Source organism: Aphis gossypii, chromosome 2, assembly GCF_020184175.1.
Source record: "Aphis gossypii isolate Hap1 chromosome 2, ASM2018417v2, whole genome shotgun sequence".
Lineage (NCBI taxonomy): Eukaryota > Metazoa > Arthropoda > Insecta > Hemiptera > Aphididae > Aphis > Aphis gossypii.
This window is the reverse complement of record NC_065531.1, coordinates 84,787,037-84,859,125: the sequence shown is the minus strand read 5'-3', so window position 1 is coordinate 84,859,125 and position 72,089 is coordinate 84,787,037. Positions and strand designations below refer to the sequence as shown.

The following is a 72,089-nucleotide window of genomic DNA, read 5'->3' as shown; positions in this document are numbered from 1 at the left end:
TTCAATATAATATTATACGGTTTAAACTCTCTAAATATTAAGAGTTTAAGTTTACGATTCGCGGTCACCGACGGAAACTTAGATAAGCGTAAATATATGTACAGCATCATAATCGGTACAGAAGCCACCAAAGTGTACGTCGGCCGAAGTGATTAACTTTACCTATATTATATTATGTATATATAGGTACTTCGAGACCCACCGCCGGATTCCAAATGGATACCGTTGTTCGTCCGTACCACGAAGTTTGTTATTAAACTATTCACGAATAATAAAAGGGACGCGAGTCCGCTTGCTGCAGCATTGTATATATACTCGGGCCAGCCCATATATACACGGAGTAACGTGTTAATTGACGAAGACGCGAGTGTATATACCTAATACCTAAACATGTATATACATGTACATGTAAATATATACTGAGAGATCCTCGGGGACGCCGTGGAAAATCGGAAGTAGCCATTTCTCCCTCCACACCGGATACACGTGGCCTTACGTGGCGACGGCGAGGCGATTAATCAACACAAAAGATGTTTGCTATATTATTATATAAGATGCGTATATATATTATGGGTACCATATAGGTGTAGATGCTGCAGCCCGGCCGCGGCGACCCCGCACGGTCTCCTAATGGACTTTGCGAAGACCGGGAATTATAATCGGGTCTTAATATACTCACTATATATACACTATAGCGAAAGCCTTTGACTCTTTGCCAGTTCCCGGCTAATTGGCGATCCGTCATCCAGCTCGGAAAATTAACGTATCACCACAACCGAATTCTACAATACCCGACGTATATATTCTCGTGTGCATCGATCTCAGGTTCCTTTATTATAATATTACAGCGATGACGATAATAATAATAATAATTATTATTATTATTAGATGACATACCTTCTTATACTTGTGCAAGTGTACACCAGACAATATCTTTTATATAATAGGTATTTCAGTATTGAACAAAATAAATATACACCCACGTCCAGTGGGACTTCGAACACCGTGTTTAAAGGGGGAGTGTTTATACATAATAATATCATAAAATACAGTTAAATGTTAAATCAATTCAATTTATATTGTATAATATGATTATCTGCTTTTCACTAAGCTATAAAGTTTAGACAAAAATGTCACTGTTTTATGCTGTAATAGTATACATAATATTGTAATAATATCATGTAAATTATTTGCAAAATTATACAAAATATAATGTTGTGGTGTTGCGAGCAGGGAAAGGAATTATATTTCATTTAATTTGTAAGTCAAAGCGTACATCCTAATTTAATTAAGTGAAGATCTCTCCTAAACCTTTTGTCTTAATATGAATATAAAACGTCACGATTGCAAAAATTAACATTAAATAATATATTAAACATTAATTAATCTATGTACGTGAAAGATATACAGCCGCATATTACTGGATATTTAAACTTTCTTTACGAATTTACGATATTTATTTAAAATAGAAAATCGTTTGATTCAAACGTGATTTTTGTTGGATATTTTACGTTAAAATGAAATATTGTATTCCCCACAAATATTTACTACTGTGGTCTGCGGGTGATATAGTGCGGTTTAAAAAGGGTCTGCGGGGACACCCATCTACCACCAAACAAATTACCATACAAGACACAACAGAGAAAAGTGCTGATATTTATAAAAAAATAAAAAATCCTCCCTCGCCGCCGGGGTGTAAAAAAAGAATAACCTCTGTATCCGTTTATTTAAACGAACATCGTTGATACGAGGGATCGCATATTCCCAGTTCATTTGCAAATCCTGCGGGATACCATTTCACGCGAGCGTGTGTTACATTCAAATGATCTCCCCTCTCGCCGTCCACCACTCAAACCTCTATCGTCCCATCAGGCGAATTCGTGTATCCAGTGTAAACAAAAGGTTTTTCATAAAAACACATATGATTATTAATAACACAATGGATTAAACAATGGATTTCGGAATATATACATAGTATTTGTGGGTCCAATGAGAAAAAAATATGGCTTTTCACCCTTTACATGCTTTGTGTAATTAATTAAAACTCGCGATGACGTCACGGTTTCCCCCATTGCCAAAAAATTAACGTTTTCCACTTCGATCTGTCAAAAAAAAAAAAAATACAAACACACAGTGTTCATAAAAATACATGTACAGGCATACATAATATTATACATTTATACCTATATGTTCGACTCTAAATAGGCGTCACCGATCATAATCCATTATATTGATTGTTTGTGAAGACATTAAAAGTTATATTTTATTGACATCCCAAAAACAGAATTATTGAAAATTTAACCTGTAAAAATAAACATTTTCAATCAAATTAAAGCTCTTAGTGTAATGAAAAATAAACATACCTATTCATTTTAATTTTCAACGTGCACAATATTTCACTTAATGATATATTATAATATCATAAGATCTAAATAATTCTAAAAATAAAATTATATTACTAAAAGTATAACGACCATTTTGTATATTTGTGACTATTAAATATAGCATCGTAAAATGTTTATAATAATAATAATAATCGTATAAAAATTTATTAGATAATATACATGTGAATATACATGATATCGAATATATTTTTAAATTATTAAACACACGCGAATTATATTTTTTATAATAAAATCCAATTATCGTAATAAAATACTGTATAAGAATAATAATAATAATAATAAAAAAAACCTAAACATGTATTCCGCGTATATTATATATATATATATATATATATATATATATATATATATATAGATATACTTTGTACATAATACATTTTGTGTATATATCTATATATAGTTACCTATTGCAGCTTACAGCTGATGATTTTGCTTTGATCAGTCAGTTTATATATCGTGATAATATATATAGCTATAGTTAATTTTATCTTCTCGCCCCTCTGTGCAGTTCAAAACGCACAAACGTATACTGTATTCGACTCTCTGCGGACACGTCTCCGATGAATATCCATGAGCCGATTTGTCAGCAAACACAGCCGGACACCAGTGCTGCACGGACGATCAAAAGCCACGGACCTGTTAATTAACTTGTTCATCGACGCGCCGAAATTATTCATCGGTTTTGATTGGAGCTGTGTGACAGACGCACTTCCACCCGGTCGGCTGGATTGTCGTTACTACCTATATATTATATAAGTGTCGAAGGGGCGAGTGTTGAAATGGTGGTGAAAAATATTTTTTAATATCCTGAATAGTTTGGATAAAAAAAAAAAAAATTAAATAATTAAAAAACAACTACAGACCGTTGAAGTAATTTCCGAAATGTATTTTAAGTTTGTGCCGAAATGATCTAACGAAAAAAAATGCAAGAATGTTTATATTATATTTTGTATGAATTTTTATTGTTACTGTCTCATATTACAATATATTACTATAATATTAAAATGAATATTCTTTGTGCGGGGGCTTACATACTTGAAAACTATTATAGTAATTAATACAATATTTTGAAAAATCTAAGGTTCTATATTATATGATTGGTAATTGATCACACATGGATTTAATTTAGGCTCACAAAAATCGAACAATTTTTTTTTTTAATTCGTATACTTAGCTAACTCTCTTATTGTCTAAATCGTAATGGATTTTTTTTTAATAATAGAAAATAATATTAAACTAATTGTTATTTGTTATTCCCACTGAAAAAATCTTCATTAAGTTTCCTTCATAATCAAAATAAGTAATATACCTAATATACCTAACCACCCTCTCTTTAATTATTTGTACACGCATCATTTAAATATATTGTCACAAACATGATTTTTATAAAAATTTTGTCTATTAAAATATTTATGTAATAAATTTACTAGTTTCCATAAACGTATGTATGATGTGTAATACCTAATGAAGGTAATTAGTGATTATTTTCTATATAACACAATAGGCACTAGTGGTTATCAGTGGCATCCAAAAAATAGTGCCCAATCTAATAATCTACCTAGTAAAAATATAATAGTAATAGGTAAAATATTGGAATATTTATTTTAATAATCGTAGGAAATTGACATGATTTTAGTCTAAAAAAAAACTGCGTGGAGGCTAACGGTATTTCATTTTTGGAGGTATAAAGGTTACCGCCCTATAATTTATTTGTATACATTTTTAAACCAACTTAACCAAAACACTAAAATAAAGTCCTAAGTTCACTTTGACACTTTATATCATTTCTTTAATGCTATAGATAAATTTAATATTATTAATGATAATTTGATGTTCTTACACTTCAAGACACATCAAAAGTAGTACCCAGCAATCCTGCAGCATTCCTGTCTATACAATAAACTTACAATAAACTTTTATAGTATTATACCTATGGTATGTTTGAAATATCCTTTAACTAATAAAATATTAAAATCAAATTCAATATTTGATGTATAAAATAAATATTTACAATAATTATTTATCAATACCTATCTTGTAATTAATCAAAACAAAAATCGAGTTGAATAGTCTTATTATTCAAATCATAATACAATTAATCATTAATCGTAATTTATACAAGTATAAAACATCAAAAGAGCTTTGGAAACTTCCATTGTCTAATAGTATTTTTACTTTTCTCTTTTAAACATTTTAAGTAAACTTAATGAATAATAAAACAATATAATCACTATTATAATATGTCTGTGTGTAACACACGTATGATTATCAATTAGTTTTTAAACAGTTTTTATGTTACTACAGTAGCATTATATTTTAAGAAAATATGGAACTAAAGATAAATTATACAAATATAAGTAAGTGAACCTACTTAGTTAAATAATTTAATTACATGTTCAGTAGATACCTTAAAAATATTATATTTTATCTTATTAATGTATTTATTTATGTATGTTTAAACGGGCTAATGTCCGAAACAGTTTTAAGTACAGGTATAATAACAGGTATTTATTACAACACATAGTTTTATGATATTTACGAATAAAAACTTAAAATATAATTATAAAAATGCCTCAGTAGAATTAAAATTAAGTAAATCCATTTGGGCATTATTAGCTAATCTCGTGATTTTATTTACAGCTGGTAACGCAATAACATAATGAGTTTTTTGTATTGGAATATTTTAATCTAAAATTTAAAAGTAAAAATTAAAGTTATTAAATCATTTAAATCTATGATTACAATTTATTTATCAATAATAACTAACGTTAAACTTTATTCATTTACACGTATCAAAATTTAAAGATAATTAAGAAATACATTACAGTAATTTATTTCGGTGGTTTGTTGGTAAACTATAAATTTTTAGGTTATTTTATAATAAAATCAGTATCTTTTTGACATTAAAAAAAAAGAAAAAAAGAAAAAGTATTTAAGAGTTTTAATTTTTTAATTATTTATATTATTAATTTATAACTCATACTTGTTTTTTTAATTTTGTAGGAAAACATCTGTCGTGTAAAAATATGAGTCATTGTGAATACATTTTAGGATATTTAGTATATCTAACCTTTATGTAATTCTACAGCAAAACTGCTATATTGACTCTCAAGTATAATAATAACATAATTAATTACACTATATAATATTATCAGCTATTAATCGAAATATTGAACTCAATTAACGAGTGATTCATGGATGACTTCGTAGTCGACATACGACACCTACGTTTAATATTACGTAGTTAAAGTAAAATATGTATCTAATTTAAATATTAATAAACTGGTATTAAACAATAATATGCAACTAAATATGCGATTGGTATAACCGGTGAACGAAACATGATATGATTTAGATTTTGGTGAGCCGAACGACTTTTCGAACCGACTACCGAAACGGTAGGTATTCACCTAAAAGATGTTTTAATTTTTTAAACCCAGTTATTTAAACGCTGCGGTATAAAAACTAAAATGTTCATTGTTATAGTGAACGCAATTAATCGGACCATCAGCCGCCGAACGGGAAGTGTAGAGAGAATTATTACGGGCTTGAATCCTGTGTGTTTTATGGGGGTTTTAGTTTAGATCGCTTGTTTTTCATCATTCTTGGCGTATCAGTAGTAATATTTCTAGTGCGGAGGGAAGTAAAACCATTTTTCCTCTCTGTAGGAGTGTATAATAGATACTCCTGTTTGGAACCGTTTGTGCCAGTCCCAAGGGTGTCGTGAAGACGGCTTCGTCTTTTCTTTGGGTCCGTTTTTTATACATTTTTTTTACGTGTACACATAATCATTGCGTAATATCAACTCGGCCATTGTTTCTCGGCACCATTTAAATCGTCAGCGATTTATGGCTACGAGTATATATACATTATAGTAAAAAAAATATATATTGCAATATTACTCACTAGCTTCGGATTAAATCGACAAAATATTCGATTGTAATTTTTTGCTTCTGCTCTTTTACTGATAAATATTTGATATATATATATTTTTTATTTATTATTTTTTTTTTATTGTTTCAAAACATATAACATTTATCGGTTACGACCACGTTCAGGTACACTCTATACACCACCTACCGTATGCTACGCGTTTATAGGTAAACTACAGAATTAGTGGATGGAAAAAAAATATTAATTTATCGTTTTACCCCCGAAATTACTGGTGTCGAGCGGTGGCGGAAAAGGGTAAATGCCATCCAATTGATCGAAAAAATAATAGTAATAATAATAATAACAGCAACAATAATAAATAATATATGGGAGCAGCGTAAAAAAGTAAATGGGGGCAGTTCCGGGCACATAATTCATATGCGGCGGCGTAAGGCGAGCAATTTTCTGTAAACGAAACCCAATCGTTTTGAGAACATAATCAAAGCCCCGTAGGGTTCCCGCGTGTAACGCATTAACCGCTACTTCATTTTTCACATTTTCCAAACGTCTACGTGCACATTATGTGCTGTTAGGGAGGGGTACATATACACACACAACTCGTGTATATGTTGCTTTTTCTTTTCACATACATATATACCTATAACACATATTCATTACTGCACACATAATATATAATGTTATATTATACGCGAGTGTGTGTACAATATTTTGTTTTCTTCGGTTCAGAGAGAAAACGCCCGTTGAAAGATTGCAATTTTACACGAATGAGCGCGGCAGAGGAAAAAAACACCATACGCGTAACACGTAATATCAGAATAGTGTTATCCCAATAACTCTTATTTTTTATTTTTTTTTTTTTTGTTATTATTTTATTTTTAACGCGTGTGTATAGTTCCTGTCAACGACTCCTCCCGATCGCATGTCCGACGAGTAATGTTGCCTGCTACCCTCTAAAATCGACCGGATAATAATAATATGTGTAATGTGTTGTAGTAAGTTGTAAATGACACGGGAAAATACCTTCAACCCCGACTTGTAGTATACCTGCAGCGTATAATAAAAATGCCATTTGTTGAATTATTTAACGTCACACAGACACAGTTATACAGTTATACCGCAAAGAGGATACGTTCTAATAATAAAACAAATACCGTAAGGATAACCGTTTACCTCACGCATGCCTAACCCACGTAAAAATGAATAGGCGAGAGTACATTCCATTTTAAACATAAAATAAATCGATATTAATGCGCATGTTTTAATTATTTATGGTTACTGAAGGTATTATATTATATATAACTTAAAAATATTAAGTACAATAGTGTTTTATTTTTTATAATACAAGACTTTTACTTCATACCCTAACACTACTCTACGTTCAAAGAGTGCGAACACAAATCCTCAATCCTCGACCCCAGTGACCAGTTGTGTTCACGAAGTAACCATCTTCTTTCGACGAACAGAGTTTAAAATATGATAGTATAGTATTATACGATACTTCTAATTTTGTTGTTCAAGATTTTCAAAATAATTTTTATCGATCAAATTGTTGTATGTTTTTTTTTTTTTTAAATAATTAAATTTACTAAATATTATGACATCAAAAATAACTATCAAATTAGGTAACATACGTAGATAGTATGTTTAGTATGATCAGCACAAATTAATTATTGAACTACGTATTATTTTACTATCAATACTTTTTTTATAGGTACTTAAATTATATTAAGTATAATTACAGGTGATTATAATTTCTAACTTGCACAATATTAGACGTCCAAAAAAAAAACTTAAAAGAAAATATTATGTTCTGTTTAAATATCATATTTTTATCATACATAATTAAATTCAACTAAAAATATGTTAATTGATAGTTATGAAAAATAAACAACTTTCACTTATTTAATAATTATAAAAACAAATAAAACCTAGAGCTGATATGTGCATTCTGAAAATACTTACTCATTATATAATTTGATAAACATTAAATTAACTATTTAATAGAATTAATATTTACTAAATTACATTAAACAAAATTAAATATTTGATAACCATATTTCTTTAATATAATAAGTAATTTATATAAAAATAATGAAATGTAATGATTTATTTAAATTATTAATGCAAAATGTAAGTCGATACCATGAGATTATAAGTAAGGAGCTTATCTACCTACGTATCTACTTATCTAATTGACGTATAAAATACAATGACTTGTCTTTAAAGTCTGGTTTTCATTAATGAATAAATGGCTTGTGTAATACAAATTAATAATAAATAGAAATATTATGTTGTATAGTTAATAGTACTTATATTTTTCGTAATAATTGTAAAAAACAGTAAAATACGTCAAAAAATGTATTTATACTAGAGATATAAGTGTGTTGAATTTTTAAAGTAAAATATTTTTTTACCACTACCCTTTTGTTTTTTTACCCTATGTTAGTGACCCCTTATTAACTAGTTTAAAATAATTGTTATTGGTTATGATTTAAAAAGTTATACATTTTTGGCGGCTGTTTTTAATATATGGTCATCAACTAAGTACCTACTATAAAACGATTATTAACTAAATATATCGAAATGCCGTTATGGTTTAACTGTTACTGTAAGTTATAATTTGAATATTTTGATAAAAGTTTTACTTTTATTGTTTTATACCAAGAATTTAGTATAAGATTCACTTTATAATAGTTACACCTGTTTCACTATTTTTTTCAATTTATAAGTTAATTTACAGTAATTCAATTTTTTTTTTTTACTCCTTTAAATACCATAACTGATATAAAAATTAATTATATTTAAACTAAGTAAGAAAAACCTCAATAATTGCATGCTGAGTTATTGTTTGAAAATATTATGTATATAATTAATAATATTACTTACATACATTCAAAGTAGTTTACATCATGTGGCACTAGGACAGCATTATGGCATTTAGAAAATTATTAGCATTAAGACATTGACACATAACAGTTTCATAACGGTACGTAACAAAAAAATCAGGTAGGTAGATACGTAACTAATTTTTATTGAAATCTAGTTTTATATTATGTAAGTATAAAAATTTAAACTATAAATTTTTAAAAAAAATTGATAGTTATAGTATTAGGTATATAAGCATATTGAAATACCTATATATATATACCTATATATTATATTACATTATATACTCGATAATTATATTTAAACATATATATTATGTCTATACTCAACTTAGTTATTCAAATAATATAAATTTACTTAATCGATATACTTATTGACATTAGACTAGTAAAATGGAAAAATTTATTAGGTGTATTTAAAATTCACTACACTGAAAATTCAGAATTCAATGTAAAATCATAAAAGGTTGGTGCTTTTTGAGCTGAAAATATTCGCAGAAAAAACAGCATTGTAAAACCAATATACATTCCTTACTTTATTTACAATCTAAATATCTAAAGAAAAGAAAATAAGAAACTGCTGTATAAAATGAAAATCTGGGAATATAGGGTAATTTAGGATTATAATTCTACCTAAAGAAATAGGTTAACGTATTTATTATTAATCAGTGATTCACTAAGTATGCTTATTGCTTACCTTTTTTTCTTCAATAATGAAGATATTCAAAATATTACTTGGTATTTTTAAACATACCTAAAAACCACATTTAAAATAACTCAAAATTTTTTATACTACTTAAAAAGTGTCCTGAAGAAATAAAAAAAGAAATAAAATCTCAATTTTCTACTATAAAATGTAAATTATTTAATGAATATAACATTTAATTTATGTTTTTATAAAACTATTATTATTATTATTATATTATTATAATAATAATATTATAAAACTATAATATAATGAATCACTCTGTACACTGATATTTTTTTCATGATGTTATTTTTAGCAGATAATTTTATAATAAGAATAATATTTATCGCTTGAATAATAATTTTATCCAATACTTAAAAGTTATAAGTAACTTGGAATAAATTAGTAATAAGTGCAATACCAAAGTAAATTATAAAATACACTTCTTCATTGAAGTTGATTAATAATGTTTATGTCCATTATTGAATGAAATCATTATTTTATTCATATCTTTTAACATCTGGTAATACTAATAATATTTATGATTTACATACCTATTTGTATTTCCATAGACATATAAACAGGTTTTCACTATTCAGCATAATATTAATTACTCACACAGATAAGAATGTTGTATTATTTTAAAATATTATTATCAAGTACGTCAACACAACAATATATTTTTTAGCTAAGCCGTATTATGTACAGTGTACACTGTATTCTACAATGTGTATGTACATGAAAAATTATGATAACATTTACGATTAATATTAAGTATCTCACACTCGACAGACCAGCAATGCTAATTCAATGTCTTTTCTCGTCAAATTTTGTCGTTTGTACACATTAATTTTTGTTCTATGCCGAAGATTTAAAGGATACGCCGTTCCGTCTCCACCGACGAGCACATGATTGAGGGTTGAGAGTTGGGTGGCCCTGGAAGAGGTGGGTTGTTTGCGTTATTAAAATGTGGCCGACGTGAGAATACCGGTTAAAACAATGTGACACACAATAACCGAGCAAAGGACGAGATTAATTAATTTTGCGGGCACGAACAATGTATAAACCGGGTCGAGTGGTTGTTGTGGGATTTCTGAAGCCTATTATTATTGTTATCATTTATGTCATGACTCCGATGATCATCGTGGAGGCACTGATTTGACATCGTCCCGCGTTTCGTTTATCAAGAAATCCAATCATAGAGCTCGAAAAAAAATCGTATAACCTTGCTGTTAAGCTGTCATTTATGATAAAACGTGTTCAGCTAAATTTTTATGATGAATACAATATATATATAAATAACATATTTTCACACATAAAAATACTAAACTAATATAACATATGAGTAGTTTATTTTCAATTTATTTCTTATCTATAAGAATTTAACTCGTGTATTCAAATTATTTTAATTTACGTTTATAGTTAAACTAAACTACTATTTCGATATGTAATTTATTTTTATATATCATATATAGTATTGTTGTAAGTCTTTACCTACATAGTTAAATTTATAGTCCAGTAACACAATAATTAAAACAACAAAGTAGACTCGTATTAATAACAACAACTCACGAGATAAAAATTTAATATTTTAAAAACCGATTAAGCTATATCTATTGTCTTATTACAATAATTTAGATACGAGCCAATGAACAAATGTTAAAAAATAATAATGATAAATAACGATGTATCTTCATTGTTTACAAGTGCACTTGGAATAATAGACGAGATTCTATCTGCGCCTAAACATGCACATTTCCTTTACCGTATAATAATATTACGATGACTACGCAGTTTCACCATAATCCAGTGAAAGCTCTATAAATTCATCGAGAAATATACCGCAAATAAACAATACATAATTAAATGGTTTGTTTTAATTATTGACAATGATGATAATTGTTTTCACATATACCACAGGATCTCTGAACAGAAAAAATACAATTCGTTACAATACAATAATTATATTTTATACATTATATAAATTTACATTATTTATGCAATACGCTCGAACAGTTATGCCAATCAAATAAGAATAATTATACCAATATTACTATATTACATACACGAACAATTATATATTATCTACGTAGTAAGATTAAATGGGATAAGAGTAACAATACTAAACAACAAATAATATTATATTATAATACAGATACTACTTACGTAAGATGATATAACTTATAATTCGTTACGAGAATAAATTAATAAATAATACCAAATGCATTTTTAATTCCTCACGTCGTTAGAATTTTCAGACGGTTTTGAGGCGGACTCATTTCCCGGACACTAAAAGAAAATCATTATTAAGATTCAAAAAAAAAATAATAAAAAAATATATTGATATATATTGCAGATATTATGCGCTGTTATGTCACTTTTGTAGGAAATTGTTTTTATATTTCAATATTTAATCAAACTTTTCAAGGGTGATGGAAAGGGAGGGGGATAGTTTGCTAGAAGTTGAAGGGAAATACCTTCTTTAGTGAAAGTTAGCTGTACGCCTGCAGTACCCTACTACCAACCCGCTTGCCGATACCATAAACCCTCCAGTTGCCATGCCTTAAAAACCGAACAATCCGGTGGTTGACATGACTGTATATAATATCCGACAACGTTTTATGATTAATTACTCGTCCGCTGCCGACAATCCCGGATTGATTCGTAGCAAGCGAGCACCGCTTTGGAAGTGTGGCGCAGGGGCGGCGAGTGGCGAACGAACAACCGACCGAGTGGAGAATTTGAATGAACTTGCTACCCTTTCCCAAGCATTAGCCAATAATAATAATTACCCCTAAATGACATCAGCAAATATTGCAACCCCATCTCTCTCTCTTTCTGTATAGGATAAAATTGAATTAAAAAAAAATTTACACTGGCGCGCAACGGACGATGGCCGTGTAAAAAAATAACAGGTTTTTTTGATTGATAGATATCCAAAATGGTTGTGCCAAAAAAAAAAAACAGAATATCATGATGAATGACAGTTTCAGTAATATTCGATTAAGTTGTTTCTTTTTAATAGAAAAATGTAATAATGAGTTTTAATAATTGTTTATTGAATGTTTTATCGTAATAAAATGTAACAAACCCTCGAATATGATAATATGTAGAACATGTAAAAAATTATTAGTTACAGACGTACAGTAATATCAGGGGATACAAGGGGGATTTTTATTTTAATTATATAAGTAGGCACTCAAAAATAAATAAAACCCATATTGAACAATTAAACTCTTAATATTATGTTTAAAAATAATAAGAATATAAATTGCAAAATACTTGTTTTTAAAATGTTAGATTTTATTTTAACACTCGTAAGTATAAATATTGTATCTATAATGTCTATTATCTACAGACTTAATCAGTTAAACACGTAGGTACCAATATAAAGTATCAGATAATATTGACAATTCACTTTCTGCTATAAAATACATTGTTTTAATTTAAATTAAATAAAAAAGTTCTAATGTATATTAGATATCGAGTGTACCTCGGAATTTAGTGTATCTATAATCTGTATAATGTATTTATTGAATTTGAATTCAATAATAAATCACCGGATACGAAAAATGTTTCAAAGTTAAAACTGTGCGTCAGCTTTTATTAAAGATATTTTATAATAAATTTAATTTATAAAACTATAAAAATGTATTTATCCAAAATTAATACTTTAAATTCAACTAAAAATTTGAATTTATTTTTGAAAACAATATCGCATACTTTATTAATAGTTAAATTTCATAATTTCATCAACTTAATATATTTACTAGCATACCACGAATAGAATATGTATGAATTTGTGGTATAAAAACTCAATAATATTTTTAAATTCCATTGTGCATTGAACAATTAATAAAAATTAAAACTGATAACAAAAAATGTTTAATCCCTTATATTTTTTATTTTGTATAAAACAAAATAACTAAAACTGTAAGAAGAAAATTCTTCTGGGATTAATATCTATGTTTTTAATTACCAAAACTAAAATAGTAACTTTATTTTTTTTTCAAACACTAATAAAAAATGAATATTTATATATATATATAGCTTTTTTTATTTATTTATTTTTAATTACATCAAGAATAATTGACTATGTCTCTTTTAAATATAATACACATTTCAAGATCGTAGATATTAAAATAAATTATAAGTTTTATGAATTTTTTATGACTTAAAAATAATTTTAAATATTAAAAAATATAATATTTAAATTCATATTTTAAATATATATATACACATATTAATAATTTTGTTGAAATTTGAAATGCTTGTAAGGAACTTTGACTACCTATTATATACTTTTTTAATAATATTGCTGTAAAAATAACTTAGGTATTAGAAACTTTGTATTTAGTTTTTGATTTTTCAACCAATAAACAACGTTTTATTTTATAAAAATACTTAGCTAAAATTATATTAGTTATTGAAGAATCTAATAAAAATATTTAGTGTAAGTTTCATGTCTCTACAAGTATTTTTTATAAATAAAGACAAAATGATTTTGTTGAAATTTATTGTGATTAATTTTGTTTTTCTACTGTTAGTAGTTAATTATTTTCAATTCTTTAAAATAGATACTAAATATTTTAACTACTGTTAACCCTTCCAAAGTATTATTCAATTTCCTATCAAAACACCTTGATGATAGAAAACGTACTGCTATAAAACATTATGAAAAACCTAAAAAAAACTACATAACAATTATATCATTGTAAAACTAATTTTTCAAAATCTTAATTGCGATAGTACTGAATACATCATATCATTGTTAAAATACTTTTGAAAATTTTGAATAAAAATAATAAAGTAGTATACTCTACACATTTCTACTCTAAATTTTTTTTCTTCAATTTACCTACTCGTTAATATTCTATTTACATTTCTGGTAACAATAGGTAGTACCATAGATTACAATATGATTACCTATATGTTTAAATGACGTGACTATACCTATACGCACCTAAACATATTATATTTATAAGACAAATTGTATAACTACAGCAAACCAAAATGACATTGATGAAGTATTTTAATATTTATTGAATATAGTACCTAATTAATGTACAAGTAACCTTGTTTTATTAATTTATAGGTATGTTAACTTCCATTTACCAATAAGAAATAACATTTTGTATCAATAAAACAACGATGAATATATATTTAAAAAATAATATTTTTCATAGTTCAAAATGTAAACGTTTTTAAAAAATATACATAAACTACTATTATTATTATAGTATTTAAAATTTTTAAAACTTTAAATAGTTTTTAATAATAATAACACTATTAAATCCACAAAAGTGTATTTTAAGTTATCTACCTTAGTTCTTTAGGGCGTCATTAAACTTCATTAAAAATTAAAAATGTTTTAGATTTTATTGTTTTATATTATAAAAATAATAATCCATCTGAATATAATGGTAATATATGTTTAATTTTAACCTAAAATTAATTATGTATATAAATGATCACACCACCCAGTCACCATCAAACATGATTTAATTATAAATATTATTAGTATGTATAAAGGAAATTAAATTATCCTTATTCTATGTATATTTTAGTTGAAATAGTTAAATGTAAAAATAATTTTAGTACTAGATTCTTTTATGACGATAATAATTTTTATACAAATTTATTATTTCAAAATTTTAATTTAATATAAACTAATTAAATTCTAAAATAACGATTTTATACTTAACATACAATATTTTGAATTCATAAAAAGTGTACAAATATTAATAAAATACTGTTAAACATAGCTATCATCTTTTCTAAAATGTATTCTATAAATTTTTACTAAATTTGAATTATTTAAAAAAATTTTGTTTGTATTCTATAATGAATTTATCTATCTAGTAAGTTATGTATATTATTTAGTTCAACGTTATTATTTTTCAAAAACCAATAATCCTGTAAAAATAATAGTATGTATATAACTCAATAATTAAACTAAAAAGTACAGTAACCAGTACTTTGTAATACAATTAAGTAATATATTTGTATTAGTTTTTACTATATTATAAACTCTTAATTTGACAAAATTTAAAATATATTAATATAAATTAGTGTAATAAATATTATACATATCATATTATACCAATTTCTTAATACTTAACAACTATAAAAGTAGTATAAACCAAAAATAAATGTTTTCTCAATCACAATAAGTAGTTTTAAAAGTATAAGGCCTATCATAATTTTAGATGAATAATTAAAAATAATATAAATATAATTACGAATACTACAATACGAATTATAAAACAAAAATATTCTTACAATATTATTGACCAAATATCATTGACTTAAATAAGATATAATATTATTTTGGAAATGAAAATACGAATTATATGAATTGTATATCTTACTACAATATAAAATTAATACAATAAGTTTGAAATTAAATTTTAGAACGAAATAATAAAAGAACTTTATGTTTTTTACTTGTAGTAGCTTTCGTTGAAAATGTAATAAATTAAATTATTTACATTTCACTTATTATGTTTTAATGTTTACTCAATAATAACACTACCTATAGTACACTTGGTGTACAGTCATGGTTTATTGTTCTGACAGTTTCCGCTTCTGACATTTTACGTCTACAAAAATAAAGGACTTTCCTTGTGACCGACCGTGTTACATCAATGTCGAACTGTGTTAATACTAAATAGAAATATTTCCCTCATTAATATTACAATCAAGTGCATTGCAAACCTTAATATTATTTTCTACTACCTATTAATTAATATTAAAAACGAATTTTAACGCCATACGCCCATAATAATTTTAGTTATAATATTAATATATAAAGCTATAAGAGCCTTGAGATTCGAATTTCTATGAAACTCATAGAAAACGTCTGAAAACATGCGCAGGCACAATGCACATGTATAATATACATTCAGTGTAAATTAATATGGCAAAAAAATAATCCGTTTGTATGTTGACTGTCAAATCATAATCGCAAGTATAGCGATTAAAGTCATTTATTTCATGTGAAAATGAAATGGGAATTAAAAAATATAATATTTCGTGACAAACGTGACTTTAAAAGAGAAAATAGTGTGTCATACATTATCGTTAAATTATTAAAATTATTTTAGCATATGAATAAATAAAACGTACCCACATGAAAAAAAAAACATAATAATCACAGATAACAGTCAAAACAATATTGTTACCGACATTTTTGTAACACACCTATAAGCTGTAACCATAATAATAATGTGTATAGTATTATAACTTTATACAGTTTGCAGCGAAGCGAAGTGAACGACGAGGAATACATTTTAACATACGGTCTTAATTTTAAATGCACGGAAAAGCTGTCGTCTGTTCTATACATAATGCTGGTACTAAGTGTGTAATGTGTATACAGTATGCGTGTGTGCGTGTGTGTTTGTATGTAATCGGTAACCACCGCGGGACCACTTATCGATCGGGTTGAATTTTTCTCCCCATAACGCCCCCCCCCTCCCCGGGCCTTCGCTCATCCTTTGGCTATTCGCATTCTTTGTATATATTCCATTTTCTTTGCTCGCGTATACCTATGCCCCGTGAGTATATGAGTGTGCTTGCGCGTGTGTGCGTGCGTATTTTAATGGTATTTCATGGTTTTGTGTGTCGCTGCGACTCGGTATAAAACACCACCACCTCGGCGGCAACGGCAGCGGCGGCTAAGGCCACACCCAACGCCCTACGCGGAAACCGAGGCCGAGGCACACACAACGAGAGAAAACTACGTTGCTGGGCACGCACAAAACAAATCGATGTAGCAAACGCGGGTGGCAGAGTTCTTCCTCTCTTTTTCGCAATCTCTCCCTGTGCTCGCGGCCCCCCCTTGTAGCACACCACTCTCGCGCGCACACACGCTCACCCGCGATACACGGCGATGTTGTGTTTTATTCTCCGTCGTTTACCGCTTTCTCTCTACGTCCCAAGTATATATATATATAGTCGCTCCGTACCGTCCCCCTCATTTATATTATACTTGCACACACACACTTATATATTTATTGTATATATGTATATCACACGTTATTCCTTATTCCCCCCTCGCCCATATCTACGAGCCAAAACTTTAGATGAGGTCTAGGCTAAACGACAATCTGCCGCGACGTTTTCCACCAGTGAGCGATGGGTGGCGGGGACGACCCGAGTACTGTGTGCAGTCCTAAAAACAGTCTTCGAAATCCACCCTCGTCACACTTTCCCGCCCGTTGAAAAGATTTTCCCGTCTCGCTCTCTAGCTACGGCTTCTTTTCTCGCAATATATAACAATATGTGACGTGTGCTGCGTGCGTGGGTCCCGCATCGAAATACCAACCGATGTACGTATATAATATTATAATATGTATATTCACTACACTATACAGTGTTGTATACGACACAAACACTTAGACGGTATACATTTTTTTAGGAAAACAGCTCCACAAAACCAACAAACATTTTTGTACCGTGCGAGTAAATACGTATTTAATAATAGTATTACGACGTCACCGCATAATATTGTGGTCAACCAGTGGCGAAACCGCACAGAATAATCTATGTGTTTAAATTGCCTACAAAAAACGCCTTATAAAAACTGACGAGATGTCATTACATATACTTAGAATAAATTTACATTGTGGTTTTATTAAACATTTTTTTTTTTAATATTTGCCATATATATATTATAATTAAAATTAATAACCATATTTATTTTCAGTATATTAAATAATAGTAGGTACATTATTATCAATTGGAAAAATATTGTTTTATTTTATTATGTAACCTATAACGAAACTTCGCATTTTCAACTTGAGTACACTGACTAAACTATAAATTTGATGATTGATAAAAAAAAAAAAAAACTTTTTAATATTTTATCTGCGGTATATTTTTATATTAATCAAGAAAAAATGCACAGATCATTTTTACAAGTTAATGCGTACAATTAAAAACATTAGCTCGCCAAACTTTGTTAGGATTATCTATGCTTATATTAGTAATAAATGTTATATATTAGTTTTAAACATTAAACAAAAAATATCTTAAAATCAAATTTATAATTAATATTTTAATACTTATGAGTAATGACAAATTATAATGACAACTGCCTTTGTCAGATAACACACAATTCATATTTTAATATTATAATATACTAATATAGTGCATACCAATTTTTTATTGTTTCCGAGTTTATTTGAAAAATTGTACTTGAAATCACTAATATTAACCACAATATTATAATGAACAATATGAATATTTTTTAAATTATTTATTTTTCTATTAGGTTTAGATTATCAATGGCTCGTTTTAAAGTATATTTTACAAGCTACATAGTATATTCCATTATATCTTAAAAATATTATGTTGAATTAAAATAAATATATAAAGTTTAATTATTTTTTTTTTACAAACAAACAAACAATTAAATACTTTTATTAGATTATAAACATCAATGAATATAGTTTACGCATCTTCATTAAGCTAATGCTTGTGTTGAAGGTGATGAGTTCTTAGGATAGTTATACAATAATTACTATAAACATAGTAAACATAATATATATTTAGAAAAAGACTAAAAAAATACCAAGTGAAAAAAAGAATTAAATAAAATATAATAGAAAAATATTGCAACATTAATTTTCCTTATCACATAATATGATTATCTAATAATAATAACAGCATGTAATTAAAATATAATAGTACCTACATTATAATATTTCTAAACGTTAGAAACTAGAGTAATCTTAGTACGGTTAACTTAAAATGATAGTAATTTTTAAAGAGCTTAATATTAATTTTTAAATATTTACATAGAGTAGTAGTGGTAATAAGCTTTTGAAACCAAAAAATTTATAAAATCTAGATATAGTTATACTTGCATTTTTTTTTTTTTTTTATCTACTTAGTATTTAATTATGTTTACATATTGACTTAACATTTCTATGTTAATATATAAGTGGTGATAGCTATTTTTTGTCATAATTAAACACATTTAGTTTTTTTTTTTTTAATAATATCTGAACTTGTATAGATATGCAACATTAAAATAAATTTGATTATTTTATATACAGTAATTTTTAGTTTTCTTAGATGAACATCGCGCGTAAGCACATATCCAGCTCTGAATATCGTAAGGTCGAAATGAATAATTGATTGGACAAATGAAAAATAATATACTATTCTTAACTGATTTTTATCAAGTAGGTACCTATAAATCTTAGTTTACGAAAAATGTAAAATAATTCATGAACTAGTAATACTAAGTAGCATATTGATGAATGAACACAAATATTTAAATTGCTTTGAATATTAATATTTTGTAAATTAAAAATAATATGCTTTGTATTATTTAAATTTAATTCAATTAGGCTGTTATTAAACCATGATTTAATTTATTTAAAAATATTTAAAACTTTATCTAGTTAATAATTTTAATAATTAAGTATCCTACTAATGGATTATTAAGAATGATAAACTTAATTCTTTTATATTGTCATTTAAAAAAAAAAAAAAAAATATCTTTCATAAATTATATATAAAAATTAACTTTATACTATTTAATATTATATGAGAAAAAGTTGTACATTTTCAATTTATTTGCTTTAATTACTAGAAAACCAATTAATTTTAACTTTTGGATTACGTATTATATTATTAATATTTAACAATACATTTTCATTTGATGATCACAATCAAATATTTATTACAATGTTCAAATATATTTAAGAGGATTTTTTTATTATTACTTAAATATAATATAAGGTTTATAAAAATAACATTGACTGTTTATATTCCGAGACATGCTATGTGTACAGAAAGTACATAAATTCCATCAAATACGTACTGCCTATTTTAGTATAAACAGAACAGTTTTACTTATATTAAAGTTTTTGGTTGGTTATAAACTATTTATTAAAAAAACACCCATTTTAAAATTATAATAAAATATGATGAATGTTTTTTTTTTTAGTAAACATGGAAAAACTCGTCATTATCACGACATGTTCTGCTCGTAAGCAATCTATTTATATATACAGTCTACATACTCATACCATTATTATCACGTTTATTATTTGATAATAATCTTTATGGCATTACAAAAAATGGTAATAATTTTCACCACCATGATATATTTCTATAGCAGCTGGACAACTCAAATTCTTGTTTCACCAAGTCAGTTAATAATTTAAACATAGCACAATGTTTTAATAAAAACAATGAGAATATAAAATTGACACGCGAACACAATGCAATAATGTGTAATTATAAAAAAAAAAAGTAATAACTAAACCCGATATTAAATACATCTTTGTATTAATTAATTATTTAAACGGCCATTGTTTGTGTCACTAATTAAAAGATGAATATCCAATATAGAACGTTTTTCACGAACATTTTGTTTGTACTTCGTTATTTAATCATACTATTTTAGTTTAATTGAATGCATCACGCGAGAAATATCGAGAATATAATATTATTAAAGTTGTACCTTTTTATAATTTTACGTTTCTCGTAAATATTTAAACATAATTCTTAGTATTTATTCTTTTTAAGAAAATTACGTACTTCAAAAATAGTATTTTTGAATTGAATAAATGATTTTATCATTAAAAACTAAATAATTTTTTGAAGATTATAAATTTTTAACCGATATTATACCATATTATACTCATAATGTTTATATTGTGTATATTAACTGGAACAGTGGACAACCAGTAGTTTATCAAGAAAAGAATTACCTATTTTGACAGTATAATATAGAATATAGACAATATCCGTCTACACTTTACACTATTTTTTTTTTTTATATAAAAAAAAAGACTAAAAATATTAAAACGTATTTGGTTATTTATTTAACTTCAATATATTTAACTGAACTATTTTTAAAATGTAATTATAATTTATATTTTATATTCAACTCAATACATGAATATTTAAAATATTTAACTTATACTTATCATTAGAAATTGATATTGAAAATTTAGTTTATAAATTTCAAAAAAATTATAAATATTTTAAAATGTCATATTTAAAAAACTTTATAACAATAAAATTACAATGTCCTTGATGACTCAATGAATATATTTAAAATACATCAATTTAATATAGTTAATATATTATAACAATTATAATATTATCTTATTAAAATTAAAATTAAAAAAAGTTATTTATTTCCCATATTTTAATTTTAGTGTTTTACAATAAAATATACTATTAAATATTAATATATATTTAAATAGCGATCTAAAATTAAGATAAAAATCTTACATTTGTATTGTCACTGTTATTAATTTGATTTTTAAGTCTGATGATTCAATACGTCAATAATTGCTTATAACATTCTTACTTAGCCCACAATAACAATCCTCCAAAAATCATATTTTCTTTATTCTGTATGTGTGTTTATAATTATATTTGTAGTTTTATGTAAATATATGAATATACTAAAACATATTTAAAATGATATGTAGTAACATTGTATATCGCATATCGTCTTCACATAATATGATAATCTACCTGAGTTTATCAAAAGTAGTAAAACCTTAAAAGCGATCTGTTTATGATTACAGTTGTCATATAATTAATACTCGTAATAGATTATATGATGTTCAGCAGTAGATTAGATGATTATTGAGTGATTATTTGAAGAAACTAAGAAGGGATGTTAAGATGAAGCTATATTTAAAATCAATAACATTAAAAATTAAACATTAGTATTTTAAGTATTGTATTACTTGTATAGCTGCACGAGCCAAATACCCCAACAAAACAAGATTAAGTAAATAATATATATATGAATTAAAAAATAATGCAACTTATTAGCTAATAACTTAAAATTAAAATAACAATTAACTCTTAAAAATAAAACTCGGGTATTCATTTGATGGTTGCATAACACGTGTTAAAGGAAAGTGCAATAAATACTTAATGTCTTAATAGGGAAAAGGGAACGTAGAACACTGTTCCTGTTTGACGAAGGAAACTTTGAAATGAATATAGCCATACAGGAAAGCAATAATGTATTAAATACCTACTGGCGTAGGCCATAGTTAAAGTATGAACTGAATCAAAAATATTAAATATTACGCGGAACGAATAAAAAGAATTATCGAAGAAAAATGAAGTATGCATTTTACTAGAAATTTATCTCTTCAACATCATTGTGATACAATCGAAAATTCTATATATTTTTTTTTATTTTTCATTTTATTTCATTTAACAAAATTTCCAATGATCCTGCAGATGGCCATTTTTCAGAAAATAATGTATAGTTTAAAATTATAACTTAAAATACACTTAAATAATATTAATCAAAATATTCTAGAACTCTAAAATACCGTAAACTTAAACATCATCATTGATATAAAAAATATGATAATAACCGGGAAATAAGAAAAAACTTTATTTATAATGAGCAATAACAACTAACTACATAATTTACTACCTATAATAGAATAATAGAATATATCTTGTTAAAATTATTTTTTTTATTTTAAAAACATTTAAACTCTATTTATCTTTTATCTACTCAAACATAATACCAAATTTATATATTCATATTTACCATACCATTATTTTATAAATTTATTTACACAATAGTTTTTATTATACGATTATTGAATTTATAATATAAATATAAATATAATATATAAATCAAGTACTATCAAAATACTACGCGAACATATATTATTATTTATTTATATTTTATATGTTAATACATATTAATATTAAAATATATTATGGATATACAATATTAAAAATCCATGTTCATATGATATATACTATGCATTTTTCTTATAGCGTTAAACGTATTATAATTAGTACATATATATATTATTATGTATGAAATCAGTTATAAAATAAAAGTCCCTATTTATTTTTAATGAATAAAATTAAGTTAAAAATTATTCGTTCTCTCTTTTTGGTGTTCGTGCGCTTAAATTGTGCATACAATGAAAACCGGAGACCTCTTGACACGGCGTGGAACCCGCTCGATATTTCCCGAGACCAGAGTAGCAGAAAGATATAATACATACATAAAAGAGAAGTGGGTGGCTGGGTGGACAAAAGGGGTAGGGTATGAGCGAAGAGAAGTTAGCAGGGAGACCCAGACCGCTTCGCAGTAGGAATGACATTAAAGTTTTCCAGGAACGAGCGTGCGGGATACCCCCTATCCCACCAGTCAATCCCCTCATGCCCCACCCATCCCTCACACAGCCTTCCCCCCTACAGCGTTTGGGTTTACTTTTCAAGGGGGGGTTTCAAGGGTGTGGCGTACCGATCAATAATTCTCTCTCTCTTTCTCTCTCTCTCGTCCCCCCTCTCATCGTACCCTCCACTCATCCCCTGAGTTCGCATCCGACAAAAGTGTGTGCCCCCTCTTTCTACCTCACACTGGGGGACGTTCTCAAAATGGCGACGCCCCCCTTCACTTCACTCCGGCAAAAGTCAAATGTGGTGTAATATATTACATAAGTGTGTGAAACGTACCGTCCGTTTAACCAAAGAAATTTAAAATATAATATTTAAACTAAAAAAAATAATTTTACATATACCGTTGTTGATATGAATAATGGAAAAATATCGAGTTGCAGCCACTATATCAATAACTGTAATACTCTATATTTACAGTAATAAAAAAAATATATTTTAATATGCAACAAAAACTAAGTGTTAAGTTTTATTCTATATCTTATAAGATTTATTACACAAAAATTCTAATGACCAATGATCTGTTTTATTATATAAATATAAATTGATAAATTTTTGAAATAGGTTATATGGGCATACCATAATTGTACAAAAACAAATGAAATAATTTAAAATAAATTTATAGTATAAAATAATAATATTAAAAGTTGCTTATCAAATATTATCTTTAAGAGCCTATACACATATACTGGTAAAAAGCTATTTTTTGATCGCAACGTTTTTAAAATTTTTATTTTCAGATTTTATAAAAAAAAAACTTCAATATCCACTCAAAACTTGTAGGTGTGTATAATAAATGTATAATCAGCTATTTAGCATAAATTTTATATTACATGTGTAAACAAGCATCACCTACCTTATTCCTAATTATGCTAATTAAATACTTAGATTATTAATTTTTTTAAACATCGAAAAAATATTGTTATTATTTTAATGAATATTAAAATGAGCTTCCTGTGTTGTAAATTATAATTTACTAATTTTAAGTTTTATTTATTTTTAATAAATTTAAATTACTTTGTATAGAAGTGTCAAATGTCATCAGTGGTGAATTAATTATTTATCAAATTACTTTACGTACGTGTGTTTTATACGTAATTTATGTTTAATAATCTGATATAGGTAAATTCAGTTATAAATTATTATGGAACGATTGTGATCAGTGAACATAAAATTAATATGTAAAATCAAGAAACAAGTAAATAACGTAGATACGGATTTTTATTTAGTATACGCATATGCTCGTGGGGAACCAAAAGGCAAAACATCGAATTGAAAATATAGTATAGTTATAGTATAGTATAGTTTTTATTTAATCGTTCTCGCGCGAAAATGTAATTACGAAGATTAGTACATAATTAGTAATTACCACCGACGGATAATGACACATATCATATTAAGTGTATTTACATCTCACTATAGTTATAGTACAACGCAGATAATTGAATTTTTTAAAAATAACAAAAAAAATTACTTTACAACTGGGTATCTCATAACGGAACGACTGCTTCATTCTACAATAATTATTATGATATTATTAAACGCAGCAAACTTATTAAAAATTAATCACATTAATAATATTATAATATCATTTACATAAAATTTTGAGGCCAAATCATCAAATAGTATTTCGGTATATTGGTGTTAGCATAGAAGATCACGACACGTGCATGTCATTAAATCGCACAAATTAATAATATTTTTATACTTAAGTACATTAATTACACAATCGTATACATAGTTTTCATATTATGCTGTAGCGTTTATTTATTATAATTTGACACATAAAAACTGTATTAATACCGTAATATTAATTTTAGATCAATCGTATCAGACGTCTCCCACAGTTCTCTATAACGCTGCTGTATATCATCATTTATATAATATACTACTGTCAGAATACTGTACTAATCCATCCACCCATCAACACTACTGTACAGAAAAACTTACTGGTTGGTAAAATTAACATTCCTAAAATCTAATTTTTTTAATATAATATAGTTTAATCAGTAGTCTTGAAAAAAATATTATTATATTAAACGAAAAATGGTAATATAGGTAGTGGATACAAGAAAAATAAGCTCACGGACGTGTAGCTAAATTGCCTATATGAAACGCCGTATGGTTGTTATTATTATTATTTTTTTTTATAATATTACAAATACGAGTTACCAAAAAAACATGGACCCAAATTTAGCCAACAACTCAAAGCCCAGATGAAAATGAAAAAAATTCGTTTCAAAAACATCGCCCAAGTGTAGCACCTGCATTATTGGTGAGGACTCAAACTATCAATAACCCTATGAAATCCATAAATGACTTACGACTCAGTTTACTCTGCATATCGTGGCTACTGTACTATACATAGATCAAACTCAGAAACGTCAAAACTAAACGCCCCCCCCCAAATACCACGTGTTCCGAAATAATACGTAAGGCATTTTAGCTATTATATAATATAATACGCAAAAGCGTTGCGGTCTCATTGGCTATAATCAAACGCGTTCAAATCATTTACCTACACAGAGTGTGAGTATAATATACAAAAGTATTACAATAATATATTTCATTCTACTGGCTGAGGAAAATCGTCAGTGGGCGGCGGCGGTTTTCCAAATGTATTCTACAAACGGAATGCGCCCTACCCTTTGTCGTCCTCTCCTCTCGTCAGCGGGCCATTCGGCGGGGCCGCGATAAATGTTCGGTGCGTGCCGGATAAATAAAACGGAAGGGAAAACGCAAACCGAAAAGGGAGTCGTTGTCGGCTGTATTACGAATGTAATGTTTGCGACGCGCGCGCGCGCTTTGCCGTATAATGTGCGAATCGACCGCCGCCGCGCACGGTCACCAGCCGTCCTCCCGCCCGCCGGCCCGACAACGACAACGCTGCCGAGCCCGAATACGATTGTATATTTCCATTCCGTTTCGTTTTCGTATTTATTTTCTCCGGTCGACGTAGTATTTCCGGACGCGGGCGCGCGCAACTCGTCGACGATTGGTGGAAACGACGACGACGACCGGATATATTTCCGTCGCGTATAGTTTTCCTTATTTTTTTTTTTTTTGTTACCACTCATTCTATTTTTGTATGTATCATTGTATTTTATTTTCGATCTGTGGTAAATGCCCTCCCCCTACGAAATTCAAACTCAATAAGTTAGTATATTATAATAGAGCATATAATCTGACGATATCTAAACAGGTTTTTAAAATATTATACAAATAATGCGTTTCTTTTTTTATTCTGGTTGTGATATTTTGCTAAACTAGAATTTTTTAGAATTTAGCCGAACTATATTGGAATTTATAAAAACAAATATACCAAAATAAATATCAATATGTACATATATCATACTATTATATAGCATGATTTAAAGAAAACAATACGGTGTCTTAGACAATTTTCAAAGTTTTTATACGGTTGTAAAAACGTCTCTCTTAGGGAAGACTAGCAGTTAATCGAGAGTAGTTACATATATTAACATCATTGAAATGTTTTAAAATTAGAAAAAAAAAACAAAATTTGAGTATAGTTTTTGTTACTTGGTTAATCATATTATGCTATTATATACCTATTTATATAATAGGTATATAATACTATATATTTATATAATAGGTATATAATAGATATTATTACAGGACGTAATTAGTTACATTATTTTTTATGACGTTTTTTTGATAACTAAATTTATATTCTGATTTTTGGTAAACATTTGTTGAAAATTTTAACAATACAAAGCAGGGGATAGGTATATAATATTATATCGCACTGAATAAACTACAATTTTATTAATTTAATATTTCCCAATTTTAATAACATTGAAATAATATTTTTAATTAATGTTCTATTGAACGTTTAACCATATATTTCAGTACTTTTTTTCTAAATAATAAACAAATATTTTTGTTTTTATATTTATGTTACTTGTAGTATTAGTGTAAATCTTAGTACTCTAAAAGTATAAACTTAAAATATACAAAATTAATATATGTATGTAATTTGTACATTTGTTCAAGTAAATGTACCAAATGTGAATTCTTATATTCATATTATATTATAAAAATATTAAGTGTAACTAGAAGTCACGATTATAAAGAACTTATAATTTATAACTTATCGTTCTTTATAATCGTGCTAGAAGTACATTGATTTGAGCAGTATTGATAAGTAATCAATTATTATTATTATTTATTCTTAGAGTATGGATTATCATAGATACTAAAAATTTTCAGTGTATTTATTGATTATTTTAATGATTTATGATTCTATAATAAACGTATATAAATATATAATATTACAAATTTACAATTTATAAAAATATGTATGATTTTATTATTTTACATTTTCATACTTATTTATTAAATAAGTTTAAATTCTAAGTGGATTTATAAATGTATTGATTTTACAGTGATATGTTTTTTTTTATTGTTGTGTTTGAAGACTGCTTTTAAAATAACAAATGTGTTAATCAACAACTTCAAAAGAGGTTTCGCAATAAAAAATTGAATCTAGTCAGTATTTTCTGAGGTTAAAATTGAAAATTCTCTGTATTTTTTGAAATGAAAAAAAAAATGCGAAAAAAGGGTAATCGCTCTGCTGTACAATTAATATACCTCACAATTAAGAGGAATTACGTTAGATGTTTTGTTCAATTTACAAATATTTATTATATTAATAATAGTACTAAGACAGATACTAAGAATTTTCTATTTTGACTACCTAAAAATACCAACTAGGTGTAACTTAATTTTCTATTAAAAAACCTTTTAAGTTGTACTTTTTATATTACAAAGAGTAGCTTAAGACACTAAAATAAAAACACGCATTATTGTTAAATTAATGTACCTATTCATCTCTATTCTCAAAACTAAGCTAATACAAAATATATGTAGTAAAATTTAAATATTATCACATAAATAAACTTATAATATTATTAAAATAACTTTTTGATGACCTTGTTTTAAAAAATTGAACCATATTCGTTAAGAATCGTTTTCATTATATCGATAATTTATCATTAAATTCAAATCTAACACACATATATACATAATCTGACTTACAAAAAAAATTTAGGATAATTATTCAAAAAATATATATTTAGTGTCATTAGAAATATTTTGCTCAACTTATGAATATAAATAGCTATGTTATATTAAATAAGTCATTTTCATTTCCATGTAACCAATTTTTTATTTTTACCAAGTAGTATAACATACTTATTAATAATTGTATTTATCGTTTGTTCATTGAAATAATATGCTCTAAAAACAAAAAATTAATAATAATAATAATTATTATTATTGAAATTATTTTCTGTATAATAAATATATGATAGATATTATAATAAATAAACCAATCTTTCTTTTAGTTAACTTCATACACTTACATACTTTATAAATTTATTTTAATTAAAATTATGCAAATTACATTATTTAAAATTCATTTCGTACCATTATCTACTGTAATATATAAGTATTTTGAGCTTTGAAAACAATGGTTGGATATCTTAAAAGTATAAAATTAAAGACATAAAACATATATTTAATTAAAAATCTTATAATTGATCATAAATTCATAATAAATATTAAGTAAAATCTACAGATGAAGTGATTAATGATTTTAATGATTGTATTTACAATTAACCCGTTTTTTGTAAATAGTTTAATATAATATAACACATAATATATACTTATGTGTTTATTTTTTATTATTAGTTTCAAAAGTTATAACTTCATAAGTCATAACTATTAAACTACTCTGGTTTTCAATCCTGTTAAACAATATTAAAAACTTACAAAAAATTATATTCAGTACAGATACAATAAAACAATAATAAATATAAGAAACCTTATAATAAGAAAATTACGAAAAATTATCTTTGCCATTAATATTTTCTTCACTAAGATTAATATAATTTTAAATTAAAAAATAAAACAACAAAACACTATGATTAACATTTACATTTTACACGAATACATTTCTTTAAAAAAATACTATTTTTCAAATATGCAGTACATTATAAGTAAAGTTGAAACTTAGAAAACTAATTGTATTCAAAGTTTCTACAAACATAAGATTGGAAAAATAATAAAAAAAACTAAAAAGTATCTACACTACATGCAGATACATTAGTACATGTATATGTCTTGTTTCTACTGAATATAGTTGATATAAGAATGTCAATGTCAATTTGGTATTAGATAAAAAAAAAAATAAAAAATAGTTAAAAATAGTTAAATTAAACTAATAATATTATAATATATATTTTTTTTTTTTGTTATTATTGTTTTTATACATTTTTAAATAGCAACCGGTTGCTATAACAACCAGTTGCTATAAGCAATCGCTGTCTCAAATGGTAACATTCTTGGTGTCGGACAAATTAACAGAATGACCCCCAGCCATAAGACATATATATGTCAATATATAATGTTAAAATTAAATGTTTATCTATCTAAACTTCTAAACATTTTCTAAAAGTGTGAAATTAAATCAACCCCCTTCACGTGGATATTTAACGTATCATTGTCGTGCAGACATCAAACCATATAATCAACAGATTAAGAATTGACCACACATCCACACTCTATAGTAGCTTAAACACTGACAAACATCTAATGGACAAAAATGGGCTTTATGCAACACCACAACAACAGTTAAACAAATTTTACCTAATAACTCCTGACGAAACACTCCAGGAATAAACTGATGCTCTCTTTCAACCAATAATCAGGAAACGACTTAAATTATTCTTCAATTCCTCAAATAGATAAACCTGATCCAGAAGACCAGAAAATATGATATATACACATAAATTATATCACATATAATTAAAGTTACATAAACCTTTATGTATATTGTATATTAATCTTAAAATATTTTGTAGAAATCTGTAAAATGTAATAAATTTAAAAAACTCCAATCACCTTAGCAGTTGAAGTGTGTATATAAATACAAAAAAAAGCGAATCTGAAAGTATCAAATCAATAAAATTCGAAATAATAAGTATAATGACAGATGAGTGATCAAATAAAATGAAATAACCAGTATATAAAACAAAATTACTAAAATGTATTAATAAAATTAAAATACACATCGGGTACATTAAATATTGTAATTATCATTATTTAAACTTTAAAATAAATATAAACGTTATTATTTAAATAAAATTATGATAATGTATTATAACCTTCACTTTAACCCTATACATTGTATAATAGCCTTTACTAATATTAGTTACACGTGTTATATAATCGTTTTATGGGATATACGAGTATAACAATAGCTATATAGCAAAAGTTCCGAAGCTCATAAGGGTTACCTTAAAATTTAACTTGTCTGAAAATTTCTACTCGTCACATATTATTCTACATAAATTAAAACTTTTACAACATTAAATTCGAATTAATTATTTCAAAAACTCGTTCCTTTATTTAAACGAAATTCCACTAAGATAATTTTATTATTTTTGAATTAAAAATATTAATTGTTAGTCGTTAAGTTTATTAAGATTAATTCATTTTAAATTCTGAACAAAAGAGTGAAGATTATATTGATTTTACGATGATGTGTGATATCAATAATAATTGAACAAAATAAATGCGATATTTTTATCAAAAATAAATTTTTTTGATTAATTTATAATTAAAATACCAAATCTTATTTTGCATATTTTTGAATATTTTATGGGTTAGGGAATATAAATGCATGTTTTAATGATTTTTTTGTGTAAATGCATTTTTCGTAATGATTACATTTTTTTTGGTTAATCTGTTCTAAACTGACATTAAATGTATATTTATAAACTATGACTTGTATAGTTTTATAGAAACTATTCTATTTTTAGTCAGATATTTAACGTTGATTATTGACTATTGTACTATTGATGTTGTAATTAAATTAATTTAATAATATCAACTCGTACATAATGAATGACAAAAATCGTTAGACATCAAAAATAAAAGTTAAATTTTAGTGGATTTTTGACATATTTTTGAAAAATGAGAGCATATTTTTTTAAGAATTTTTAAAACATATTTTATCAATTTTCAGTGCTTATATACATACAATATACATATTTAATATTTTTAAATGCACTAAATGTTATGATATATATATATATATATATATATATATAGTTATGACTTGATGAGTATTTATATTATAAGTTCAAATACTGACGAAATTGGATATTCTAATAAATAATATCAATTTTCTTGAAAATTGTTTATAATTTTGTTATAATTCAAAACACATTAACCATAGAAACCTGAAGTATTCACCATTCATATATTACATAAATTATTACTTTTTATGCGCAATATAATTTTTAAAATTTAGAGACTAATTTTGAACTATTTACCTATAGGAATTTTAATTATACTAAATTATTTGTTCTCTATTGAAAAGTTAAATCTTTTTTATTATTTTCATTAGTAATTAGTTTTTTACAGCTATTTAAAAACATTAAAAAATCCCATGTTTAAAAAAAATTTTAAATGACTATTATCTGTCTAAAATTTAATTTTCAAAATATTTAAACTGATTTAAAGCTGTTAATCACAATCCTATTTAAACTTTACTAAGGCACGTTAGTATTTAGAATTCATATGTTAACTTAAAATAATATACCTATATAAAAACTATTAATGTATATTATCTCTAAAAATTGAGCACATTCCTAATATTATGGTCACTTTTAAATGAATAATAAAAATACGCATATGTACGTAAAAGGTATAATTGTATAAATATTGTAACTTCTCAACAGTGGACATTACAGCAAAATTGTTGATCCCAGTTTTATAATTTATTTTTTATTATTTACTTCTCATTAGAAACTAAATCAAAATTAGATAAATAAAAGTGAATTCAGTGAAACCAAAAAACTTGAATTCTATAGGTAGGTAGTGAATATTAACTAATCTTGTTTAAAAAATAATTGCCACATTTTATGAACGAAAATAATAATCTAAATTTGAAATGATGTAGGTAGTGACTAGTGGATGTATCACAATCACTCACAACTCTGAAGAATATAGATATTATAGTATACATTTAAATAAAATATTATTTTAAATTATATCTAAGAATAAATTTTAATCTATAAATTATTATATTAATATTTTACATTATACATTTATAGTGGTGTATTTAAATCATATAATATAGATCTACATAAATATATATCAAAAACATAATATAAAATAATATTTTATTGTTGTAAAATATACTAAAAATATACTGTTTTTATAGGTAGTTTTTTTTTATAATACATCAATAACAAAGTTTAAATGTTTAATGAAAAATAATTCGATAAAACACTAAAAAATCACAAATTAATTACTCTACCAACTTCATAAAATAATTACAAATGTGATCATATTTACAAAAACTATATTAAATACTGCTGTAAAATAAATGATAAAAGTTGTTCTTGGGAATAAAATCATAACTAAGTTAGGTGCCTACTTATAACTTTTATAAAGTAAAAAATTAAAAACCTAACCTAACTTGTTCAGCATTTGGTAATTACACACTGTGCCATAGAAAATAATAATTTAAAAAAGCGTCGTCACTTTATATATACATATAATCTGTATATATAATCCGTATCGATTTGGGTGAGAAATTCAGAACGTGCATTGCATTCATAACGATAATTCGATTTTGATATAATATTAATATACGATATAATATATACATATACATAAACTAATATACCTACTATGTATTATTATATACATATATTTAGATTCAAGAAAACAAGTTGTTGAGATACCAAAGACAGAGCTCGCGAGTCCTGATGAGATTTTAAACCTTTCCCCCTTTGATATATGGACGGAGGTGCAGAAAGACGCAAAAACAGATATATTGTAGCTGCGTGTCCCAGGAGGGAGGCGATACTTAAGTTCGTCAGCATTCAAAGTCGCATTAAAGTAGAAACCAGGGAAATTTAAATAACTTGGATAATCTTGGATTATCATTTAAGGCCACGGTAAGTTTTTAACTCGCCTGCGCAATTTTCTTCTTGGCACCGCGCGTGCATTTCTAATTATTCAAAGTTAGTTTAAACGTCAGCCAATCGGCCAAATTGTATTTGAATTAAGTAGAAACTCAAAAAGATAATTTTAATTTTACATAAGTATTTAAATAGAATATTATATAAAAAATGTAATAAGCTTACTTTAGAGGGACTTGATGGTATAATTTTATTACAATTATAATTAGTATATTATATTTATTAAATAATAATGTTTTAGTGTATTCTAATAACCTTTCAGACATTCTTAGATCGTAGCTATAATAATTGTATGTATAAGTATTTTTATACCTAATATATAACATTAACTTTTTTTAAATGTTCAAATTAAATTATTAACTTCTATAATATATTATCATAGACTCATTGACTCATAGTTAGATTATTATTGATAAATCTATCTTGCTATTAAATTTTTAATTGTTATACTGGTGGAACATTAGCCCTAATACGGCCAATAAAAATAAAATAACATTTTAAATACTTTAAAAAAATAATAATAATTAATTAATTAAAATATAAATATATAAAACATTTATAAATACTTATAAATATTAATTTACAAACGATGTACAAGTCTTTAATGTTTTGTCTTACTAAACAATTAGTGATTTCCATCATCTTTAAATATTGCAATATATTTTCAATTTTTATAACTAATGAGTGATAACCCGAAATACAATAGCTTAAATTTGTATTATGTAACTGAGTATAGAGACCTATATAATATGCTATTTAATCAATTAAGAATACAAATAAAGGTCATGTGGATGTTAAAGTCTTAAATGTCAAAGATTTTGTTTTTATTGAAAGTCAGAACGCTCCATATATAAATTAAACAAATAAAGTACTCGTCTTATACTGAATACCATAGTTTACAAGAATAGGGATAGACTATAATACCTATTATATTCAATATTCATGTACCTACACATGATGAGTTGATGAGTATAATCCATAATATAGAATGCTTGACTTCTCATAAAGTTATAACCTCCGTATTTTAAAAACAATTTTGAAAAATCACAACAAAAATAAATTAAGGGGTATTTGCCCAGAAAAAAACTGATTTTAAAAAGTATTTTAAAATCCTTCGTACCACCTATGACTAACAACAAACAAGAATTTTGGTTTTACTTCTCTACATCAGATATGATGAATTATTCTCATAAAAAATCTGTAAATAAAACTGCTAATAACGTGATATTGTTTTGGAAACCAACATTAAGTTACAATAAATTAAAACTTTATTTTGTTTTATTTTGATTTTTTTATCAAGTTATTAGTTATTAAAAAAAAAATAATTATATTGTAAACGTTTATCAATAATCAAAGGAATTAAAAATTATTTTTTTGATAAAACTGGAGTTAAGGTTTTTCTATATTATGTAAACAAAATTGTATGATTAATAAGGTACTATGTATAAAAAAGTCAAAGTGATAATCCAGTAAGTTCATCATTACGGAGTCATCAATGTTTTGGTTATTAGTTTATTACTATACTAAAAATTTATGATAAATCCATTTTCTCATTAAAAAATTAAATAAAGTTGAAATGAAATGACTTGTTCAACTGAAGATGTACAATTAAATATATAAGCACAAGCTTTGATTAATTTTTTGTACAAGAACTTTTTTAAGGCTTTATTTGCTGTTAAAAATATAATGTGTTGTTTCTCAATAATCATATTGACTGGAGTCATCCTGTCTACGCTTAGCACGGCAGTGAACCTTGAGACAAAATTATAATGCATTTAAATTAAACGATAATAACGAATATATTAATGGAAGCGATGATGATAATCCTTATGTTACCATAGTGACAAATTATAGTATTAATGCTAAAAAATTATCATTTATTAGTAACAATTATTTAATGTATTTAAAGAACTTTGGATTTGACTGTAACAAATAAAAAGTAGGTATATATTATTATTATATATATTCATTACGGTAACATTTGATAATTAAGCCAAAATTTTAATTGATTGCAAAATAGGATGTATGATACACAATATTATTTGATTAAACTTGTATGTATTGTAAATTTTGTAACAGATGCTTTAAAACTGTTATGTACAAAGAATCGTAACAATAGTTAATAAACAAAAGTGGTAATGTTTTTAACTTAGCAGTCAAACTTGGCAATTTTTTCTATGCGGTTTTTTATTTGTTGAATAAATATTTTCAAATAATAATATTATTATTTTAATATTACATTATTACCGATATTATGTACTTAATAATTTATGTTTTATTCATAACGTTTGGACGATGTGAATAGATTATGTAGCGCTATCCTGTGGAATATAATGGAACATATTATCTTGCGCCTTATATATATTAAAACGCAACCAAATATACAAAATGTCTAAAAAAAATAAAATATTAGCATAATATAAATGTTGTTTTGTGCTATTGTTAATCTATGTTTTTATTCATTTATATTTATTTCACCCAACTCTGCACTATAACAGCCGTTAATATGTGATTTTTCTACAATAAAACAATTTAAAACAGATAAATTTTAATGATAAAAATATGTAAATGTGTTTAAACAAAAATAATAATTTATAATTTTTTACCTTTCTACGAAAAGTCACAAAAAAAAAAACAAAATAATGGAATTAGAATACGATATAATTGCATACAAAAACAAACATTTTATTTACAAATGTCTTCGAATTAGTTATATTCTTTTTAAATACGCAGAAATGAATGTAAAGATTAACCATTATATAGTCAATTTTTCAAATTTAATTATTTAATATCTCTAATATTAAAGCAATATTGTACTGACATATTTTTCATGCTTTCACTAGTGGATGCGATGTTAAAGCATCGCCAATCCCCAGTATCAACAAGTCGTTTTCACCAACTCTTTAATAATGACCAGTATTAATCATATTGTTTGGTATAGGTACCTGTAGTTTTTTAGTATATGATAATATAATATTTTATTTAATACTCTTTTAAGTCCTATTTTATAAACAATATAAGACATAAAAAATTATAAATAAACATTATAAACTAAATCATAGATTACGCTATAGTATGACGTACTGGTTTTTTAATAATAAAACACCAACTATACGAGGATAATAGTGTTTAAATCGTAAATATAAAATATGATACTATAAATTATAATAAAGAAAAAAATAAAATAATAAGCGCGCTTACAAATACGAATTCAAACTCATTAATGGCTAATACCTAGTGCCTAGGTAGGTACTATACCTGTCAGAATTACTATTATTATTTAGTAGTTGACTATATGACTTAAGTGTTTTTCACCACTTCCAATTTTGGATTATAATATGTTACTATTTAAAATAATAGTATAATTTTACAGAAGTATTCAACATTATTATCTATTAGTAACCACCGAATAGTTGCAGAACATTATTTCAGCACTCATTTTATTAGGTCACAATAAAACATCTCAATGTAAACAGTCGTTCGCTTATTTTTAAAAAATATTACAAAAATACTTAGATGTTCTATGACTAAAGTTATTTTTCAAGACCGTTAAGATTTTTATATAATAATAATTATAATGGACAAAAATTAAACGACCTGCAATCAGAAATCCAGAATTTTGAATCTTATATAATATGATTACATCAACTGAATTGTCAATGAACAATACAAAGAACAATAATTTTTAAAAATTTTTACCATCTATTTTCAATCTGTTTAACTTTACCTTTATTTGTAAAAATACACAAAATGTTAAAGAATTTAAGACTCGTGTTGGAATTAAGATTAGCTGATATGGTACCGCCTATATACTCGTAAATTTAATAAATTCAGTAAATCATATATTTAAAACAATATTTGGGATAAAGTAGATACTAACCTGATTGAGTAAAAAAATTCTTATAAGTGAGTATAAACTATATTTACATCAGAAATTAGAATGAAGTTAATATTTTAAGATATGATTAGGCATATTTTAATTGAATAACCGACTTTTTTAAATGCACAGATTCATATTTTTACACCAATCGAGAGACCTTTACGGATTACAAATTTTGTATTGATTATTTTGCAATAAATTTGTAAATATGCATGTTTCTGAACTGCATGATTTTTTTAAAAAAAGCATGTTCTACGCTATTGTTAAATTCATGTTTGTTAAGTGTTTAAAAAAATTCAGAATAATATTTGTGAAGTGAACTTTGAGCAAGTCGAAGGTTAATAATTCCGATCTGCAAACAAAAGTGTCGTGTTAATAGAAAAAAATATGAAATAGAATTAATAGAAGTTTATTTTAAGTGTAAAAAAATATTAACAAGGGTATATATTATTTTTAATTTTTTTATTCAAATTGATTCTATACTCGATAAATACATCTGGACGATAAAGACAGTGACATCTATCATTTCTCTTTATAACTGAAATTTACAACAACTGCCAGCGTCCAGTCATATTTCTTACTAGATAGCGCTGCCATATACGATTTTTGTTTTTCTAAAGAAACTACCAAAAGACAAAATCACGTATTTATTACGTTGTCTATATATCAAATAATATAATATTTGTTTTATAATCGTGTGACAAAGTAAATTATCGTTCAGTATTATATTGACGTCCGAAAGTAGATAAAATTATATTTAATTATAAATAATGTGAAAAATGTACAATAATGGTCACATTTCTTAATGAGTTATGAGTTTATGACTGATATGCAAACATTGCAATTTAAAATTGATCACTAACAACTCATAATAACACACTTTAAAACAAAAATATTATAAAAATAGTGATAAGTAAATCAGTTGAGGTTCTTTACGGTTTATAATATTTAAATCAGAAGTCATGATTATTCGAATTTTCACATTTCCGATTTTAAACAAACCAACGATGTCATTTATTTTATACTTAACTTACTTTAACTTTAAACACAGTTATTCTATATACCTAACTACACCAGTAGTACAGAAAACAGTTGCTTATTTATTTAAACAGTTTTTCATTAAAACAGTAAATAGTAAACTTTACTGATTACTATTATACAATGACTTCAATTGGCGCCATTAGAAAATCAGCTCCATGAATATTTTTGATTTACTACAAAATACTTAAATCCTTATAAAAGGATTCAATTTCGTTAAAACTTAAAATTCAAATGTCTCATATGTTTGCACGTATTTTTATTAGATAATACAATCAACAATGTCAATATACGATGTATGTAAAAACTGCTTAACTCTATGAGCTACAAACCTTATAACTTCAACACGATGATTCTTAATACACATAGAAAATTTAGAAAATTCAAAAATATAATATTCGTATGAGTTAGATATTTCAACCATCCAGCATAACCATAATAATCATTTGGATATAAAAACAAAATCCTTAACTTTTTGCATTAATGTTAAAATATTATATGTCGAAAGTCATAACTAACACAGAACATTATTATACTTGGTAAGTAAATATTGAAACATTGACAATGCATTAAGTTGTTGAATAAATTAATGAAGTACTCAACTCTTAATAATATTTAAAGTAAATAAATTATGAACATTTACTGTTCTTGAAAATTATGTACATAAACACATACCATTAAGTACCTATCTAAAGTTAATTCGTTTTATTGCTACCTAATTCAATGTTTTCAAAAACAAACGATAAGGCGTTTTACGCTGCTAAATAAACGTTTCATTTGACAATATTTTCCTAAACTAATTAACCCTTTAAATGACACATTATCTATTGCATATTATAGTATTATATTATTCATGTAAGTACTTCGTCATTTGTAAATTTATCAGCTAATGTTTTTTTGTATTGTTTTTAAAAGTTTAAAGTTACTATAATTTATAAGTATTAATTAAAATAAATGACAGTTATAATTAAACGATTATTGTATAATATGTAGCCAGTAGGTAAAAAAAATATAGTAGAACAATTTATTATTATAATAATAATCAAAATTTAAGATTCATTTTTAAAAGAGGCATTATTGGATTTTTTATTTAGTCATTCGTAATTATACTTTTAATATTTAATAACTTTTTTTTGTCTCTGAATAAAATATATATATATATATATATATTTGAATCGATTTTTATTTTAGAAAATCCATTATGAATACTCTGGATTAATTTTACGTTTGACATATTATTTCCTCTCTTTGTTCAATTGTATATAAATTTCTATATTACATAATTTGTAAAAAAGGTGCAAAGTTTAATTTAAATATAATATCACTCAAAATAAAACATCCTCACACCTGTCGCCTGTGTACTAACAAAAAAAAAATTCAACCTATATAGGTAATAATATTATATATTATGTTCAATTTGAGTATAAAAAATATGCTTACAAAAATGCAATATGACAGCTTGAAATATGAACAGTAATTAAAACACAGTCAATGGTATAAAAATAGAATAATAATTATAAGGAAAAATACTAAAATATAAAAATAATATTATAAATGATACATTCATAATTTGTTTTTTTTTTTTTTTAATTTTCCCAGAAATTATTATTCTCATTATAAAGGTAATAGTAAATAGAGTAAAAACGTGGTTGTTTTTTTGTTCTCAGACTAAAATAAATTTATTGTTTATAATATTAAAAAAAAAACATAATTATTAAAGATTCATTGTAGTTTGTGAAACAATAGCAGAATTCAGATCTACAGTTTATAAATATTTAGTTTGGTTTGACGAGAAAAAATAAAAAATAAAACTTACAAATTATAGCAATAAACAACAAAGCGTATAAATATAATAACAAGCACCTATAATTACAACCATGGGCGCCGCGAGAGGGGTGCAATGGGGTGCACTTGCACCCCCCTGGCTTTTAAAAAAAATAAAATAATAAATTTAAAAAAGCAGGTAAGTGGGTACCACTCTGCTGTACATTAAGTGCCGTGTGGATTACTATTATACATTATAGGAGTGTTAAATTTGAATCCAATGATAGGTATCATTATATACGAAAAACAATTCTGAACGAAGATGATTTGTCATCCTAGGATACAATTTCCAGTGGTTATTAAAAATGTTGGTTTAAGTTTTAATGGCCTGAACACACCAACATTTAAGTTCTTTTATAATTATTGTAAACTTAACTTATGAGAAACTTTATATTAAATTTTCAAGTATTTTAACTCGGCCAAAAAATTTTATCGTCACTTAAAAAAAAATTATCAGAAAAATTGAAAATTTTAGTTGTCTATAAATAGCTCAAAAAAAGTCAAAATATTTTTAAAATTAAATCATATAAAGAAAATGCCAATCTAAATAACTGGTAAAATTTTCAAGTATCTACGACTTATACTTTTTGAACAATAACAAATATTTAAAACGTTTGAGGATAAATTGTTATCGTTACGCTATTTCGTAAAAATTTAAAATTCAAACGCACTTATAATTTTTCCTATAATGATGCTTCGAGTTTTCTATATAGCTACTTGAAAAAAAACTTATGGAAAACTTAATGTTGAATTTTTTATTCTTAGATATAGACACAAAAATTTTTATGATTTTTCAACTTTAAAATTACTTGCAAATTTTCGCGATTTAGATATATTTCGTAAAAGTTTGAACTATAAACGCTTATAACAAAACATTGTGACTAACGATTTTTAATTTTTTTAGCTACAATAAGAACAACTCATAAAGAACCTTGTATTAAGTTTTCAAATTTTTTTGGTCATCCAAAATTTTTTATCGTTACTTTAAAAAAAATTCTCATAAATATCGAAAATTTCCATGGTCTATAAATAACTCAAAAACAGTCAAAATTTAACTGTATATAGATAACACTAAAATAAACATTTGGTGAAAATTTCAAGTATTTACAGTTATTATTTTTTAAGTTACAGTAAAATAAAATTATGGATTTTATCAAAAACTGGTTTTGCGGAAAAATTCCTGTTTTTCTGTTACTTTTCTAGGGTTTTTCCTGACGCTTTTGAAAACTATTGGATATTTTTTACTTTTGACCCCCCAAAGTACCAACTAGATTCACTATCCTATTAAAAACGGGGCTGAGTCTAAAAATCGAAGCCATTTTACTGCTCCAATTATATAATATATAATATATTAAAATTAGAAATCACCGTATACTATGCACAAATGCACCCCCCCCCCCTAATAAAATTCCTGGAGGCGCCTATGGTTACAACATGAATGTTTTAATAATTTAAAAATTATGATTAAATAATATAATACACCTATAGGTATTAGTGTATTACTATAAGTTAAAATATATTTTTTAAATTACGTTTACAATTCATACAATTCAGAGACATAGTGGTTGACACACACGCAATTATAACAAATAATGATTAAAATTTTAAAAATAACATAGGAAGAGGGTATAACTGCTTACTTATTTTCCCTTTCTTTCCTTCCATCCTTGCTAGACGATGAACTCCTGATTTTTATCGGATATTGTCAAGTGGTGATTCCGATTCGTCATGAGTCATAATGTACCTACGGATTTAGCCATCGTATAACGCGGGACTTTATGTCTCACACAGTTTATCGAACTTTACGAAGTAATGACTTTATTCGCGATATTATATTTTATTCGATTCTATAATAACTTTTACTATACCTACACTTAAGTCTAAACCAATAAAATTGTATACAACAAATCAAATACAATTGATCACTATTCAGAAATACATCATTGTCAATATATGTATACAGTATAATATACTATAATATATCAATATGCTCGTATAGTGATATAAATGATATAATACGAATATAGTTATAATACTAATATGCTTACGGTACATATGTACAGTTTCATGTAAGGTAATTGAGAATTAAAATGAAACGTTGAATTAATCAGAAAAATAATAATACCTAGGTACTGAGTAGGTAGTAGGTATAAGTGTAGTATTTTAAATTTTAATTCGCCAAAATGCAATTTTCAATATTTTAAGTTCATTTTCGAAATACATTTTTTCTTTTCTTTTTGAAATGTTGTTCAAATAATACTTATAACTACACTAGTTAGTGTATTTTAAAAGTACTTAAAATTTAAGTGAGTAAAGTAGAGTTGTATGGAGATCCTTTGAAAAACGCTGATACTCCGATCTTATTTGAAAATAGAAGTTTATATCGCAACAGGAGTACAAGACGTCTCTTAAATAATTAATGGTTTACAAAAATCTAATTACATATTTGTAATTACAGTACTTTGTTATACCTATTGGGGATTTACAAAAATTAGAATTTGATTAAGCACATTATTGTAGAAAAAATTGTGTGTTATCATTCTTGATAAATCACCCAGTATATAATATCATGTATAAAATATGAGGTGTGTGAGTTAATACAATTTCAGTCTTCGGTTTCTACTTTGCACTAAATAATACGACGACAGTCACATTATTAAACGAGCGATCCAATTAAGAAATATCTCGTCTGTTATCATTGTATTCATTATTCAATTAAATTTATAAGTATGTTCGTTAATAACCCGTTACCTATCTTATATAACGAGCGCTGACAATATTTGTCGTCCACGTGCATACGAGAACAAAACATAAATATATTCATATTATGGTTTAATTAAACAATATTCAATTTGTGTATTATTTGTCCCCAATATTTATGTGATTTTTATTTTCAGGGAATAATATTGAATGTCACATGAATTTATTATGTGGAAATCGAAAAATATTTATTAACCGATGTCTCTCGCATGCGTACATATAAAATTAATTCGTGTACATTAGTGTACAGAAAATAAATGACGACTTTGACATTTTACATCGGTTTATTTTGGTCTGGTCTGAAAAAAACAACCTTGTTAAACTAAAGCGGTTACTATATTTGTTATTCGTATCACTTAGAACATAATATTTAGAATTATAAAAAATTATGTTCTGAGTATACGAGCTATATAGTAGTATAGTCATAATAAAACACATTTTAAACGTCCAATATAGGTACCATCAAACTATATATCCTTTTTTTATCAACGATTATTTATGAATATATTATGTAGATACGGGTTTTTATATTATATTTTTACGCTGTTGAAGGATTTGTCTATAGACGGTCTTTACTCTTTAATGTTAGTTGTAATTTAACACGCATTTAGCTAAAAAAAAATGTGTAGTGAACAGAGATTACTATGAGAAAATAGAAGCTTTTCTGAATTTATAAGTTAAAAACTTTTATAAAATGATGACGCCTGCCTCTTAATTATGTCTTACAGCATAATTATTTAATACAGTCACGATTACAAACAAATTAATAACCAAGTAAGTATGTATTAATATGGTAATTATTAAAACTTAGTTATTTTGTATTAGTAATACTAAGTGAAATTATATTATTATGTAATTATCTACTTAATTATTCATTTATTTTCATTTTAAACTATTATATCATTCATATAGATAATATTGAAATTATATTGATACATTATCCTAAAAAAAAAAAAAAAAATGATAATAATATTTGAATTTGATATTTAAATGTTAATTTGTTATAAAATGTAATTATTAATTGATACTATATATTGTAAATTCTCATCATAAATTAACTCAGTTGATCGTCCCACGCATTTGTATGAAATTACAAATTATGTGTTTTTAAAATGATTTATATATTTTATACTTCATTGTAAAATTATATTAGTTAAAGGTACCTTACGGCCCTATTACGAGTATAATATGTTATGTTATTATTTTATATTGTGTGAAATACCGCCCACAATATTTATTTGAACAATTTGAATGATAAATGCAGTCTTTTATGCTTGCTTAATGACGAATAAGTATTATATTATACACCCAAGCCAAAACGTTATTATACATAGGTAATGGATTCTTATCACTATGACACTATCATGTTACTGTAAACGAAAATTCGATATATAACTCCAGGCAAAGGATATCTATTGTAAAAATACATTCGTGCTTTTAATATTAGTTTTAACGATATCGAAACCACAGTGTTTATGTTATTTTCAAATGTAATGTTATAAATTAATACATGTGCATTTGTTTTAGTGATCGTTCAACCGTTAAATATTAATGAAAATATATATTTTTTTCTTCTAATTAATCAAATGCGAAGGTTTCATAATAGTATAGTAATGTATAGTTTTAACAGTAATAATATCATTTTGTAGGATTAATTATATTAGCCGTTAAAGTACTTTCATTATGACTCAATTATAGGTAATATAATACATTATACTTAATCAATTGTCAGATGATGAGCTTTTAATATTTTATAACATTTTTACCAGGTAAGTTTATTAAATTTAATAAATTTAGTTTGTGAACATATTAATCTATTGTTATACCTATGTTAATTGTTTTATATAATGAGATACTAGGGAACATATTACGAAAAACAGATAGGTATGGCCAATAACAGTCATCTTGATACAAAGACAAAATGATAAATATTAACTTATACTTTTTTAAAGATTAATTTCATATCCTAGCCTCTGTAGAGTTTAAACAAAATATGGCACCTACCGAATTAATTATTACTTAGATTTAGGTATGGGACTTTTGGACTTTCACTTTATTTATAATTTATATAATGTTGAATCGTATGCCTAACGTTTGTTTTATAGTTATAACTATGGGGATTTTAAATTTGCGTAGTATGTAGATTATTATATTGTAGGAATAGGCACAGCCATAGGTTATTTCTGTTGTTATCGATATCGTTGGAAATTTGGATGATCGTACGTGCTTTTACAATAATTTATCAAGATATCAATTTCATGCTATTATTCGTATTCAAAGGATTATTGCTATATTTAGAAATAGGAATATTGTTGAAATTAAATGTACACAAACATTTAACATATTAATATTATTAATTTGTATAATCAGTTTACCGTTTTACTCGGAAGAATAATATGAAGAAAGTTTCAACGTTTTAATTAAATATATTCAGTTGAAGTATATTGAAATTAGGACGTAGATGGTATACTCAACTACCTAATAAGTTAGTAGGTACCTTCGTTGTGTTGTCAACTAAAATTCATTAGTAAAAAATATTAGCTATAACTTGAGCAATAATATTAACTTAATAGTTAATTGATAAAATACAATAATAAATTGTGTTAAGAATAACATAAAACAAATTAAAACAATTATTTTTTGAAAAATTACTCATAATGAAGTAATAATATTATGGTATGCAATATCTATAAAGAAAATTAAATATTATCAGTATTATTTTTGGAGAAAAGTATTTTATTTATACATATTATAATACTTTTAAATACCTATTTAGGGGTTTTTTTTAATAAATCAATATTCATTAAACAAATTATAGAAAATAAATTAAATAACTTGAAATTCATTAAGTACGTTTAGATATTTTTCAACTATATCTATGTTCATTATGTTTCCGAATAATTAATGATGTAATTTTCACTGTCTAAAATCTCGCTTTATTTTAACACAGACACTTAAAAAAACAGGCTCTACCTCAGGGATAATCAACCCTAATAATCTTTTAGACTACATACAAAATTAGATATCCTCGTATTAGATTTACACCTAATATATAAGAACATGATTTGTAGGAGTGTGGTAAATTCCGTGTACCAAAAATTATCCAAAACGAGCTGTGGGTTGGCCATCCCTGCTCTACCGTATAGTATGTTTTGAATGTAATTCGTCATTGAGTGCGGGTTAATGATATTATATCATTCGAAAAACGATGTTTGAACAGGCTTAAATCCACAAAATGCTATTTTGTTTATGGAAAATATATTATAAATTTATTATAATGTGATATCACAATATATAATTTTTATTTTTCAATATGAATTACGAATTTAAAAAAAAAATCTGTTATATGCTATATACTAACTATTTTAAATATTATTAAATAATAATCTTTAATAACCTAGGACAAGGGTTGATTAGTATAAATTCAATTTAAGTGACATATTATGACGTCATATCTGAGATCTCGTTACTAAATAATAGTACCTTTGTTTATTGGTAAAGTGTACTCTTGATTATCCATTGTCTTCCGCAGAATCATCGACATACATTATATGTATACAAAAAAAATGTATATCCTTACATTAAACATCATTATCGCTTTAATTGGATTGTGATAGCCAATTACTCGATAATGACGTAAATTACTGCAATACGTTTGTTTAATATTAATACTTTTTGGTAATTGTTGATACGTTTAATGAAAAAAATCATTACTCGCGGATTATCCGCGGAATTTGTTTATCCATGAATGCCCTGCCACCCTATTCCGCGAATAATCGAGAGTACACTGTATTTAGATTTAATTTCAGAACATTTAAATACATATATTAAACTATTGAAATGTATAGATTAATTAACAAGACAGGAATATGATAATAATTAATAAGACTAATAACGTTAACTGGGTTTATCAAAACAAATATTAGGTATACTATGTAATATCGCTTGCTTCCGTTTGTTTCAAGTCTAATAATATTGAACTAGAACAATACGTAATTTTAAACTAATCAAAATTTAAACATGCGAATTAAGTATAAGTAAACTATTGAACAATTAGAGTATGATATTTTACAAATATTTACAAAATCAATTAATAATCACATTTAATACGAGTTAAATGTTGTGTTACTAAATTAAGATTTAAATAAATCAATTTAATATTAATATAATATATCAACATAAAAATTGTAAATATTAACTTTTGACTATTTTTATTATAATATGCATCGTTTATATTATAATATATTTACAAACGGCTAATTATACTTCCAAATTCAAAATATGAAAGGGTAAATTTTTGGTACAGTTGATTCGTTATTCATGTTTATCTATATTGGCATACCTACATGTATACTGAGGGTATGCGCCAAAGTTGTGTAACGGTTGCGCCACTGTCGGTGTAAAAACTGAATACTTCTTGTGAGTGACACTCATTTGGTAAACTCAAGCCTAGGTCCAACCATGCAGCACATCAGCTTTGCAGTAGTTTATATTGTAATTTTTGGACTTTCGTCATCCAATTTTTTGGACTGTCATCTTCAAGGTATTTATTTGTGATCTTAAATTATATTTAATGTATTATATTTAAATTACAAACGTGAGTATTTTAATATATTAAAATAATATTATGATAAATTTAGGTTTTTGTTTAACAATATCAATTATAATTCACACATTAAGCGAGTAAAATTATATTTATCTACATTAAAAATAAATTATTTTCTTAATTTTTATTAGGTATTAATTTAAATTTAAATGTGTAAACATTTTTTCAACCTAATTTTTCTAAAAAAATTAAACATTAAACTTTTAGTTTATGCATAACTATTTTGTATTATTCATAACAACATGTTTAGTGACTAATGTTAGTTTAATATATTATATAAATACATAATTTTATTTTTTTAATTAAAATTTAACATTTTCCTCACCACTTAAACCATTAACTAAAATTATTATAGATGAATAATAATTTATGACCATGTATCAAATTTTATCATTCATTCATATAATTTATTCAATGTATGCAGTTTTTAATTATTTTTATACTATAATCCATAAATAATTAAAATATTCTTTTTATGTATTATGATTTAGTTTTAATGGATGTTTTAAGTTACCCGTTATGTTTCTATAAATAACAATAATAAAATTACATTTTAAAAACACAGAAAATGTAAATTTATATTTAAAATTATTTTATTTTTTGATTAACAAATTTTATAGCATTCTTTAAATGATTCATACTAGGAAAGTAAGACATTTAGTAAAGTACGATAGACATATATAATATACATAATATATATATCAAGTAATACAATTATTAAAAAGTCTTTTTTTAATCTGATATTTTATATTCTTATAATTATTTATTTATTTTGTTATTAATACGAAAATAAACATTATGTTATATGTTAACTGTTGGAATTTTGAAAAATTCAAGATTTTAATAGATAAACATTTCTTCTACTATGTCTTATGTATAGACTGAATATTTTCCAATAATAATCAAATTAATATTACAATTTTTAGGTCCTCTAGTGAAAACATAATTTCCTTAAGTAGTAGTGTATTCATTATGTACAAGTGTGTATTTTAAGAATTACGTTCAATATTTTAATCAATATAATATCTGTACCTAAAAAATGTATTGAAAACAAAAATTATTTTTAAATTATATTAAATAAAAAGTACTAATTTAATATGTTCTTAGTAAAAAAATAAGTAACAATTTTAAAATATTAAGATATCTACCGCAAATTTTGTTGAATTTAAAATTGATAATTTAAGTTAATTAATTATGATTTCTATATCCCAAATTCTACATGATTAAGTGCTTTATAATTATTATATTTAGTTTAAATAAAGCATATAATTTATACGCATTTAATTTATTATTTTGGCATTAAATTGAATAAGAATGTTTGTATCGGTATAAAGAATCCAATACTTAAAAAATGATTGAAAACGAAATTTTTTAATTAGGTGCTATAATTATTTGTTTCAAGTTCATATCTATACAACATCATCTATTCATTTTAGTGTTTTTTATTTATTATCATTATTTTTTTATTAATCGTAAACATCGACAGCAGAGGTTATTAACTTTCCATAATATGCTATTTTACATAATGTCACAACTGGATAATAATAAAAAAGAAACTTATAACTATTTGTGTTTCATTAACTATATTGCTCTATTTCAATAGGTACTCATAAAAAATTAAATTGCGATTTCTGGTTGACAATTGGGTTCTATCATTTCTAAGAAGTTTTTTGCTATATTTTATTAGTTCTGTTTTATAGATATTTTATTTTATTTCTTGGAATTTTGTATTTTGTTTTGACGACTGATTTTATCAGATATTAGGTGACTTAGATACCTAATTTTATTTTATTTTTGATATTTATTATTATATTGTAGTTTGGGAGCGTCAGATATTGCTATTGTTTTAACATGTTGGTCAAATAAATCATTCCGTATATTTTGCAACGTCTCAATGTCCAAATAAACTTTTTTATTTTTTTATTTTAAATTTCAATATCTTATGTATCAATTTTCAGTTGTACATACAATTAAATAGGTACTTGCATTTATTTAATGTTTTTTATCTATAATTGTTTTTTTAACTATTATATAATATTATAGTTATTTAAAAAACTTAAGTTCATATCCAAATGCAGATTATATATTGCAATAAACATAGTCTTGAGTTTTACGATTTTCAAAGATTAAATACCAGTCAGTTTATATCATGCGTATTATTTTGCCTCAAGCAACAATAACATTTCAAACACAAATTAATTTCTGACAATTATAACAGTACATAAATGAACATAAATGAATTATGAAGTATGTAAACATTAGTTATGTTGAAAATTAAGATATAGAATTTGTCATAATATCAAAATAAGAATTCAATTATTTATTAATTTTAGTTATTGACAGACCATAGCCTAAGAGTAAAATGTTGACAGTAAAAGTTATATTTTTATTTTGAACTATGATTAAATGTTAATACTTCATATAGTACATATATTATTACTTAATAGTATATTGAACAAAAAAACTTATAAATATCAACCTCTGGTATAGTTCTTCTATTTTTAATAATAATATCTGTATTTTTAAAATTTTTTTAACTAAAATAATTTTCAGAAGCTGAATTACTGGCTAACAATCGTAGTCATAATAAAATGTACAGTTAGTATTTATTTTTAAATATATAAAATATTAAGTTATATAAAGTTCATCAAACATTTCAAATATTTGTCTAATCTTCCATCTGAATATGGTATGCTAATTATAATATTATAACATAATGGATTTTGCAATGAAAAATGCCTAAATGCAATTTATATTTAAAATAGGTACCTATGTAGATTATTATTTATTTATAGTTGATTTAACTTTGAGAATCGTGTAACTAATCATCATAATTATATAATTAGATGATATTATTAGTACCTATATCGACAATGTACTGATAAAACTAAATACATTTTATAGGTTTTGAGTTTAAACTAATAACAAAATACTGCTTAAGTCTAAAACTATATAAACATTTGCAAGTTATAATTTTAAGAAAAGAAATTATATACAATTGTATAGATTATAAGTAATTACAAGTGTTTGTAACCATCATGGTATAGACAATCTAATAAAGGATTATAAATATTAATTTCTGTACTAACACCAGTAGGTTATTACATTCTAAGTAATTAATGCATTTTAACAACTACTCGTATATTCAATATTCAAAGGGTATATACAATATATTATTATAGTATAAAGGTTCTGTGATTATTTATTTGATTAACTTCTAATATTTAATGTAATGACTAATAGCTATAGATATAGAAAGTTATATTGTAGTTTATCGTAAAGTCTTAATTTTGTCTTTTAATAGAGTAATTATCGGTAGCATAAACAATATTATTATTGATTGTACGTTGAATATTTTAATTTCATATAATTATTCAAAAAATTTTATTATTTTGTATAATATTTTAAATCTGTAAAAAAATTGATTTCTATATAACATTTATAGAATTACGTTTAAAATATTATTTATTATTTATAAACTATTTTTATACTATCAAATTGTATCACGTGAATAGCGTTAAGAAAATATAATATAGGATATTATTACTTATTACTTTTTCCTAAGTAAGAAGTTATATATTTATATTTTTTTAATAAAATACTAAAAATGAATATTGCAGTCTGCATGTTATAAAATCAAAGATGTAGATAGGTACTACAGGTACTTACGTATTTCTTATTATCTTTAAAACAAAAAAGTACAAAATACGTATAATATTATACACGTTTAAGTTATTTTAAAATAATAATAATAAATAAAAACTGATTATTTAACAATTTGTTACATTAATATTTTAATAACAAGTTAATCTGATCTGCGTTTCTGTCTAAAAAATAAAAAAATTGAATTACCCAGATGCAAATAATGTGTTGGAAATTTTAAACAACCTATACCTAAATGTTAAGAGAACTCTTTCGAGGCTTTTATTAAAGGGAAATCAATTAGACAAGCAGATAAACAACACCGGAGCGATGAATTGTAATTAATTATTATTTAGGCACGCATGTCACACAACGACATAACACATCCATAAGTCACAGTGAAATTGCCTAAATAAACCCCTTAAACTAAATTATATAGGTATATATTCTTAAAATTAATATTATCTATTTACCTAAATTTCATGTTTTTAAAGATAAATTTTAAATCACAGTTTTTAATATTTCATCGTTTTTATGTTTATAATTCTATAAAGTAGTTTATACTTTAATAAAAATAAAATTGAAAGGCGATTAGAACACACAGAAAACTATATTGAAAATTCAAATCTATTTTCATAATTAATTTCGTTTTACGTAGTTGGACATACTGGTGAAATTCGATAGACATATTTTTGTTGTAATGTACAGAGGAACAAAAATATTATGTTACCTACCAGCAAGTTTCAAAAATATAAATACGTACTACTTTTGTTTTGATTAGTTATATTGCTTTTTATTTTTTTCAAACATGTATTACTTTATAAATATGACATTCGTTTTAACTTCTGTTACATCTTAGTTTTGTTTTTCTAATTACCTATTAAAATATTAAAAATAATATAATAACTGTATGCCTACAACCAAAAAACTATAAATGTTCGTAGGTACCTATTACCTATAAGTATTGTATTTCTGTCTTGCATCCCGAGTTTGTGAATATATAATATATAATTGGATTTGAAACACAACCAATATACCTATTGCAATTGTTAATTAATAAATAATAATACAAGCACCTAATGGCAAAAATGTTCTAATCCCAATACTCCCAATAAATAGTACTTTTTAAATTACAAAAAAATAAATAATAGTTATTTTTTGTTTATAATTATAATTATCCAGTTCATTCAACATTTTGTAAGTACTTGGAATGTCTTTAGACAAAATAATTTTATTTACCTACCCAACAAATTAACCTCAAATTTGAAAATTCATGAAGCATTTTTACCACTATAAGAGATGACAAATTATTAACTGATGACTTAATCAAAAATATTTTATACACACGCATCATTGTCAATAAACACATTTATCTCTCTACTAAGAATTAATAATATTTAGGGTATTAATTATTACTTATTACTCATTTGTTCATTTGTTATTAATACTTATGATAATATCTTTCCATTTGTATGTATAAAAATGAATATTGATTGTTTTTTTGTTCTTTGCTATAGACTTAAAAATTATTGAACCGTTTTCAATAAAAGCTTAATCAATATATTTCTTTAGACTCGAAATCGAATGATATTAATAGCAACGTTTTTTAAACCCCTTTAATAGGCATATACCTCTAACATTTTTTAGCTCATGAAAATAAAAATAAATCTTTCGCTTACTTAAAATATAGCCATTGGTAAATGGTAATAGATTAAATTGCTATAATAATTTATAGAAATGTAGTATTGTCTAAACATTTTTATAAAGATAAATATACGTACTTTTTAAAAAATAATCAATAATAGGTAAGCACTTATGCACAGAATTACAATGATTACTTTTATGATTTGCTTTTTTAATACTAAACATATTTTTGAAGTAAACACACAATGACGAATACCAATCTTAACAATATAGGATTTATGTTAGCTAATAAGCATTCGTTGAATCTATCTCCAGTTTTATGTGTTTACATCAAAAACATGTCCAGAATTAAGTAGTGGAAAATCATAAAATTAATCATTGTAATTGTGTTTGTATTATATATTTCAACTGAAATGAAAAACGATAGAAATATAAATTAATTTTAACCCGAGCGAAGTCGAGTAATACAGCTATTTTATTTATAAATAAGTCTTGGTTTTATTTTGGGCTTATTTTAAATTTTTACCAAAAATGGAAACATTATTTTATAACTGTTGTTGATGTATGATACGTATCTTATATTATAATACTTTTTTGTTTCCGTTCTCATTTCCGTATTAGGTAGGTGTATTGTGTATATATTGAAATGCAATGTTATCCGCTTAGAATTATATTTTAATTGTATGTCTAAGTATCTCATCTGTGGTAGATTTAAATGTAAAATAATAATAATATGTCCAACATTTTAAACTAATATTTATATCTACAGAATTTATTTTCTTTATGTCGAAAATTTCTTACTTTTCCAATATAGGTACCTACCTACTTATATTATTTTATTATTTTAGATACAGCTTACAGAGAGATAAGACGTTTATTCCCATCAGAATGGAAACGAGCAGTAAGTGATTTGTTATTATTTATTATTATACAAATTTACCTAACAACTTAAATACTCGCAAAAAAGTACAGTTAATATAAAAGTATTAAATAAATTTAATGTTGTTAATTATTTAATGTATATAATCTATAATAGGTTTGCGAAAAGTAAAAACTTCATAGTCATCGATGCACATATTTGTTTATTATTTAGGCATTAAATTTACCGTTGAATTGTATAATTTTAGATTAAATACTTTTTTAAGTATAAAATAGGTATTATATTTTTGATCATCGTGTATTAGAGTATATTTTATTATTTACAGAAATCTTCAAAAATGTATAACTTATATAGTTAACTCGCAAAAGTGTGAGATTAATATTTAAAGAAATTTCAAAGAATGTTCACGATTAATAATTATTCATCTTTACAGTTTAAGGGTACACCTGTACTAAATAATTTTTTACCATTGTTTATGATATAAAAAGAAAAATACAAAACAAAAGATTGCCTACCTAGGTAATAATTGTTTACTGACAGCAAATTCTACTTTCTGGTAATTTCTTGTATAGTACATTTTCTAAATACCTGTATAAAACAAATGATATGAATTATAAAAACGAGAATGAATTCTTTTGTTATTTCACTAATTATATTTTGCTGTACTAATATTAATATTTACTGACTAGAAACTAGTATTATAATATTTTTCTTTTAAATAAACAAAAATTCATGAATTATTAAACATATTATTTTATTTTTAAATAAGTTGACTATATCTACTTGGCTAAAAAAAATTTTGTGATATTATTATCCTTTTATTAATTGTGTAAAAATATGTTTTTATCAATATTTTAGTCTAACCTTGGAGGCAGAGTAAGTATCTAAAACGATATTGCTATATTAGAGTAAGAACTTAATATCATAAATTCATAAATGCATTTTATATTGTGAAAGTATAGGCATTTTCTCTTCGTTTCTTTGCTCACTGTTATTTTGTTAATTTAGAAACATATTTTTTTTAATAAAGAAAAATAATATGTATAAAGATAGACAACAAGCTCATTTTTAGTGACCTACATATTTTATGACATAAGTTCACCATCTCAAGATATGTACAATATATCTATGGACCATGGTATAATAATAGCATAATAAATTTATTTTCGTAATTCCCTTAAGTTACTGGATTTTTAGCAATGTTAAGTGTAAATCATATTTCATAAACTGTTTTAATAGTTTTCATAAAACAGTTTATGAAGTATAAAATACGATTTTTAAATAACTACCTATCTAGATTTGATTGAATACCGATAACCGGTATGTTACCTATAATCTACTTAGCTTATATGATTATCTAATTCATTGTTTTAGATTTATATTTTAGTATTTTACAACTATATTGTAAATATGATTTAGAGCGGAATTTTTAGTACCTAATACGCTGATAGAATTGAAAACGCTTGATTTAATATTTTTTTCTCCGTCGTTGCCATGTTTGATAATTTTTATCAAACGATTGAGAACTGAAACATTCAGTACTTGCACAGACAAATATCGAAAATCAAATTTGAAATATATTTAAGATATTAGATGACCCATCAAGTGGTTCAAGTCATTTTTTGGTCTACAATTTTGGAAGTTATAACAAAGTCAATGATACATTTTTAGAATTACTGAGCTATGGCAGAACATGGTACAAAAATAAGAATTAGGTAGATACCTAACAAAAAATAAAGACAAAATAGTTATGAATCAGCATTAAAAATAAATATAATAATTGATAGGTACATAATTTAGTAAGTTTATTAAAATATTTAGAATATTATGTTGGTTAACGCTTTACAAGTCAGGTTAAGCCAGAAATTGGCGTTTATAGTTATCTAACTTATTAAAATTTATTATTTATTAACACATTATTTATAATTATTTATATAGCCATTCGCCATACTTTTTATAAGACAATTATTATAATTTATGACTATATTATACATTTTTATCACATATTTTATTTATATGTTATATTATGTTTTTAACTTATTTTAACGATATTTATCTACTACTAGGTAGGTTCTACTTCTATTATTCTCTACACTTAAATGTTTAGTTTATATAAATATTTAATACATTCAATTTTATTGTTCGATAAATAATTAAATTATATGGCAACATTACACGTTCTGTATCGTAATAGTTTTTAGATACCTAAGTGGAGAGTTCTTTATGTGAATTATTGGGCGCCCAGGAATTGGACCACAATTCACCTTTTTTCAAAAAGGTATATTGTAATTGGGTCACTGTTTTCATTAATTTTTATTATTATATGTGGTAATTGGGCCACCATTAAGTATTAAGTTTTAATAAAATAATATTTAATACGTAGGCGGTTATTGGGGGGACTTGGGGGGCTTAAGCTCCCTCAAAACATAATCAAACCACATCAGACGACGGTTGAAGCGTCTAAAAATATGTATTTACATGACTAAGACAAAAATGTTAAGCCTCCACAAATAAGACCAATTATCCGCTTATGATTTAATATGATACGTCACTTATAAATTGTTACAATATCGTCATTACTAGGGCTAGGATTTATATGCATTTGCATGTTTTTTTCCTTAAGTCCAAATTTAATGGTTGTCAGTTTTGTCCACGATTTGGCTTATCCTCGTTTAAATAGAACCAATTTATTTTTGCATATTTTTGCATATTTTGAACACAATGCATATAATTGCATATTTATAGATTTTTGGAATTTTGGCTTTTTTTAACTTAAATTTTCAAATTTTTATAATTTATTGTTAATTTTAAATGGTGTTTTTTTCATAAAATCGATAATTTTTGGTTTATCCGTCGAATTATTGTAAATATAAGTATAAATATTATCTATCTAAGAAATCGATATTGATTAACTCCAGGATAAATCGCATTATTTAAAATATGCACCAATAACCTCGTGTGATGTGGAAGGAGTTTTAGTCAGTATAAATCTATTTTACGTTCAAATCGCTGGATGTTTGTATTTGATAATTATTGAAACAACACATTATAGTAGCATGTAATAATAATATAATATAAACTAATATTCAATATTTTAATGTAATAATAATACTCTAGAAATAATAAAAATTTGTTTTTGCATATTTTTGCATATTTTGGTAAATAAAATGCATATTTTACAATTTTTTATTGCATATAAATCCTAGCCCTAGTCATTACCAAACACGTCAGTGCACACGAAACTTAATTTATTCGAAGCGATCGCATGTCTTATTAAAAGGTAACAAATTATCTAATATTAAATGATATAGGTACTCGTAGAAATAAAGAGGCCGCCATCAAATGCAATGGATAAAATAAAATCTTTTATTTAAAAAAATAATTATATTTTTATGTATTAGAAAAAAATAATTAGTTAATAAAAGTTATATACTCGTATATGTTTGTGTTACCTATAAATTTGTGGCCCAATCTCTGAGTACAGTTTAAAAATATAGATTTAATTTGTGGCCCAAATTCCGGGTAGTAAAAGGTACATAAATATTTTATACAAAACAGGTAAATAAAGTGTAGCCCAATTCCCGAGCGCCCAATTTTAAGTATTTTTAATTATTCAACCAAAAAGGTATCATTTTATAGACTGTAACCCTGTTATTCAAATTAGTACTTATCTATCTACTATTCTTCTTAAACGTTTGTACTAAACATATATTTTAATTTTTTAACCTTTCAATACTCCTCAATATTAGTTACAATATTTTATTTTGTTTTTTTTTTTTTTAATTTTAAATTGCATAATAGGTAATTAACTAATACGTTGTGTAAATGCCTTGTATTAGTATTTGCAGTATTTTCCCCTTAAATGCATTGTGATAGTAATATTATAGTATGATGTCATATAGGTATTCTTATGAATAATGAGTAGAACATAATAAATATTTATTAATATTATGTAGGTATCAGTGACGTGTACCATGGGCCTTACGTCATTAGTTAATATTCATTTAATAATTTGTGGAAATATTTAGGTAATTTAGATTTACACGAATAACTAACGAGAAGTATTTAATTAATTCAAAAAAATATTTAATGTATTAAGTATAAGACAATAAGTAATACCTAGGTATAAGTAATACCTTTATATAAAATAAGTAATTTTAAAATCTAAATTTTTTTTTAAAAAACATAAAAAATATACATATTTATTTTTAAATGATTAAACTTTGGAAATAGAGTACATTTTTCATTAGAAATGTCTAAAATCAATTAGTGAGTAGTAAAGCTTTACCCTACGAGTATGATGTATATTTGATATGCATTAAGATAAGTAGGTAAGTACTATATTATATAAATGAATTACCTATCACCATTACAGTAAATTAAATTTGATTATGATAGGTAACCTATTGAAAAAAATATCATAATGTTGTAAGTTATATTGAACGAGTAAAAGGTATGTAGCTACCTAATAAATTAATAAGTTAATAAATTGTTGACAAAAAGTTATTTATATTTTGTATATCTACTTTATTATACAAACACAAATTTCTGAACAAAAATTAATACATGGGTTACCTATCTAGATAGATAAATAATATTTTATATATTTTATAGACCGGCTCATATTATAATATTTGGTTTGTTGTTTGTTAAAGAATCGATTACAAAATTACATTAATAATAGAGTAGGTAGGTTCTAACTTATATAAAAAATTATGGATGTGTTCATATACAATGTACATGGGTAAATATTGTTTTTTAATACCTCATGAATATTTTAAAATTTCCTAAAACATTTGAGTATTTGTAATTTTATACTAACAACCGATTTTTTTACTTAAATGAATGTAAGCAGTGATTAATGGCCTCAAATAATGTACATCGTAACAAATTATTTCAAATAAAATATTATTGTACTAATTACTATAATTATATAATAGCAGATACTTATATACTTGTCTATGTATATAGCCATATAGGAACAATAGGTACATAATATATATATATATATTTAGGTAATTGTTTTATATTATTTTACATAGATAGGTGCTATAGGTTAAGTATACATGCAATAAAAATGTAGCTACCAGTTAGTTGGGATTTTTCGATTTAATATTTTTGGTAACGAATAGGTTACTTGGTATTAACAATTTGTAAGTAGGTCAAAACATTTAAAAAATAAAATTATGGCCACATAAATGTGTCTGCAGACATTTTAACCAAATATTAAATCCTTATTATAGGAGTAAGTATATAGGTACTAAAAACTAAACGTAGGTATATCCCATGTTATCAGCTATATTAGTGTGTAGATATTGTAACTGCTTGAAAAATGATCAAAATACTAAATAGTTTGTTTTAATTTATCTTATTTGTATAATAAAATAATTGTGTGTATCTATTCTGTCTGTTAATGACTAACTAGAGGAGAACATATTTGAATTTTTATGAATCTTTCCATTGTTGAAAAGTTAATTAAAAGTGTTTTGTACAATATTCTATAGTAATGATATGCAATAAAAATTAAATGGACTATGATAAATGCTGTTAAATTTATGCATACTAATAAGTAACATCCTTAATATTTAGTGAATACATTTCAAACAAGTTATACTGTGTGTATGGGTGGGTAGGTATGTATTGTGTATTGTTTGGTTTTAAATTAAATGTATACAAAAATTAATTTTAGCTTTAAGGAATTTCTTGTAATTTAAAACAAGAGTTAAGTTTTAAAATAGCTAAAATTAAAATATATATCTAATATAAAAAAAAAAAGAAAAAATATTTAAATCTCCAATATAACATAATTATGTATAATAAAAATATTATAAATTAACATTATTTTATTTTGTTATGGCAATCATTTTTATGGATATTTTGGCAATACTTAGCTGGTAAGTTTAACATAATGATACCTATTATGAATTATGAATATAAGTTTTTTCTTATTTCTTAAAATTCTTACATGCATATCTGTTAAGTTACTTTGTAGCATTTATTATCTAGTTATATTAGAAGTATATCTCAAGTTTAATTTAAAACAATATTTTTGTTCAAGACTGTTTAAAAATGCAATGTAAAATAAATGTTTAAGCTACCTTTTAAAAATATATTCATAAATAAATAAGTATGTTTTAATATTTTTACTATTGTGCTGTTTTATTGTTTTAAATTTTTGAGTTTGTGTATAGTATTATAATTAGCTGCAGTTTGTTTTAATTTTAGAAAACAATGAGGCATAATATTAATACTTTTGCTAGCATACAACCTGATAGAACTTTAGAACTTAATATGGCAATAGTTTTATAATAAAACATGATCTAAATCAAAACAAAAAAACTTAAATTTATTACAAAGATGCGAGTTAAAGAGAAAAAATAACCTAATCAGTAATCAATATACTTACCTACTAGTTAATAAGTTATATTGTACATCAATTATAACCCATTTAACCTGGTAATTATTTTTTTAAAGTACCTATAATACATTTGCTTAATATAAAACCGTATAGGTAAATAAAATAAAATTTTTTTTATATTGGTTTATTAAGAATTATTTTATTACTCCTTCTATCAATGTAATTAGTGAACCATTATATAATTATGTTAAACAGTTTTGCCATTTTTACTTACTATATATATCAAGGGTGGCCAAACCGCGTCTCGCGAGCCGCATGCAGCTCGCCACATAGACTTTTGCGGCTCGCATCGTATCGTAACAAAACAATTTTTTAAATATGAATTTATGTATATAATATAACTTTTTTTTTACATTTTGGCTTTTCCATATTTATTAATACATTTGGTGGCTCGCGAATCTTTTCTCGCTGGCTACTCCTGATATATAATATACACAATTCTGTATGTTAATAATTTATTTGTAGTGTAAATGATCTATGAAAACACATTAAGTAGGATAACTATCTTCATTAAATTTTATTATATAACCAAATGAAAAATATACTGAGTAAAAAAATAAAATAGAAGGTATATTTAAATACAAACATAATTTAAAATAACTTAATAGATTTTAATATAATTTATTTTATTATATTGGTAGTATTATTGTAGATATTTTTATCTTTATTCATTACAAATATATGATACATCTATTGATATTTTATAGATGTGCCAATTGGACAGTAGAGTGAGTATTGAACAAATGTATTTGATTATTTAAAAACACATAAATCTTGCTAAAGTATAATGTAAAATTAGTAAATAGAAGTTTCTTATATATCAAAAAAATACTATGAATTGGTACCTTGAATTCAAAATTAAATAAAATACAGTACACATCTTTAAACAAATACACTACTTTAAAGTTAAATTACTCTTTTTCTAATCAACGGCTTTCCATAATAACCATTACAAGTTTTCACATACTTCAAAGGTTTATTATATTATTTTCATTTTCTATAAAACTAAAAATTATGAAGTATGTGATTTGTGATTATCTATCTATTATCATTTAGCCCACGTTTAATACATTTTTATAGTGCCTTTGAATAAAAATGTTTGAATATCCCTAGTATAGGCAAGGAAAGGTAAAGTTACTAATAGATATTAAGTTATTTAAATATTTTATCTTCTAATTTAACATATTTTGTTAAAGCAATTGTAAATCGCTGTATAATTATAATAGACTATTAAGGTATAAGTTATTGGTCAAAAATTCTGATATTCAATCCATAAGCATACGATATAATAAACTAAGATAATATAAATTGAATATAATTTACATTTGCAAGTAAACCTTCCTCAAATATTTAAAAATAAATATATAATAATAAAACAGGTTGTGGAAATTGAAGAGTTGTATCAAGTGGCTTGTATTGAATTTACCATACAAAGTTGCAATTTACTAATATATTCTGTATTTACACTTATTTACTACTTTAAAATGATTTTAATTAGTACTATATTTTTATAACTGTTTGTCTGCATAAATAATTATTATATTATTTTTTACATGTTACTGGCAGAATTGTGGAGGGGTATGTTAAAATATTTAATCGAAATGTATATTATTTAATAATATTAAAATTGCATACATTTATTGTTTTCTATTAGTTTTTTGTTGGTAAGAAATTTGTTGGATACACTATGTTTGATAACAATTATGGCGGAAAAATGAGAAAAATGAGTAAAACTGTACCGAAAATAGACAACTATGAAAGAGTAAGTTTATCTTACATTAAAATAATATAGGTAACATGAAATATAATATGCATGGGTTAATATCCAATGGTTGGTTCTAAATCTAAATGAACTTTTAATTATGAAGCATTTTGATTTCCTCTCATAGCATATACTGTATTAATGAACAGTACTCAGTTCTTCGTAGAACAGGAGTGCATCTTTTATGAATTAATTAATTTAAAAAAGTAGATAATAAGCCATAACTCAACTCTTTTTATAACCATTATATTGATATAAAAAATATAACACTTAAAGTGTTTTATATCTCAATTAATATACTTGTAATTGTATAAAAAAATATATTAAGATAACTAAAATAAATTTTCTGATTTTAATTTAATAAATAAACTAATAATTATAGATGACTTAATTTGATTTAGAAACATTTTATAATTTAAACATAATGTTTACAATATATTATATTGTTTGTCATTCTTTAAATTTAAAAAAATAAATATAATTAAATTAACTTAATGAATATTATATTATAGTACCAAAATGATTGATTATACCCTATGAAATAAAATTAATTTGTATTTTTTATGTAATCTTGTAATTATTTAAATGTAATTATGATGTATTTCAAAAACCAATTTAGAGTTAATTTATGCATTTTACACAACTTAAATTCTATATAATATTATAATGTAAACATTTTTCTAATAATAATTTGATAAATAATGTAACCATTACTATATAAGTAATAACTTACTTATTATTAATAATGTCTATCTTAGAATGTTACTTAATTTAATTATTAGTTTAATATAAATATAATTAGAGTACCTATATCATGTAACATTTCAAAATTATGATGTTTCAGGTACCATACGATCCAAGTAATTATGTAAAATGGCATCATTGAACTTAAACATGTCATCAAAATATTACTTATTGATATTATAGATGAACATTATTATTTATTACTGAATAATAATTAATAAGTTATAGTAAACTAGTTTAAACACATTTAGTTACTGATTTTCATTATTTAAGTATTTATTAATAAATGAACCATAGTTTTTACTGTTTAATTTAATTAATACATCTTTAGAATCATTAGAATAATATAAATGTAAATATCTTTACAAAATGTATCTATCAATTATTAAGATGTTCAAAATTTATTAAAAATAACGATTGATAAAACAATAAAGAATAAATTAGTTTATATTTTGACATAAAAAAAATAAAGATCACAATAATTACAAATATATCTTATATTATCTGTTATAAAATACTAGTTAACTAAATATTTACGACCATAGAACTGTACTTTTTTGTCGAATGATCCACATTTGATTGGCATGTTTAGCTTATAGAATGGATTCATTACATACTGAAATTAAACAAATAAGTTAATAAGTATATATTATATTCAGTACTGTAAGTAGATTGCAAAGGAAAAAATGGTTATATAATCTAAAGTCTTTTGTATAATATTATATTAATAATATGCTATATAGATATTAGGTTGTAATAACCCTTTATGGATCATAAATAAATCAATAATTTCAATTTGTAGATTAAAAAAAAAATTAGGTCCACGCTATTCGTTTAAAATGAATTTGTAATGGTAAGTAATCTAACTATGCTCTGTCCAGCAAGAGAATGCGCCAATTCATCACATCTCTCCGCATCTCCCTGCTATCGAAACTGATTTCCATATGGCAGAGTGACATAGAAAAACCAATTAAGGTTGGCCCGCGGTGCATTCTCTCGCTGGATAGAGTATAAATTGTAATTTACCAGCCATACACCTAGATACCAAAGCTGGAAGTATTAAAAATGGTTAATGTGTCTACCGTCATTAAAAACAATGTTTTGATGTAGAAACTGTGAACATTTTAACACAGCATATTGCATTGGTATCAGGTTGACAGAAGAATGAACATTAAAAACCAAATAGTAATGTGACCTGTGAAAACGGATAGTGAGGACTGACCCTTAGAGTTTTAGAAAATACAATAATTAGTACAACCTACAACTATTAATTGTGGTCTGATGAGATAAGCAAAACAATTTAGAAATTTAGAAATTTTATGATTAGGTTAGGTTAACAATTGTTTTCCTACAGTAGCAAGTAACAATCAAACGTCAAAGATAATTTTGTCGATAACAATAAATAGACTATTATAATTATAAATATTATAATCTTTTTTATGTGTATAGAATATATTACATAATACCAACATACATTATAAGCTATATTATTTGTATAATAATATAACAAAAAGAAAAAAATATCATCTTAATTTTATTTATATTTACCTTTATAAACATTTCATACACTTCAGTAAAGAAATTTTTTATGCCCTCATCATTTTTAGAGTCATGAACCATAATAAATCTCATTCGACTGGCTGTAACAAAAGCTGACACTGTCCAATGATTAAATCGATCTACAGTTTTCAAATACATAGATGTAGACTTCCACATTAATTCATCAACCAGATCTAGGGCAGCATGGGCTATAAACTGGTTTAAATGGCTGTGGTCTTCTTTCTATAATATGTAAAAAATTATGTAGCATAACTACTTATGTAAAATAATAATTTGATTAAACTTAATTATTTAAATAAAACAACAATTTACTAATTCAAAATCATATAAATTATTATTGCTAGTTAGTTAGTTATTGATTATTATCAAGAAAAACTTTTACAAATTATTGTCAATTTACTTTCAAGTCTTTTTAAATTAATAATGTATAACCTACTAATTCAACAGTTGTTACGAAAGTTATAACAATTTAATGTATGATAAAAAGTTAAATGTAATTGTTATATATCTGAAATGTAAATTAACAAAATAATATTTTAAGATTTTATATAATTTTATATTTGGGTTTTACCAATAAGGTAGGTAATTAAATAAAATGTATATGCTTATAACTTATTATGTACATTATAATAAGCAAGATACATACAAACTACAAAACTAAAATTACCAATTTTGAGAACAGAAGCACACAATAAATAGCATCACTATTAATTCATTAATTTAAGACATACTTTTACTTCTTTGCTAGACATGAATTCCATTTCAAATATAGGATTGTCACCATGACCGACGATTACAAAATAATAAAAACCTGTCATGGCAAAGTTAATATCTACGCATTAAAATAAATACACTGCTACACATTTAAGTGAATATTAATTTCGTCTATATAATATAAAAGAATTAATTAAATAACTAGGTAATAACGTTTCTAAATAAAATAGTAAAATACAATAATTGAGTTTAATTTCATTTAAAGCTGATATTTTGTGTTATCAACTATCATAGTGATAACATTTGAATTAACCTATCCGCTCCTACTACAGTTATCTTATATTATAGATAAGATACTAAGATAATAAACCATTAAAATGTCAACTATTTAGAAGTCTGGAATATGTAGTCTCCATTTATGTCAACATTTTAATAATGATTTATTATTTTCATTGAAATGTAATTATAAGAACAAAGAAAAAACAGATGAAATTATTAAAAATGTTCAATAACTTGTAGACAAATGTTATGAATTATAAAAGTTTTTTGATTGTGATCACAGAAAATACAAGTTCCTATTGTAATATAACAACAAATAAAATATACCTATAAAAAATTTAATAAACTAATCAACAATAAATAATAATAACACAAATATATAAAAGATTCCTGCAAAAATAATAGTTATGTAAAGACTAAAGGATACTTACCTTAAAACAAAAATTGTTATAAAAATTACATAGGTACCTACCTAGGTAGGTATACCTATGTGTGAATATAGAAATATAAAAAAAATTATAAAATATAATGAACATAAAATAGTATTAAAAAAAAAATAAATAAATAATAGTTATAACCATACGTATTTACGAACTATAAAACAAAAAAAAATATATCCAAAATAATGGTTCTAAAAAAATTAAATAAACTTGAAAATATAAAAATGTATATCTACCTAATAATAATCATATTATAAGTGCAACAAATAATAAACCGGTATCGTTATATGATTGTAAAAATAAATAAAAGATTTAAATGACATTATTAATAGGTAATTAGTTTACTTTAAAAGTAAAAATGATATAAATTTCTAAAAATATATATATATTACTACTGGTAAATACCGGTATTATCGACGAAACGTTTACACGGATAAGTTTGAGGCGTTTTAGTGTAGCCGAGGTACACACTGCAGTGGCGTAGCCAGCGGGTAGCCCGGACCTACCCACTTTTCTTCAAAAATAAATGTTTTATATCCTATTTTTTATTTAATAAAAATATTCATCGATAATCCTTATTACATCAAAATATCGGGCCTACCCAAAAAAAAATGTCTAGCTACGCCACTGACACACTGTCTAAGTGTCAACTACTGTATAGTAGGTAGACGGTAGTAGGTACTGTACAGAAGTCAACACGGAAATCTGGCAAAAACAAGCATTTTCTATAGATTCGAACTAACGTACCGAATATTATCTTTAGTTCATTAATAATTGTTTCTCTTTAACACCAGTTTAGCTTATATTTTAAATATTATTATTTATAGGTATATACAAAATTATAATACCTAATAATATATTTTTTATCTTCGTTGTTTACCTATGCCTGTTATCAGATGCAATCAGCTAATTTCGAAAATTTGCTTTATAAAAAAAAAATTTCATTAGGTATCTTTACAATATATTTAATGCTATACATTATCGTGAACATTAAAGAACGTTCGTGCGATATTTTACACTTATATAATAAGAAATTAAACTGTTCACTTAAAGTGATTAAGCTTCTGTGTTTTTATTAACGATTTCGAATATTATATTCTATTCAAAAGATATTTTAATCATCCACTTGTAGTGCTGTAGCAACGAACCCAACTATATAGTGCAACACTGTAAGAGTAACCTGCAACTTTTAAATACTAAGAATTGAATTGTTTAATTGTTTTCCCTGTTTTGGAAGGAACCGCTGAACATAAATAATAATAATTATGACAATAATTATCAAGAAAAAAAACACAAAACATATATTACAACAAGAAACGATAAGCTATATTATAATAATAAAACAACAAGCAAAAATACACAAAAAATTCAATCAATTAACCAAAACAAACATTAATAATAACAATTAACAATACTACAAAAAATTAAAAATTTCAATAAAAAAAAAAAGTTATAATATAAATGTAGATAGATGTAATATGAAAAATAGAAAATAAATAATATGAAATATATTACACAATATGAAGAAAAAATAAAAAAATTGAAAAAAATGTCTTAAAAATTATGTATGTATGTATGTATTGTAAAGATACAATACACCAAAAAATATTTTACATAAACTATATTAAAAATTAGATGAATCCAAATAATAATAATACTTACATACTATAGTACATTATGCGTAAAAAAATAAAAATAAATTCCAAGAAAAAGGTCAAAAATTAAGTTAAGATTTAAAATATAAAAATGTATAATAATAGTATTATTAAAGATGCAACAAATAAAATACTAAAAGGTAATAAAAATAGTATACATTTCAAAATACAAATATATTTATATAAGTAATAATCAGTGACACTGTGGTAAAGTGAAATAATAAAATAATAGAAAAAATCCAAAAAAAATTGTAGGTAGCTTTGCAAAAATATTTGAAAATACAATAATATAATATAATAAATAATGATTAGAAAAAATATTCCAAGTTCAAAAAATGCAAATTATCACAGTTTGATATTTTAAAATATAAAATATGCTGTATGATAATATTAATGGCTTGAAAGAGGCAAACAAATTAGAAGTTAGTATTAAAAAAGTACTAGTTGTAAAAAATTTTACAACTTATAATATATTATAAAATGATCAATCAAACAAATTTTTTGCACTATGTATTTTCAAAAAAGGTATCTACTAAAATTTCAAATTGTATAAACAAGTATGAAAGATAATAACACGAAAAAGACATAAATAATTAGTAGGTAATGATAAAAATGTGAAAAATATAATAATGAATAATCACATAAAAATATAAAATAATAAAATAGTGAAAAATAAAATAGTTATTGCCCGTGTACGTCAAAATGCAAAAATATATAACAAATAATAATAAGAGGAATAAATAGTTCAAATTCGAAAAAGGCAAATTATCACAAAGTATTATTTTGAAATATATAAAAATAAAATAAAATTAATGATATGATATGAAAAGAATATCGATAGTTAAAATTGAAGAAATTTATTAGTGGCAAAAATGATATAAAACTCAAAATATATGTAAAATGATCAAGAGTACACATTTTTAATTGTGTATTGTGTTTGCCAAAAAAAAAAAAAAAAATAATAAATAAAATAAATAAAAGTTTAAAATGTAAAAAGTATGATAATAACATGAAAAAACATAAATAATTCCCAATGATAAATAAAATATTATGTAAAATGAATAATCATAAAACATAATGAATACTGATGTAAAATAATTAAATAGCGAAAAATCAAAAAAAAAAAATGGTTAATCGCCCGTGTACGTCAAAATGCAAAAATATATAATAAATAATGATTCGAGAAAATAGTTCAAGTTCAAAAAAAGCAAATTATCACAGTATGATATTTTAAAATATAACATATGACGTATGATAATATTAATGGTTTGAAAAAAAGCAAACAAATTGGTAGTTAATATGAAAAAAAATAATAAATAAAAAAAAAAACTAGTTGTAAAAAAAATATATAACTAATAATAAACCTATGTACCTAATTATCAATCAAACAATATATTTTTGGGCATTATGTATTTTCAAAAATGATAGTATAAATTTAAAATGTAAAAAAATATGACAATAACACGAAAAAGACATAAATGTTTTTAGTAATTATAATTACTAGTAGTAAAAATTTGCAAAACATAATATTATGTGAAATTAATAATGAACAATTATACAAAATACTAATGTAAAATAATTAAATAGGTAGTGAAAAATCAAAAAAAAATTAAAAATGTAGGCGGCTGTGTCGCCAAAATGAAAAAAAGTATAATAAATAATAATAAAAGGAAATAGGTAGGTAGTCCAAATTCGAAAAAGCAAATTATCATAGAGTATTATTTTAAAATGTATAGAACAAAACAAAATTAATGATATAGAAAAGAAAATTGTGATAAGTAGGTAGTTAAAATTGAAAAAATTTATAAGTAGTAAAAATGATGTAAAACTCAAATTATATATATGAATAAATATATGATCAATAAATGATTAAGAGTACAATTTTTATCGTGTATTGTGTGTTTACCAAAAAAATCAAGTAAAAGTGTAAAATGCATAGGTAACAAAAGTATGAAAAAAATACTAATAAAGTAAAATGAACAATGATTAATAATGGTTTTCATTTACTTAGTCCGGACACCACAGCAACAACACAACATTCTGCCGACACTCCGAATCCTCCTTCCTAGTGACGACAGAATGTGCCTACGGTTCCGAATTGGTCGTGAAACCGTTTCGACTGACTCCATACTCGACTCGTCAGTGTCAACTACCAACACTTCGTCCTGCGTAACTCGCTCTTCAACAAATGTTGGCACAATTTCCTCGTCTAGAGATGGCTGACTTAATGCTTCTCGATTCTCTTCATTCGAATCCCACAAGCGCTCGTCGTAAAATTCCCAAACTTCGGGTTCGGACTCCTCTGTTGGCGGCATATCGTTTTCCGCTGCCATCCACAGTCGCTCGTCGTACATTTGCCATTCATCATCGTCATCGTCATTATCATCAACATATTCATCTGATATAGACTTTTCGTTTAACTGCCGCTTCTCTTCGTCAGATGAAGATGACAATGACTCTGTTAACTGGAACCCATGGCTAAATAACGTCATTGGTGGTAAAAATCGTGTACGTCTATGACGCCATGGATTCCGCCGTTTTCTCGGTCTTTGTCGAGCCACAATCCAGGGAGGGATTTCTACTACGACGGACGGAACTCTGTCGTACAAGTTAACGACCGTTCCGTCAATCTGAACGGCGGTGGTGGTACTCATCTTCCACGTGTCGAGATAAATGCGATCTTCGTGGTAGCGCCGAGTGATCACCGCGATAATTTCCGTCGCGCAATCGAAATAGCCATTTGTGATTGGTAAATGCACATCCAGAGAACGTTGATGTTGTCCGTCATTTTCGTCGTCGACATCCGAAGACGAGGAATCGTCGTCAGAGTCAAGTGCATTTTCCACGGCCGATGCTATATCCTCGAGTAACTGACTCGAGATACTAGTGTTATCTACCAATGGTCCAATAGTTAATTCCGTTATTCTTTTATCTCTATTACATGATCCTGTTTCCGTATTCATTTGCGCATTGTCCGTTGTGGTGCTACATTTTGATCGTGTCGACCTTTGGGACGCGCACCACATGCTCCCAACTGCCGTTTCCGAGCAATCCGAATCTCGATTTTTTATGTTTTGTTGTGTACTACTCATTATTGTTTGGTTTTTTGTGTTTGGAGAGATTTACTAATTGCTAGAAGGTTCCCTCCAACCTTGCCAGCCCCAACTAGTGAAAGTAAGGGCTGGCTCAGGACCTCTTGGTAAGGCTTAGATATCGGATATCTGAGCCCGCAAGCTCCCCCACCACGACAAGGTGGGCCCCATCGGGGGAGAACCGAAAAGTAAGAACGCAAAATAAAACCAAGAAAGTGTTTTAATAATTTTTTTCTATAGTAATACTCGGTATTTGAACTTTTTAATACAAAAACAGATCACTTAAATTATAATTATTTAATATAGGTACATGATTATAGCTATCATTAATTTAAGTCAACACCGATTTATTCTTAATTAATCTACGATTAAGGACCTTGTGTTGAATTTTTAAGCTTTTTCACTTAATAATAAAATATTATTATTTATTTATTTATTACCAATACATAAATGGAGATAACACAGTGTAAATATATACTTGGTGTAATATAAGTACCTAAGTATATAGTATAAATTATTAATCTTAAATATAATCTAAATGTATATTAAAATAGGTTATTATAAAGAAAAATAATGAAATAAGCAAATAATAATGAATGCAGTAACAAAAAGTTTCTAATTTCAATTATAGTAAAATCTTTTTTCATACTGACTCACCAAAATTGTTGTTCAAATATTTATTTTTTTTTAAAATTGAACTAAAAATCGTACATAAAAAATTAAAATATTCATTTTTAATGTTTCTTAATTGTTTGTTGTATATGAACTAAATATAAGGACCCTATCCTATTGTATTGTATTTTCAAGTAAGCTTACTCATAAATACCATTTTATTATACTTAAAATATGAAATACCTAATGATTGAAATAAATCCAAAATTGTGAATGTTTATAAAGAGCTCTAAAAATTTTAAATGTATTGAAAATTTTATTATATGTCTTCTAAATTTTACTATAAATATTTTGTGAAAAAATTTCGGCTCAGAATTTAGTATTATACTACTTTTTAACAAAGTGACTGATTTACCTCAAATCTTCTGAAAATCTATTTA

The 72,089-nt window shown here is 24.8% G+C and overlaps 2 protein-coding genes across 6 annotated transcripts; one reads left to right on the top strand and one right to left on the bottom strand.

Annotated features, from left to right (window-relative positions):
- Window positions 1–48,007: 48,007 nt before the first annotated feature.
- Window positions 48,008–63,768, top strand: LOC114130235 (uncharacterized). 5 transcript variants are annotated; one of them, XM_050201352.1, is made up of 8 exons: window positions 48,008–48,144; window positions 54,342–54,394; window positions 55,232–55,249; window positions 59,464–59,466; window positions 61,499–61,519; window positions 62,358–62,369; window positions 62,446–62,553; window positions 63,398–63,638. In XM_050201352.1, the coding sequence occupies exons 1-8, from the start codon at window positions 48,063–48,065 to the stop codon at window positions 63,437–63,439; spliced, it is 339 nt and encodes a 112-aa protein (XP_050057309.1). In that variant the 5' UTR covers window positions 48,008–48,062; the 3' UTR covers window positions 63,440–63,638. The 5 variants fall into 5 exon arrangements, with proteins under 5 accessions (XP_050057309.1, XP_050057305.1, XP_050057307.1 ...); XM_050201348.1 differs by lacking the exons at window positions 55,232–55,249; window positions 59,464–59,466 and having other exon boundaries at window positions 63,398–63,768; XM_050201350.1 differs by lacking the exons at window positions 55,232–55,249; window positions 59,464–59,466; window positions 61,499–61,519 and having other exon boundaries at window positions 63,398–63,768.
- On the bottom strand, window positions 63,727–65,848 carry LOC114130234 (trafficking protein particle complex subunit 2). Its single transcript, XM_027995162.2, has 3 exons — window positions 65,589–65,848; window positions 64,846–65,079; window positions 63,727–63,913 (listed from the first exon to the last, which is right to left on the bottom strand). Exons 1-3 carry the CDS (start codon window positions 65,673–65,675, stop codon window positions 63,815–63,817), a joined length of 420 nt encoding a protein of 139 aa, XP_027850963.2. The 5' UTR covers window positions 65,676–65,848; the 3' UTR covers window positions 63,727–63,814.
- Between the last annotated feature and the right edge of the window lie 6,241 nt (window positions 65,849–72,089).

Excerpts from the sequence above, each read along its gene's own strand:
- LOC114130234 (XM_027995162.2), bottom strand. The coding sequence starts at position 65,675 with ATGACAGGTTTTTATTATTTTGTAATCGTCGGTCATGGTGACAATCCT. Across the intron at positions 65,080-65,588 it reads TGTCTAGCAAAGAAGTAAAA|AAAGAAGACCACAGCCATTT; the intron begins GTATGTCTTAAA and ends TACATATTATAG. Across the intron at positions 63,914-64,845 it reads TGTATGAAATGTTTATAAAG|TATGTAATGAATCCATTCTA; the intron begins GTAAATATAAAT and ends GTTTAATTTCAG.
- LOC114130235 (XM_050201352.1), top strand. The coding sequence starts at position 48,063 with ATGCAGCACATCAGCTTTGCAGTAGTTTATATTGTAATTTTTGGACTT. Across the intron at positions 48,145-54,341 it reads TTTGGACTGTCATCTTCAAG|ATACAGCTTACAGAGAGATA; the intron begins GTATTTATTTGT and ends TTATTATTTTAG. Across the intron at positions 62,554-63,397 it reads AAATAGACAACTATGAAAGA|GTACCATACGATCCAAGTAA; the intron begins GTAAGTTTATCT and ends ATGATGTTTCAG.